At 45.8% G+C, this 70,771-nt stretch overlaps 5 protein-coding genes and 1 pseudogene across 16 annotated transcripts; 2 read left to right on the top strand and 4 right to left on the bottom strand.

The window, feature by feature from the left end:
* Positions 1-16,192: 16,192 nt before the first annotated feature.
* On the top strand, positions 16,193-20,276 carry LOC127339477 (uncharacterized; annotated as a pseudogene).
* A 2,915-nt stretch (positions 20,277-23,191) lies between these two features.
* Positions 23,192-29,716, top strand: LOC127341881 (uncharacterized). Of its 5 annotated transcripts, XM_071828046.1 has the most exons (5): positions 23,192-23,344; positions 24,168-24,225; positions 25,154-25,358; positions 29,209-29,331; positions 29,417-29,716. In XM_071828046.1, the coding sequence occupies exons 3-5, from the start codon at positions 25,173-25,175 to the stop codon at positions 29,621-29,623; spliced, it is 516 nt and encodes a 171-aa protein (XP_071684147.1). In that variant the 5' UTR covers positions 23,192-23,344; positions 24,168-24,225; positions 25,154-25,172; the 3' UTR covers positions 29,624-29,716. The 5 variants fall into 5 exon arrangements, 3 of the variants coding, with proteins under 3 accessions (XP_071684147.1, XP_071684148.1, XP_051223780.1); XR_007875964.1 differs by lacking the exon at positions 23,192-23,344 and having other exon boundaries at positions 24,147-24,225; positions 29,209-29,273; positions 29,430-29,716; XR_007875963.1 differs by lacking the exon at positions 23,192-23,344 and having other exon boundaries at positions 24,147-24,225; positions 29,174-29,273.
* Positions 29,717-33,534: 3,818 nt separating this feature from the next.
* Positions 33,535-41,468, bottom strand: LOC139838453 (uncharacterized). Of its 8 annotated transcripts, none has more exons than XM_071828045.1 (10): positions 41,253-41,462; positions 40,910-41,050; positions 40,628-40,720; positions 40,416-40,508; positions 40,153-40,332; positions 39,835-40,060; positions 39,634-39,744; positions 39,045-39,554; positions 38,263-38,954; positions 36,552-38,168 (listed from the first exon to the last, which is right to left on the bottom strand). In XM_071828045.1, the coding sequence occupies exons 2-8, from the start codon at positions 40,987-40,989 to the stop codon at positions 39,540-39,542; spliced, it is 798 nt and encodes a 265-aa protein (XP_071684146.1). In that variant the 5' UTR covers positions 40,990-41,050; positions 41,253-41,462; the 3' UTR covers positions 36,552-38,168; positions 38,263-38,954; positions 39,045-39,539. The 8 variants fall into 8 exon arrangements, with proteins under 8 accessions (XP_071684141.1, XP_071684139.1, XP_071684138.1 ...); XM_071828042.1 differs by having other exon boundaries at positions 40,153-40,338; positions 41,253-41,461; XM_071828044.1 differs by having other exon boundaries at positions 40,153-40,338; positions 40,910-41,045; positions 41,253-41,461.
* Positions 36,946-38,166, bottom strand: LOC139837952 (uncharacterized). Its single transcript, XM_071827279.1, has one exon. It carries the CDS (start codon positions 38,164-38,166, stop codon positions 36,946-36,948), a length of 1,221 nt encoding a protein of 406 aa, XP_071683380.1.
* Positions 41,469-46,089: 4,621 nt separating the features above from the next.
* On the bottom strand, positions 46,090-48,414 carry LOC139837951 (uncharacterized). Its single transcript, XM_071827278.1, has one exon. It carries the CDS (start codon positions 48,412-48,414, stop codon positions 46,090-46,092), a length of 2,325 nt encoding a protein of 774 aa, XP_071683379.1.
* A 1,963-nt stretch (positions 48,415-50,377) lies between these two features.
* LOC127341883 (S-norcoclaurine synthase 1) lies at positions 50,378-51,929 on the bottom strand. The gene is made up of 2 exons (XM_051367824.2): positions 51,234-51,929; positions 50,378-51,109 (listed from the first exon to the last, which is right to left on the bottom strand). The coding sequence occupies exons 1-2, from the start codon at positions 51,755-51,757 to the stop codon at positions 50,539-50,541; spliced, it is 1,095 nt and encodes a 364-aa protein (XP_051223784.1). The 5' UTR covers positions 51,758-51,929; the 3' UTR covers positions 50,378-50,538.
* Between the last annotated feature and the right edge of the window lie 18,842 nt (positions 51,930-70,771).

Here is a 70,771-nt window from a genome sequence, read left to right as displayed (position 1 = left end):
ATGACTCTACGGACTCGGGATCACCATTGTATTATTGTATTATACTCTTATAGGAGGTCTTACCTTTTTAAACATAAGGCCAACAGGCCCAGCTTTATAAATAAAGCAAGCAGCATCCGACAACATAGTTTGACCACGGGCTCTGAGCCCACCCACAACACCACCACAGCACTAAACAGGATCTAACAAACGTTCAAGAACCCACACCGGCTACAAGCCAACCATACAAGATGATCCACACACACACGCATCCGACGAGATCAGCTGTTGCCTCTCGCCCTCGTCCGGAGTCTTCGCAAGGAGGTCTTACCTAGTGTTGAACAAAACATGTATATGGATATTTACTTTCTGATGCTCCAGTTTGGCTTTTGTTCTATTTGGTTTTAGCTTAATAGACGCCTACAAAAAAAATTTGTGACTACTAACCTAATAAGTATAGTACACAAGCACACATTATATTTCTTTGCTTCCAGTTTCCAGTATATCACTTCGCCGCAAGGAAGAGACCAAGAACTAGTGTTGAATTTCGGGTTTCTATTTATCTCGTCATGCAAGTTGTTTTGTTTTTTAGGGGTTCTCGCATAGCTCAGTTTTTTTTTGGATGGTGATGCTTCTGTGCCGCTTAAGAAGGCTGCACAGGACCTAAAAAAGTTTGACCGATATGGTCTTGAGTTCTGTCACAAGATGGCTTTTCGTTACTCAAAGCAGCTGTTTGCAATATATCAGAGCAAGGATGACCCCTGTTACTTAGATACATATGCTGACCTCTCTCTGACACTTGTAATATTTTGCCTTCTCACGGAGCTTATTTCAGTCATGTTATATAGTAGGTTTAGTCATTGTTTCTGTTGGAGATAGGGCATGTTAAAGTTAGCTCTCGAAGATGCAACCTTTATGCTACGTAAATATCACTAGGATGCACGCGCTTAGGAAAAGCGAATGTCTGATAGGGTGTGTGTTGTGGGTACAACTGTATCTAAAATGGTAGTGCTGTAATATATGCTTGTATAGTACTGTTTAGTATTTCCGCTCTCTTCATAAGTAAGGTTGTTAGTCCTCCTCTTCTACCAATGGAGGCGTGGCTAATCAATACTTCCAAATTTATACTTGCAGAACCTTTTTTGGAACATTTAGTAGTATAAACTTGGTTGTAGGTAACTAAGATTAATACTTCAGCAGTGTTGTGCGGTGTTTTTGATCAATAATAAATGGAATGATGGCAGTTATTTATGTGTCTTAGCCAGGTCAATGCCAGTTTTAGGCTTATGGAGAACGTGATAAATCAACCTGCAAAATATAAAACGTGATGAACAAGTTGCATATGCTGATGAAGTGCTGAAAACAGAGCTGATGCCACAGAACCTGGTGTGATGTACGGCGCTATGAAGCCCAAAGTTCTATGAAATCAATCGTCGAAACCTAGTCAGAACCTAATTACATAGCAAGGATGCACTTTTAATTAGTACTACTTCCTCAGTCCCACATTTTGACTAGCTAAAACAGCTTGCGGAAATGTCTTATATTGTCGGACCGAGGGAGTAGGTTTCTTACAGTTGCCTTAAAAGATTTTCCTCAAAAAGGAAAGTAATTTTCCGCTAAGGAGAGGAAAAAGAATACCCCGTATAAGATTGTCTTTGTAACTTAGAACCCACTAGAAAATGGAAATCTCTGTTAGTAAGATATTTGATTAATAGGTCTTATGATGTAGAGATCTTTACCACAACTGCATTTAAGCTACAAGTTTTATGTAATTGTTAAAAGATATTCAAACTAAACTTTTGTTATAAGAAGATAGTTCACATTTTGCACAATGCAAGTTTATGTGAAGGTACACGTTACGCAGGTATAATAAGGAACACCGGACCTAACATTTGGTATGTGGTTAACTATGTTAACTAAATAATAATAAAAACTATATATATCGCAGAATACAAAACACTAAGTATAAAAGTTCATTATAAATTACAATAAGTTTAGCGCTTGGGTCTATGTCAACAAGTGTCAAACAAAAAGATAAACTCCAAGTATGGAAAAAGCGATCGCCCATAGCTATTTTGGGATGTGGTCCATCAATGTATCGAGGCCTCGAAAATTAACTTGTTAGGATAAGTATAATCTCAAAGAATTCGTTGAGATAATGATAAAAAGTGGACGCACTATGCTGAAACAGCAGTTGCAGATCTTCATATGATGCATTATGTGACCGTATATACAAAAAATGCCAACTTCTCTTCCACCTTGACTGAAGGTCAATTTCCACTTTGATTGTATCAGTATCTAATATCAGACGTTTATTTCTAAGTTAAGACGCTACCTATTTGTTTGCTGATCGTTTCTTCCATGCAAAAGCAAAACATATTAAGATTGACTATTATTTTGTTCGAGAAAGAGTTGTAAACAAACTAGTTGACATCAAATTTATATCAAGCAAAGATAAAGTTATAGGCGGTTTCACAAAGGCTTGGGCAGTAAAGGCTTTCGAGGAATTTAGGCGTGATCTCAACCTTTTCACAAGACCGTGATTAATTAGGGGGTTCCTGAAGTTATAATATACGTATTTCTGCCTATATATTGTATGCATAAGATATGGAGTAATACTCTACTCCTATATGTATACACATATGTATTGGCTACGGATGTGGCTCTTCCATCGTCAATGTAACACGCAGCGGAGACCTCCAATGAGGCTATCACTTCTGCCAAACTAACATGTCAACCTCGGCCATCTACAACATGATTTTGGTAGGTCTACAACACACCAATGCGTGGCCCAACAAAATTGTAATGCTATCGAATCTGTGATGATGCCTGGCAACGGACTGTTCCGCCATTTTGTAAAATGTTCGAAATATATGTGTATGGAACAAGTCAAATTTCATATAATCCCTCTGACTCATGAAACTCGTCTTAGATTTATTTAAATTTAGATGTATCTCTCTTCCATCGTCAATATAGCAATATAGGGAAGGCCTCCAATGAGGCTATCGCTTTTGCCACTTATGTTATGCACCGTGGTGTGGTCAAATGCCTCAAGATTTCAAACCCTGCGGTCTACAACATGATTTTGTTAGATCTACAACACACCAATGCGTGGCTCAACAAACTTATACTGCTAATGAATCTGTAGATGCATCCAAATTTTGTTAGATGCATCCAAATTTTGACAAATCGAAGACAACTTTCATGAGATAGAGAGAGTAAAATGTTACTCGGAACTACTTATGTCCCCTTTGATCACTCATGTTATTCAGAGTACATGCCAATTATTCGTTTAACATTTCAAAAATATTTATTTAAGTTTAAAAAACTATTGTCTTTGTCATATATTTGTGCTCACCTGAGTGAACCTTTGACACTATTTTGGAAGTCAGATACATAAGGCTAGGTAAAGAACATGAATTCAAGGGTTCTTTGTGGGTTTTGGTTTCTTGAGTCTCTGTTTGGTTGGCGCCTAGGCCTAGGATAGTTGGGTAGTGTTTGTCTGTAAGGTGTAATGTTGTTTTTTTTTCGTGTTCTCGTCTTGAGTGATCGGTTCTTTGGCCTAGTCTTTAGCTTGTAATCAACTTTTTTTATCAATACATCGAAACTCAATGTTTTTGCGTTTTCAAGAAAAAATGTGTTTTCTAGAACTTTGTATTTTTCCTAGACCGTACTTGTTGTACTCCATCCCACCAACAGTGTCTTGATTTTATTAAAATTTGGATGTATATGCTGTTGTGAGACGGAGGAAGTATTACTTCTGTCTGACATCGCGTATTTGCTACTGGTACTTGATTTTCTTTCTGCATGGCTCGAGTTTTCTTAGGGTCCTTTATTGGGTTGACTAAGAGCATCTGCAGTCGCGTCCCCCAAAACATCCCCCAAAGTAATTTGGGGCGCGTCGGACCAAAAATCCGTTTCAGCTGCGTTCCCAAAGCCCATTTTTGTCCGGCGCGGCCCGATACGGTGTCCGGCGCCCCGAGCCCATCCCTGTCCCACGGGGGACGCTCCGGGCACGCCGGACACAACGAAAAGCGAGGCGGGGAGTGGCGGGGCCGACCAATCAGCGACTCGTTCAAGTTTGGACCTAACCGTCGCCTACCTCGCGGCGGAAGTTAATCGCGCGACGACATCTTTGCCTTAATGGCGACGGAGGGGCAGGCGAGACGTCCCGTCGGTGCTGCGCAGCCTCCACGCGTCGCCGGCGTTCGCACGCCACCGCCCGTTCCCGCGCGATCTTCCCGCCTCTTCTCGCCTCTTCCCGCGCTTTCTTCCCGACGCCGGCGTCTATAAAAGGCCTCCAGGCGTAACTAGTAGCCACCACAGCCGCCGGCAACAAACACAACCCTCGTCGCTCCACCGCCGTCTCCTCCACCACCAGTGGCAATGGCGAACCGCCCCGGCGCTGGCCAGTTCCCTCCACCGCCGTCTCCTCCACTTCCAGTCCCGGATTCACAGGTCGACATCGACCCCGCCGCCCGGGATGAGCGGTGGCGGCGAGGGACGCCGCTTTGGCCTGGCTCTCGTCATCAGCGGCGGGAGGTACTCGAGGAGGAGGCCCGCCAGCGGCGTGAGGTGATACGTCTCCAACGTATTGATAATTTCTTATGTTCCATGCTTGTTTTATGACAATACCCACATGTTTTGTTCACACTTTACATCGTTTTGATGCATTTTCCGGAACTAACCTATTAACGAGATGCCGAAGTGCCAGTTCCTGTTTTCTGCTGTTTTTGGTTTCAGAAATCCTAGTAAGGAAATATTCTTGAAATTGTACGAAATCAACGCCCAGCATCTTATAATTCCACGAAGCTTCCAGAACACCCGGGAGGGAGAGCCACAGGGCCACCACACAGGGTGGCGGCGCGGCCCAAGGGGGGGCGCTCCCCCCTATTGTGTGGAGCCAACGCAGCCCTTCCGACTCCGACTCTTCGCCTATAAGAAGCCCCCTGACCTAAATCTTCGAGACGAATAAGCCACGGTACGAGAAACCTTCCAGAGCCACCGCCATCGCGAAGCCAAGATCTAGGGGACATGAGTCTCTATTCCGGCACGCCGCCGGGACGGGGAAGTGCCCCCGGAAGGCATCTCCATCGACACCACCGCCATCTTCATCACCGCTGCTGTCTCCCATGAGGAGGGAGTAGTTCTCCCTCGAGGCTAAGGGCTGTACCGGTAGCTATGTGGTTAATCTCTCTCCCATGTACTTCAATACAATGATCTCATGAGCTGCCTTACATGATTGAGATTCATATGATGAGCTTTGTATCACTATTAATCTATGTGCTACTCTAGTGATGTTATTAAAGTACTCTATTCCTCCTTCATGATGTAATGGTGACAGTGTGTGCATCATGTAGTACTTGGCGTAGTTTATGATTGTGATCTCTTGTAGATTATGAAGTTAACTATTATTATGATGGTATTGATGTGATCTATTCCTCCTTTCATAGTGTGTCAGTGACAGTGTGCATGCTATGTTAGTACTTGGTATAATTGCGTTGGTCTATCATGCACTCTAAGGTTATTTAAATATGAACATTGAATGTTGTGGAGCTTGTTAACTCCGGAATTGAGGTGCTCTTGTAGTCCTACACAATTAATGGTGTTCATCATTCAACAAGAGAGTGTAGAGTGGTTTTATTATGTGATCAATGTTGAGAGTGTCCACTAGTGAAAGTATGATCCCTAGGCCTTGTTTCCAAATACTGCAATCACTGCTTGTTTACTGTTTTACTGCATCTCTACTTCCTGCAATATCTCCCACGTCAACTGCACGCTAGCAAGTATTTTCTGGCGCCATTACTACTGCTCATATACATTCATACCACCTGTATCTCACTATCTCTTCGCCTGAACTAGTGCACCTATACATCTGACAAGTGTATTAGGTGTGTTGGGGACACAAGAGACTTCTTGCATTGTGATCGCAGGGTTGCTTGAGAGGGATATCTTTGACCTCTTCCTCCCTGAGTTCGATAAACCTTGGGTGATCCACTTAAGGGAAAACTTGCTGCTGTTCTACAAACCTCTGCTCTTGGAGGGTCAACACTGTCTACAGGAAAATAAGCGTGAGTAGACATCAAGCTATTTTCTGGCACCGTTGCCGGGGAGGAAAGGTAAAAGGCATTCACACTCTGGACCCAGGTAACTAAGTTATTTTTTGGTACCGTTGTAAGTGCTTGAAGCTATTTCCTTTAGATCCTGCAATTGCATCTTTTTGTTTCTTGTTTATCACTAGTTTGGCATAATGGAAAGCAACATGGAGCTTTTTAATCTTTTTCCTGAGTTAAGACATGGATGGTTTGATGCGAAAATTTAAAAACCTAGGGAACATATTAGTATGAACACTTTGAATACCATTGTTGCTAATGATATAGAAAGTTCTAAGCTTGGGGAAGCTGGTTTTGATGAGCATGATATTTTTAGTCCCCCAAGCATTGAGTAGAAAATTTTCTTTGATGATACTTTGTCTCCTATTTATGATGATTATAATGATAGTAGCCTTTTGGTGCCGCCTACTATGGAGGATAAATTTGATTATGATTACAATATGCCTCCTATATTTGATGATAGCTACTTTGTTGAATTTGCTCCCACTACAATTAATAAGAATGACTATGGTTATGTGGAGAGTAATAATTTTATGCATGAGACTCATGATAAGAATGCTTTATGTGATATTTATATTGTTGAGTTTGCTCATGATGCTACTGAAAATCTTTATGAGAGAGGAAAATATGGTTGTAGAAATTTTCATGTTACTAAAACACCTCTCTATATGCTTAAAATCTTGAAGTTGCACTTGTTTTATCTTTCTATGCTTGTTGCATTATGCTTCATGAATTTGTTTATTTACAAGATTCCTTTCCATAGGAAGTGGGTTAGGCTTAAATGTGTTTTGAATTTGCTTCTTGATGCTCTCTTTTGCTTCAACTCTTATTTCTTGGGAGTGCATCATTGAAATTGCTGAGCCCATCTTAATGGCTATAAAGAAAGCACTTCTTGGGAGATAATCCATGTTTTTATTTTACTACAACAATTTTGTTTTATATTTGAGTCTTGGAAGTTGTTACTACTGTAGCAACCTCTCCTTATCTTTATTTTATTGCATTGTTGTGCCAAGTAAAGTCTTTGATAGAAAGGTTGATACTAGATTTGGATTACTGCGCAGAAACAGATTTCTGTCTGTCACGAATTTGGGCAGGGTTCTCTGTAGGTAACTCAGAAAAATCTGCCAATTTACGTGCCTGATCCTCAGATATGTACGCAACTTTCATTCAATTTGAGCATTTTCATCTGAGCAAGTCTGGTGCACCTAAAAAATTCGTCTTTATGGACTGTTCTGTTTTGACAGATTCTGCCTTTTATTTCGCATTGCCTGTTTTGCTATGCTTGATGGATTTCTTTATTCCATTAACTTTCAGTAGCTTTGTGCAATGTCCAGAAGTGTTAAGAATGATTATCTCACCTCTGAACATGTGAATTTTGATTATGCACTAACCCTCTAATGAGATTGTTTTGAGTTTGGTGTGGAGGAAGTTTTCAAGGGTCAGGAGAGGAGGATGATATATGATCAAGAAGAGTGAAAAGTCTAAGCTTGGGGATGCCCCCGTGGTTCATCCCAGCATATTTCAAGAAGACTCAAACATCTAATCTTGGGGATGCCCAAGGCATCCCCTTCTTCATCAACAATTTATCAGGTTTCTTCTATTGAAACTATATTTTTATTCCGTCACATCTTATGTAATTTACTTGGAGCGTCTGTGTGCTTTTATTTTCATTTTTGTTATTTTCATTCTCTGAATAAATGCTTGTGTGGGAGAGAGACATGCTCCGCTGGTTCATATGAACACAAGTGTTCTTACCTTTTAATGTTCATGGCGAAGGTTGAAACTGCTTCGTTAATTGTTATATGGTTGGAAACAGAAAATGCTACATGTGGTAATTGGTATGATGTCTTGAATAACTTGATACTTGGCAATTGTTGTGCTCATAAGGATCATGTTTAAGCTCTTGCATCATATACTTTGCACCTATTAGTGAAGAAATACATAGAGCTTGCTAAAATTTGGTTTGCATGATTGGTCTCTCTAAGGTCTAGATATTTTCTAGTAAAGGTTTGAACAACAAGGAAGATAGTGTAGAGTCTTATAATGCTTGCAATATGTTCTTATGTGAGTTTTGCTGTACTAGTTCATACTTGTGTTTGCTTCAAACAACCTTGCTAGCCTAAGCCTTGTATTTAGATGGATTACTTCTCATGCATCCAAAATCCTTGAGCCAAAAACTATGCCACTTGTGTCCACCATACCTACCTACTACATGGTATTTCTCCGCCATTCCAAAGTAAATTGCTTGAGTGCTACCTTTAAAATTCCATTCTTTGTCTTTGCAATATATAGCTCATGGGACAAATAGCTTAAAAACTATTGTGGTATTGAATATGTACTTATGTATCTTATTTCTTATAAGTTGCTTGTTGAGCGATAACCATGTTCCTGGGGACGCCATCAACTATCCTTTGTTGAATATCATGTGAGTTGCTATGCATGTTCGTCTTGTCTGAAGTAAGGATGATTTATCATGAGTTGAATGGTTTGAGTATGCATATTGTTAGAGAAGAACATTGGGCCGCTAACTAAAGCCATGATCCATGGTGGAAGTTTCAGTTTTGGACAACAATCCTCAATCTCTTATGAGAATATTATTTGTTGTTGAGTGCTTATGCATTAAAGAGGAGTCCATTATCTGTTGTCTATGTTGTCCCGGTATGGATATCTAAGTTGAGAATAATCAAAAGCGAGAAATCCAATGCGAGCTTTCTCCTTAGACCTTTGTACAGGCGGCATAGAGGTACCCCTTTGTGATACTTGGTTAAAACATATGTATTGCGATGATAATCCATGTAAATCCGAGCTAATTAGGACAAGGTGCGGGCACTATTGGTAATCTATGCATGAGGCTTGCAACTTGTAGGATATAATTTACATAATGCATATGCTTTATTACTACCGTTGACAAAATTGTTTCTTGTTTTCGAAATAAAAGCTCTAGCACAAATATAGCAATCCATGTTCCCTCTTCGAAGGGCCATTCTTTTACTTTAATGACTTTAATGTTGAGTCAGTTTACCTACTTCTTTCCATCTTAGAGGTAAACACTTGTGTCAACTGTGCATTGATTCTTACATGCTTACTTATTGCACTTATTATTTTACTTTATGTTGACAATTATCCATGAGATATGCATGTTGAAAGTCGAAAGCAACCGCTGAAACTTAATCTTCCTTTGTGTTGCTCCAATGCCTTTACTTTGAATTTATTGCTTTATGAGTTAACTCTTATGCAAGACTTATTGATGCTTGTCTTGAAAGTACTATTCATGAAAAGTCTTTGCTATATGATTCAGTTGTTTAATCATTGTCTTTACCATTGCTTTGAATCACTTCATTCATCTCATATGCTTTACAATAGTATGATAAAGATTATGTTGGTAGCATGTCACCTCAGAAATTATTCTTTTATCGTTTACCTACTCGAGGACGAGTAGGAACTAAGCTTGGGGATGCTGATACGTCTCCAACGTATCGATAATTTCTTATGTTCCATGCTTGTTTTATGACAATACCTACATGTTTTGTTCACACTTTACATCGTTTTGATGCGTTTTCCGGAACTAACCTATTAACGAGATGCCGAAGTGCCAGTTCCTGTTTTCTGCTGTTTTTGGTTTCAGAAATCCTAGTAAGGAAATATTCTCGGAATTGGACGAAATCAACGCCCAGCATCTTATAATTCCACGAAGCTTCCAGAACACCCGGGAGGGAGAGCCACAGGGCCACCGCACAGGGTGGCGGCGCGGCCCAAGGGGGGCCTATTGTGTGGAGCCACCGAGCCCTTCCGACTCCGACTCTTCGCCTATAAGAAGCCCCCTGACCTAAATCTTCGAGACGAATAAGCCACGGTACAAGAAACCTTCCAGAGCCACCGCCATCGCGAAGCCAAGATCTGGGGGACAGGAGTCTCTGTTCCGGCACGCCGCCGGGACGGGGAAGTGCCCCTGGAAGGCATCTCCATCGACACCACCGCCATCTTCATCACCGCTGCTGTCTCCCATGAGGAGGGAGTAGTTCTTCCTCGAGGCTAAGGGCTGTACCGGTAGCTATGTGGTTAATCTCTCTCCCATGTACTTCAATACAATGATCTCTTGAGTTGCCTTACATGATTGAGATTCATATGATGAGCTTTGTATCACTATTAATCTATGTGCTACTCTAGTGATGTTATTATACTCTATTCCTCCTTCATGATGTAATGGTGACAGTGTGTGCATCATGTAGTACTTGGCGTAGTTTATGATTGTGATCTCTTGTAGATTATGAAGTTAACTATTATTATGATGGTATTGATGTGATCTATTCCTCCTTTCATAGTGTGTCGGTGACAGTGTGCATGCTATGTTAGTACTTGGTATAATTGCGTTGGTCTATCATGCACTCTAAGGTTATTTAAATATGAACATTGAATGTTGTGGAGCTTGTTAACTCCGGCATTGAGGTGCTCTTGTAGCCCTACACAATTAATGGTGTTCATCATTCAACAAGAGAGTGTAGAGTGGTTTTATTATGTGATCAATGTTGAGAGTGTCCACTAGTGAAAGTATGATCCCTAGGCCTTGTTTCCAAATACTGCAATCACTGCTTGTTTACTGTTTTACTGCATCTCTACTTCCTGCAATATCTCCCACATCAACTGCACGCCAGCAAGTATTTTCTGGCGCCGTTACTACTGCTCATATACATTCATACCACCTGTATCTCACTATCTCTTCGCCTGAACTAGTGCACCTATACATCTGACAAGTGTATTAGGTGTGTTGGGGACACAAGAGACTTCTTGCATTGTGATCGCAGGGTTGCTTGAGAGGGATATCTTTGACCTCTTCCTCCCTGAGTTCGATAAACCTTAGGTGATCCACTTAAGGGAAAACTTGCTGCTGTTCTACAAACCTCTGCTCTTGGAGGCTCAACACTGTCTACAGGAAAAGAAGAGTGAGTAGACATCAAGCTATTTTCTGGCGCCGTTGCCGGGGAGGAAAGGTAAAAGGCATTCACACTCTGGTCCCAGGTAACTAAGTTATTTTTTTGTACCGTTGTAAGTGCTCGAAGCTATTTCCTTTAGATCCTGCAATTGCATCTTTTTGTTTCTTGTTTATCACTAGTTTGGCATAATGGAAAGCAACATGGAGCTTTTTAATCTTTTTCCTGAGTTAAGACATGGATGGTTTGATGCGAAAATTTAAAAACCCAGGGAACATATTAGTATGAACACTTTGAATACCATTGTTGCTAATGATATAGAAAGTTCTAAGCTTGGGGAAGCTGGTTTTGATGAGCATGATATTTTTAGTCCCCCAAGCATTGAGGAGAAAATTTTCTTTGATGATACTTTTTCTCCTATTTATGATGATTATAATGATAGTAGCCTTTTGGTGCCGCCTACTATGGAGGATAAATTTGATTATGATTACAATATGCCTCCTATATTTGATGATAGCTACTTTGTTGAATTTGCTCCCACTACAATTAATAAGAATGACTATGGTTATGTGGAGAGTAATAATTTTATGCATGAGACTCATGATAAGAATGCTTTATGTGATATTTATATTGTTGAGTTTGCTCATGATGCTACTGAAAATCTTTATGAGAGAGGAAAATATGGTTGTAGAAATTTTCATGTTACTAAAACACCTCTCTATATGCTTAAAATCTTGAAGTTGCACTTGTTTTATCTTTCTATGCTTGTTGCATTATGCTTCATGAATTTTTTTATTTACAAGATTCCTTTCCATAGGAAGTGGGTTAGGCTTAAATGTGTTTTGAATTTGCTTCTTGATGCTCTCTTTTGCTTCAACTCTTATTTCTTGGGAGTGCATCATTGAAATTGCTGAGCCCATCTTAATGGCTATAAAGAAAGCACTTCTTGAGAGATAATCCATGTTTTTATTTTACTATAGCAATTTTGTTTTATATTTGAGTCTTGGAAGTTGTTACTACTGTAGCAACCTCTCCTTATCTTTATTTTATTGCATTGATGTGCCAAGTAAAGTCTTTGATAGAAAGGTTGATACTAGATTTGGATTACTGCGCAGAAACAGATTTCTGTCTGTCACAAATTTGGGCAGGGTTCTCTGTAGGTAACTCAGAAAAATCTGCCAATTTACGTGCCTGATCCTCAGATATGTACGCAACTTTCATTCAATTTGAGCATTTTCATCTGAGCAAGTCTGGTGCACCTAAAAAATTCGTCTTTATGGACTGTTCTGTTTTGACAGATTCTGCCTTTTATTTCGCATTGCCTGTTTTGCTATGCTTGATGGATTTCTTTATTCCATTAACTTTCAGTAGCTTTGTGCAATGTCCAGAAGTGTTAATAATGATTATGTCACCTCTGAACATGTGAATTTTGATTATGCACTAACCCTCTAATGAGATTGTTTTGAGTTTGGTGTGGAGGAAGTTTTCAAGGGTCAGGAGAGGAGGATGATATATGATCAAGAAGAGTGAAAAGTCTAAGCTTGGGGATGCCCCCGTGGTTCATCCCAGCATATTTCAAGAAGACTCAAACATCTAATCTTGGGGATGCCCAAGGCATCCCCTTCTTCATCAACAATTTATCAGATTTCTTCTATTGAAACTATATTTTTATTCCGTCACATCTTATGTACTTTACATGGAGCGTCTGTGTGCTTTTATTTTCGTTTTTGTTATTTTCATTCTCTGAATAAATGCTTGTGTGGGAGAGAGACACGCTCCGCTGGTTCATATGAACACAAGTGTTCTTAGCTTTTAATGTTCATGGCGAAGGTTGAAACTGCTTCGTTAATTGTTATATGGTTGGAAACAGAAAATGCTACATGTGGTAATTGGTATGATGTCTTGAATAACTTGATACTTGGCAATTGTTGTGCTCATAAGGATCATGTTTAAGCTCTTGCATCATATACTTTGCACCTATTAGTGAAGCAATACATAGAGCTTGCTAAAATTTGGTTTGCATGATTGGTCTCTCTAAGGTCTAGATATTTTCTAGTAAAGGTTTGAACAACAAGGAAGATAGTGTAGAGTCTTATAATGCTTGCAATATGTTCTTATGTGAGTTTTGCTGTACTAGTTCATACTTGTGTTTTCTTCAAACAACCTTGCTAGCCTAAGTCTTGTATTTAGATGGATTACTTCTCATGCATCCAAAATCCTTGAGCCAAAAACTATGCCACTTGTGTCCACCATACCTACCTACTACATGGTATTTCTCCGCCATATCAAAGTAAATTGCTTGAGTGCTACCTTTAAAATTCCATTCTTTGTCTTTGCAATATATAGCTCATGGGACAAATAGCTTAAAAACTATTGTGGTATTGAATATGTACTTATGTATCTTATTTCTTATAAGTTGCTTGTTGAGCGATAACCATGTTCCTGGGGACGCCATCAACTATCCTTTGTTGAATATCATGTGAGTTGCTATGCATGTTCGTCTTGTCTGAAGTAAGGGTGATTTATCATGAGTTGAATGGTTTGAGTATGCATATTGTTAGAGAAGAACATTGGGCCGCTAACTAAAGCCATGATCCATGGTGGAAGTTTCAGTTTTGGACAACAATCCTCAATCTCTTATGAGAATATTATTTGTTGTTGAATGCTTATGCATTAAAGAGGAGTCCATTATCTGTTGTCTATGTTGTCCCGGTATGGATGTCTAAGTTGAGAATAATCAAAAGCGAGAAATCCAATGCGAGCTTTCTCCTTAGACCTTTGTACAGGCGGCATAGAGGTACCCCTTTGTGATACTTGGTTAAAACATATGTATTGCGATGATAATCCATGTAAATCCGAGCTAATTAGGACAAGGTGCGGGCACTATTGGTAATCTATGCATGAGGCTTGCAACTTGTAGGATATAATTTACATAATGCATATGCTTTATTACTACCGTTGACAAAATTGTTTCTTGTTTTCGAAATAAAAGCTCTAGCACAAATATAGCAATCCATGTTCCCTCTTCGAAGGGCCATTCTTTTACTTTAATGACTTTAATGTTGAGTCAGTTTACTTACTTCTTTCCATCTTAGAGGCAAACACTTGTGTCAACTGTGCATTGATTCTTACATGCTTACTTATTGCACTTATTATTTTACTTTTGACAATTATCCATGAGATATGCATGTTGAAAGTCGAAAGCAACCGCTGAAACTTAATCTTCCTTTGTGTTACTCCAATGCCTTTACTTTGAATTTATTGCTTTATGAGTTAACTCTTATGCAAGACTTATTGATGCTTGTCTTGAAAGTACTATTCATGAAAAGTCTTTGCTATATGATTCAGTTGTTTAATCATTGTCTTTACCATTGCTTTGAATCACTTCATTCATCTCATATGCTTTACAATAGTATGATAAAGATTATGTTGGTAGCATGTCACCTCAGAAATTATTCTTTTATCGTTTACCTACTCGAGGACGAGTAGGAACTAAGCTTGGGGATGCTGATACGTCTCCAATGTATCGATAATTTCTTATGTTCCATGCTTGTTTTATGACAATACCTACATGTTTTGTTCACACTTTACATCGTTTTGATGCGTTTTCCGGAACTAACCTATTAACGAGATGCCGAAGTGCCAGTTCCTGTTTTCTGCTGTTTTTGGTTTCAGAAATCCTAGTAAGGAAATATTCTCGGAATTGGACGAAATCAACGCCCAGCATCTTATAATTCCACGAAGCTTCCAGAACACCCGGGAGGGAGAGCCACAGGGCCACCACACAGGGTGGCGGCGCGGCCCAAGGGGGGGGCCCTATTGTGTGGAGCCACCGAGCCCTTCCGACTCCGACTCTTCGCCTATAAGAAGCCCCCTGACCTAAATCTTCGAGACGAATAAGCCACGGTACGAAAAACCTTCCAGAGCCACCGCCATCGCGAAGCCAAGATCTGGGGGACAGGAGTCTCTGTTCTGGCACGCCGTCGGGACGGGGAAGTGCCCCTGGAAGGCATCTCCATCGACACCACCGCCATCTTCATCACCGCTGATGTCTCCCATGAGGAGGGAGTAGTTCTCCCTCGAGGCTAAGGGCTGTACCGGTAGCTATGTGGTTAATCTCTCTCCCATGTACTTCAATACAATGATCTCATGAGCTGCCTTACATGATTGAGATTCATATGATGAGCTTTGTATCACTATTAATCTATGTGCTACTCTAGTGATGTTATTAAAGTACTCTATTCCTCCTTCATGATGTAATGGTGACATTGTGTGCATCATGTAGTACTTGGCGTAGTTTATGATTGTGATCTCTTGTAGATTATGAAGTTAACTATTATTATGATGGTATTGATGTGATCTATTCCTCCTTTCATAGTGTGTCGGTGACAGTGTGCATGCTATGTTAGTACTTGGTATAATTGCGTTGGTCTATCATGCACTCTAAGGTTATTTAAATATGAACATTGAATGTTGTGGAGCTTGTTAACTCCGGAATTGAGGTGCTCTTGTAGCCCTACACAATTAATGGTATTCATCATTCAACAAGAGAGTGTAGAGTGGTTTTATTATGTGATCAATGTTGAGAGTGTCCACTAGTGAAAGTATGATCCCTAGGCCTTGTTTCCAAATACTGCAATCACTGCTTGTTTACTGTTTTACTGCATCTCTACTTCCTGCAATATCTCCCACGTCAACTGCACGCCAGCAAGTATTTTCTGGCGCCGTTACTACTGCTCATATACATTCATACCACCTGTATCTCACTATCTCTTCGCCGAACTAGTGCACCTATACATTTGACAAGTGTATTAGGTGTGTTGGGGACACAAGAGACTTCTTGCATTGTGATCGCAGGGTTGCTTGAGAGGGATATCTTTGACCTCTTCCTCCCTGAGTTCGATAAACCTTGGGTGATCCACTTAAGGGAAAACTTGCTGCTGTTCTACAAACCTCTGCTCTTGGAGGCCCAACACTGTCTACAGGAAAAGAAGCGTGAGTAGACATCATGAGGCGGCGCACGCGGTGGATCTAGCGGCATTCTACGCCCCTGCCCCCGCAGCTGACGAGGCCGCGGCGGCAGCAGCATGACACGAGCAGGCGACGGCGGACACCAATGCGGTGTTCGACGCCTCGACGGCAGAAGAGGCGTGAAGGCGCCGGACGGAGGAGATGGAGCAGCGGTGGGTTGATGAGCTCCGCCGCCAGCAGGAGGAGCGGGACACACTGTACCGTGAACGGTGGGAGGCGATCGAGCTCCGGCGGCGGGACTCGATCGAGCGCCAGCAGCAGCTGGCGGCGGAGGAGCGTCAGCAGCGGGAGGCGGCGCTGGCGGCAACGGAGGCGGCCTGGGCGAGGCGGGCGGACGAGTTGGCGGCGGAGGCCGACGCGTTGGCGGCGGCGATGATGGAGGCGCCAACTGATGTGGAGGAGGAGGAGGCCGAGGCGGAGGTGGAGGAGACCAAGGTGGAGGAGGAGGAGGACGACGACGAGTTCGAGTGGTCCGACGACGATGGGCCACACCCGGACGAGACGGCCGATCAGCAGCGCGCGCTCGTCGAGTCGGAGAAGAAGCTCCAGGACGACGCCTGTGCCCGCGAAGAGGCGCAGATTCGTCGCGCCGTCGAGCTCTCCCTCCAGGCGGTGCAGCAGGGGAGGGCGGACGTGGATGCGGTGCTGGAGGAGCGGCATCTGCCCACCGCCCTACGCACGGAGAGCCGGCGCGCGCAGCAAGAGCTGCGGCGGAGGGCAGGCGACGCTGGGGTGGGGCCGTCGAACGCACCGCCGGGCGGTCAGTAGGCTAGGTTTAGATGAAAGCTAGGCATTTTCATTCAAACTTTGTAATATATAATCAAAATTGAATGAAAACATTTATTTTCGTGCACCAATATTCATTTGGGGGAGGCGTTTGGGGACGCGGCTGGAGAGCGACGTCCCCCAAACGCGACACGAACAAAACACGTCCCACAAACGGTCAATCTGACGCGGTTTGGGGACGCTTTGGGGTAGAATGCAAAAATTTCTCATTTCAAAAATCCAAACTTTCCCCACCCCCACTACTGCCCTTTCAAAAAGAAATCCTGCTTTGGTGGGCTTCCCCCAAGAACAATGGGGTGTCTGCCTAAGCACCGGCAGTTCATATTGTCGATTTGAGTATAATTGCCTCGATAAATAGATAAGAATTTCTTCTTTTACCGGTAAATGAATAGGAATCAGGTTATGCGACTGGAGTTGCTCTAAGGCGGTGGCAGTGTGGCCAGACATGTATCTTCATTGTATAGGTAATTCTGTCAGCCCAAAGGCCCACTCAACACCGACAAGCTGGCTGGTCGGTCTATTTCTTTACCTGCGGCCTGTTTCGTTGACCCACTCGAATCCTCTACTCACTTCACCCCGACACAACCGGAAGCACAAGCGGCGGCGCCGAGTGGCCGACTTCTCCGACGCTAGGGTTTCAGCCGCCACATCGTCGGCAGGGCCGGACCTCACGGAGATTGCGAAGAAGGTCGACGCCCTCGAGGCCGAGCTTGACGCCAAGTCCCAAGTCCTCCCGCATCGCCGACCTGGAGGCTAGGGTCTCTCTCCTCGAGGCCGAGAACACGCGATTGAGGAAGGCCATGCGCAAGGGAGACCCAATGTACCATACAGGTAAAAATGATCCAACCTTTGGTCGATTGGAGGAGGGTTTCGGAGGAAACAAGCAAAAGCCAGTCGACATTGCAGGTGATCATGTGGTGAATGATGCTATGGAGGTCGGCGACGGCGAGGGAGAGAGTGATGATGAAGTCGAGATTGTTGACGCAGATGAAGGTGATAGAGGCGACCATGGGAGCGTTCGTTGTGATGCCAATGTGGGTCTAGAGGATGACGATGTGTCAATCACGCCCCAAGGCAAGAAGCGTGCTGCTGCACGGGTTATCAGTGACATCGAGAGTGGGGAGGAGCATGGAAATCAGGAGGTTGGTGTTGCAAGTAGTAGGAAGGGTGCTTTGTGTGGAGTCACTGACAGTGAGAGTGAGGATGATGATGGTGGTGGTGGAGGTGACCATGGAAGCGTTCACTCTGATGCCAATGTGGGTCTAGAGGATGATGATGTGTCAATCACGCCCCGAGGCAAGAAGCGTGCTGCTGCACAGGTTATCAGTGACAGCGAAAGTGGGGATGACGGTGACAGCGAGAGTGGGGAGGAGGATGAGAATGATGGAGGGCATGGAAATCAAGAACTGGGTGTTGCAAGTAGTAGGAAGCGTGCGTTGCGTGGAGTCACTGACACTGAAAGTGAGGAGGATGATGATGGTGGTGGAGGTGACCATGTGAACTTTCGCTCTGATGCCAATGTGGGTCTAGAGGATGACGATGTGTCAATCATGCCCCGAGGCAAGAAGCGTGCTGCTGCACAGGTTATCAGTGACAGCGAAAGTGGTGGCGAGGAGGGTGACAGCGAGAGCGGGGAGGAGGATGAGAATGATGGAGGGCATGGAAATCAGGAGGTGGGTGTTGCAAGTAGTAGGAAGCGTGCTTTGCGTTGTGTCACAGCCAGTGAGAGTGAGGAGGAGGAGGAGGAGGATGGTGAACCTTATGAGGTGGAAGGGTGTTCTACTCCCGCATCAAGGCGCTCGGCTCGGTTAGTTAAAAGTCAATCAAAGATAATACGACCTGCACGTCGGGAGCTTGAGTTTGAGGAACCCAGGGATCATGAAGAGACTGGGGATGGTTCAGAAGAAGGTTATAATACAGATGAATTTATAGATGATGCAGATTGTTCTGAAAATCCATCCGATCCTGCTGAAGAATACTCTGCTGAACTAGAAGAGTGTGATAGTGAGATAAACTTTGGAAAAATTCTAGATTGGATACGGGGTAAAATGAATACCAATAACAACGATTGGAAGAATGCGCAAGAAATGCTATCAGCATTTGATCAGCAACCTGAACTTACCTTAAAAGCTGTCTGTGCCATGTATCGACGGCAAACTGAGGAAGAACAGGCAGAAAAGGCGACTATTGTGCATAACAAAAGGGGATTTAGCCAGATAGATGCACCAAGGTATTCTTAACTTATAATGGTAGTTATTATTTTTTATATTCAGTGCAAGTATCCTCTTTATTCACTTACACTTTAACGAACAGTTCTGCACGCAGTTGTATCACCATTTGGTCTTTTCCTGACATTGTTTGAGCTGCTCATTGTGTGCATATCACACTCTTTGAAAGACAGCTTGGCCTTGTACGTAACAACTTCATTCTAGATATTTTTTTAGTGGGAGATATGTTATATTTAGGTAAGAAGGGGTCTGGATCTAATGGGTTGAGTTGACTATGTGTTTATTGATCTTGATGTTCAGTTCTAAATGTATAGTGCCTCTCTTTTCAACTTTTCCATGTAGAACGTGGGGATTCCCTGCATGATTTCAGTTCTATTTGGGAAGTACATATTCCGGTGTAGAATGTAGGCCACATGGGTGTAGGGTGAACTATCAACATGCCAAACTGAGTTCTTAGATTGCAAAATTGGGATACTTTGATGATTCTATGGACTAGGGATCACCATTTTCTTACATTCTTACTGGTGGTCTTACCTAGCGTTGAAAAAAATGTGTATACGGATATTTACTTTCTGATGCTCCAGTTTGGTTTTTGTTCTATTTGGTTTCAGACATTGTTTGTGACTACTAACCTAGTAAGTACACAACACAAGCACACGTGATATTATTTGCTTCCAGTTTTCAGCATATCACTTCTGCAAGTTGTTTCTTTGTTTAGGGGTTCTTACATAGCACAGTTTCTTCTGGATGGTGATGCTTCTGGGCCGCTTAAGAAGACCCCACAGGACTTGGAAAAGTACAACCCATCTGGTGTTGAGTTCTGTCTGAAGATGGCTCATCGTTACTCAGATCAGCTCTTTGAAATTTATCAGAAGAAGGAGGACCCATACTTTCCATGAGTTTGCTATTACTAGCTCCATATGCTGGCCTCTCTGTGACACACGTAAATTTTGCCTTCTCAGGGAGCCCATCTCAGTCCTGTTTTATAGGTTTAGTCGTCGTTTCTTTTGGAGGTAGGGCATGTTAAAGTCAGCTTTGGAAGATGCAACCTTCATCCTATGTAAATATAACTACGATGCACGCTGTTAAGAAAGGTGAATGTCTGATGAAGTTTGTGCTGTGGCCTTGTGGGTACTAGTACTACTGTATCTGTAATGGCCGTGCTGTAATATATGCCTGTCTAATATATAGTACATCTTCTGTGTTCAGAAGTAAGGTTGTTATTCTTCCTCTCGTACCGATGGAGGTGTGGCTAATTCACTACTCTACCTCCAAATTCATACAACCTTTTGGAACATTTTGTGATACAAACTTGGTTGTAGGTAAATTGGCAATTAATACTTTGGCCATGCTGTTCGATTGTCTACGATCAATGAAAAACTGAAGAATGACATTGATTTATCTGTAAATTTGCCAGGTCGATGCGAGTTTGAGGCTTAAACTGAAGAATGACATTGATTTATAAATTTGCCAGGTCGATGCGAGTTTGAGGCTTATAGAGAATGCGATGAATTAAGCGGGGGGAAATGTGTTCAGAAATGACACGAAATGGTACGGAACTTGCGTTTGCTTATGGCGCCATGGAGCTCAAATATCCGACGCGTTTTGTAATTACTATTAATCAACATAACCTTGTTTTCATGCGGTTTCCAACACAAAATTAGTAGTTTTCCGCTAGGGACAGGAAATTGAATTCATGAATGTTTCTCAAATGTATCCTTGGAAAACCAAATGTTTCTCAAATCGCACATTTGCAAGATGGATTTCATTTTTTTAGCAAACAAGATGGATTTCAGAGTGTGGACTTTGTAGGACGGGCTACACGTAGCTTAAAAAAAAAAATCAAAATGGCATTCTAAGCTTCAAAAAAAATCTGACAAAAAATCTAGATGTAGGTAATATTGAGTTCTATCGTTGTGTAAAATTTGAACCCCAAATACCATATATTCGAGGCACCAGAAAACTGACAAAATCTAACAGATTTTGAGATTGTGATAGTTTGTACTATTCATTATTATAGATTTCAGAATTTGTCATTTTTTGCATAGCCTTGAATATAAGGTATTTCGAGTTGCAAATTTGCATGCTGGTAGAACACAAGATTGTCTGCATCAAGATTTATTTTCAGATTTTTTTAAAAACTTTAAAATATTATTTTAGATTTTTTTTAAAAAAACGAGCTACGTTTGTGGTTTTTCATGGATTTCATTCTTTTTTAGTAAACAAGATGGATTTCCTTTTTTTTGAACGTTACAAGATGGTTTTCCTTTTTTTTGAGATAACAAAATACAATATGGACCCAGAAGACCACACACCGTACCCCCAAATCGCAATCAAGCCCATCGTCCTCATCGTCACCACCCAAGTACAGAGATCGAATCCGGAAGCCGCCCGTCTTCAGACACCATCGAGTCACTGCCGCCACCTTCGCCGCATTGGGCTTTGAACACCACAGGAGTGCCCATCCCGAGGGGTGAGAGTTAATAATCTTTTCCAGACCATCGGGCAGGCGGGAGCTAGTGGAGACCAAGCAGAATCTCCAATCCACGGACCCCGAGCAGTAGGTCCCAACCATTGACGCCACGTCAAGCCACTTCCTCCCCTCGCGACCATGGCTGGTCGGGGGAAGCTTCACGACGCGACGGGCGCATCTAAAAAAAGACCCTAAAAACCCTAACGAGGAAGGCGATTGTACCGTCCCTTCCACTCCCTTGCCACCACGGCAGGCCGAGGGGAAGACAGCAGCAACAACAGCCCTCTGACTGCCAAAGCTCCATGGCAGAGTCGACAGAAACCCGTGCCCGGAGAGACCATCCTCTCCAGATCCACCGATCTGAGAGGAAACCAGGCCAGCAGCTCGTCGGCGCCGCCACACGTGGCCTTGCCGAGATGGGGACCGAGCTCCAGCACCTTTATTCTGACGCGACACCGCCTCCACCATCTCGGCAGCGCCTCCCGAAACCCTAGGGGCCCTCACCAACAGCGATCCGAAGATCCACCGCTAGTAGGGCGATCCCATCGCGCAGGAAGCCGGTCCATCACCGTGGAGACGTCAACGCCGCCGCAGACCCGCGACACCTTAATGTCGGAGCCGTCGGAGACGCACGCCGCCGCCGCCAGGGAAGCCACCATCGCGCGAGGGACGAAGCCCCCGCCGTCGCCGCCAGGGCTTTGCCCTGCGGGTCTTTTGGCGGCGGCGAGGAGGAGGGGGCGAGGAGGGAGGTGGCAGGCGGCCGGCGGGGATCACCCCCCGAGTCGCCTAGGGTTAGGCGACACGGGTAGTTTCAAGATGGTTTTCCTGGTTACAAGTGTAGGTGGTATTGTTGCACGCATATCTATTCGGCCCAGGCGGCCAGGCCCAACCCTTGGTCCTTAATCTTATGGCCCATTATTTCTCAACTAATTAGCCCCAAAAGCGGAATCCTTCTCTTCGCCTCACTCTCGCAGAGACACACACACAACTCAATTTGGCAATGGGGCCCCGTCCCCGATCCCCGGTGGTTAATTCACCTATTAGGGGATGGTTTTGGTTAATACTTCATCCCCGTGGGGGTTTTATTGGAGGCAAACTCTCCCCATTAGGTAAGGTGGGGATGAGTCTATGTTACCACTATCCATACCCGATAACCATGAAATCCCCGTTAGGCACATGACATGTGGCGCTATGGTACAAGATAGGTATGTATAGATATCAAAAAAACCCTAATCCTATTGTACTCACATTTCCCCTCCCGTCCCCAACCGTCGTAGTCCCCAAATCCCAACTCCCAAACGCTCGCCTTTTCTATCATCCTACCATGTTGTTATTTTATTTTGGGCTCATAGTTACTAGCTAAAGCAGGGCTGGTTAATCGATGGTTATTTGTTTACCCGATGGGGATGAAGATGGTAAAAGACTGGTCCCATGAGAGTTAGTGGGGATGGGAATGGAAAAAAATTCCAGCACGAGAATGGTTATGGTTGAGCAATAACGAGTGGATGGTTATGGTTGAGCAATAACGAGTGGTTAGTGTGCCGAATAGTCAATTCTAGCGGAACCGGTAACTACCGGATGCCCCGTCGTCGTCCGTGTACTTTGAGATTCGTGCTAACACGTCAGCACGAAGTAGTATATGGACATAGTTATTTCCGTATTGGGGAGGTCTGCTTGCTGTATTTGTACAATAAGTAAGTAGGTGGCCCACCGGTCTGTATCATCCCGCATCCTTTACTCCCTTGCCTGCTCCCAGTCGATTCCCCTTTCTCTCTCCGAACTTCATCTTCATCCTCTGCATCTTCCGACGAGCCCAGCTTTGAATTAACAAAGCCATCAACCGGCCAGGAGTACAAGGTAGCATGCGACAAAGAAAAAAGAAAAGAAAAGAAAAACTGGGGATACCAGCTCTAGATACAAGCCCAGGTGGTGAAGAGCTAAAGCCTACTACAAAGGAACAAGCAGACCAGGGCTAAGCCCTAAACTACAGGATCTCCAAGAGCGCCCAAGACTTCAGCAAAACACCGGCGGCTCAGCTTGAGACCCAGCCCCGAGCCGCCACTCCGCGGATCTGAACCATGCAGGACTAGCACACTGAACATCCTGTCAAACAGAGGACCACCAACACCCCGAGATCTGGCTAAGTACGCTAGTGAAGCCGGCGAAACTCCAGAGCTCAAAGGGGGAAGCTTCATGACAGCGCCTCCAGGAAGGAAAATGGCGCTCGCTAGCGTCATCGTTGTCGGCACAGACCAGCTGTGCAATGCTTTCGCGGAGGCTTCGGCACCCACCCCAAGAGAACGCCTAAGTCTCAACGCATGCCAATCACGACACACCACCAGCTGTTGAAGAACACCGGGGTGCCTCCAGCCACGACGCACCCCAGACAGCCACCCTAGGCTCGGGAATGGTCGCGCAAAGGGGAGACACACCGTCTATATGGAGCCGGGTACTGCCTGACGCATGGCCTCAACGAAAGGGGTTTCGAGGAGGAGCTCGGATGGATCACTAGTAACTAGGGTAGCAGACAGAGCCCAGGGGCAAGCAACCGGCGACAAGTTGTGTGTCGTGGCCACGCCTCCAAGAAGGTGAACGGCGTCCAAGGACGTCGTCGTCCTCTGCATCTTCCTCGTTCCCCCCTGACTGATTCGTCGCCGGCGCGGTCGTGGTTCTGGAATTAGTCGAAGGTACGCGTGACTAACCCTAGTTTCAACATGTGTATGAGCTGTAGTGAGCTTGCTGTTTAAATCTTGAATAATATAGTTGCATCAATGCGAAATCTGCCGCCATGGTTAGGGTTATACTCTTGGCATGGCGCTGTCAGATGGAAAAAAATCCTATACGACCTTACCTTGTACGACCCAGCCGTAGACCACCTCTTGCATCGTACACGTAGCAAAGCATGTGGCGAATTGTTACCGGAGTGCGGGCTTTTTTCAGATGAGAGGTGCCAGATGTGGTCTACACACTAGGTCGCATGAGTTTGGGTCGTATAGGATTTATTTCCCTGTCAGATCTAGGGGCTTCTATTAATGGATCCCAGCCTCCTCCCTCCCCTGGAACTCTCCCACCCCGTCTTCGTTTCATTGATTTATCTGAATACCATCACCATTTAGTTATTCAGTTTGCAGCAGTTATTCTTTTATGTACCATCAGGCATGCTAGTAATTTTTCCGAACATGTATATTTTGGGCCCTTTCAGCAAGTAATGTGTGGTTATAGCAATTTTGACATTATATTCCATATATGGTCTGCTGGAATCGACATCCAGATTCTGAGGGAAGATAGTTTATTTCATTGTACAGGCATGTACTTTTAGTAATTTCGTGAGGTAGCAGAATTAGTATGTGTTTATAGCCATATGTACTATGTGTAAAATGAGTAGGGAAAATGTATTGAACACATATTTGTTTCGTAGCAGAGGAACCAAATATCATTCTTGACCATTTGTTGCCCGAAAGATCTTTCCCCAATGGGGCTTACTTGTTGTTTGCAGAAGAGTAAATATATTCAGCAATTATGTGTCAGGTTTTGCAGCAGTTAATTTTCATTTCACCTTACAGTTATTCAATTACTTGAGATATCACATATGCTGTATACTCTTTAATAACTTAGGGTAGGAAGCATTCTCAGAATGGATCTCGATGACGACGATTTTGAGTTACCAGCACGAACATGTCCCCCGGTTGGATCCAGGAACACAGGAAAGAATAAACCGGAGGAGGACTTACATAATCACTGCTGCACAGACAAGAGGCCGCTGAAGAAAAGGAAAACCATCACCAAGATGGCCCAGAACAGAGATGCAAAGATTAAGCAGGTAATTTTTTATTATTCAAAGGCCGTTGGATTTTATTTCCCCCTTATTATTGAATTTTCGCAGCTACATATCTTGAACTCATTCGTATAACATGACGTTATGCATGCTCCAACTGGAAAGTAGAAAATAACAAAGATTTTAGCACTAACATTTAAACTCGAATGGATGATTACTTAAGTAGCACAACCTGCCACACCCATCCTTCTTTGATGCAGCAGTAATTAGTAGTGTTTTTAATATAAAAAACGCCTTTGCAGGAAACATAGGTTAGCATGGTTCAATTCCACTGATCCATAGTACAACCCTAACACCTTCCATGGAGTTTGTGGATCACGACCATGGTAGTTTTGTTTTTTGCCACAGGATGCACAAGTTGGATGCTCTTCTTGCTCTGTTGTCCCTAATTGTGGATTGGTTTCGTACTGCACGTTTTTCCTGAACCGGTCCAGTTTGATTTTTGATTTGTGCATGTTGTTTATTAGCCAGTTTGGGCTTGACCTGTGATCAAACATGAAGCTCGGCATGGTTTACTCCACTTAATTATAGTTTATCATCTGCAAAAATATAGTAGAACTCGTACCTCCTACATTTTACACATGGGCTTGTTTTCGGAGTAATAAGTCAATATGCATGCTCCAATGGGAAAAAGTATAATAACAAAAAAATCTAGCATAGGGGGTCACACCTTGTTTCATGGAATATATTCTTTCTGAATTTGGATTAAAGAGCAATACCTTGCTCCAAGTCCAAAGGATGTCACAACTTGTTTGTGCTACATTCTTTGTATGATGATTTATACTTCACGTATGATGATTTGAGTTGGTCACATATATTTAATTCCCGAAACAAGCTTAGATTTACTAGGTATGACAGAAAATTCAGTAAAATATGTGATACGTTCCATACTTATATGATATTTTATCTGAATCAAACTAAACCTATTTTATAAAACAATTACTAGATTATGTGTGAACCATATTTGAATATATTTTATTAAAAAACTGGAACGAACTAAACCTATTTTTATATAAAAAATAACCAGTATATGTGTGAATACAACCAAAAATGTTATGGATTTTAGTTATTGTCTACGAACTGCCTTTTTCAACATAGTGAGGATTAAACAAGAATATGTGTCAAATCACTTTTGAAATGATATTGAAATTTATGTACGATATGTGAAACTTAAAATAACACAAATGAAAATTGTATGAAATGTTATGATCTATTTTGTGCATTGTTTCATCCTTCATTCTCATGTGTGACAAATCTGAAATAAATGTGAAAACTTCTTGATTTCCTACTGGTTCCTGCCTAAAAATTTGATTGATTTGTAAAACATAATTGGATATTATTTTGTCCTCATAAATTTAAAATAAATATATAACAATGGTGTCCATAATCGAAATATTTGATTTATGATACTTAATTAGATTTAGTAGGTATGACACGAAATTCGATATATGTGACATGTGCCATACTTCTGTGATGCCAAAATGTTATTGAATCCATACTTAGACCAAATCTTGTTTGTTCTATTTGAGTTGCTCACATATATTTTATTCCTGAAACAAGCTTAGATTTACTAGGTATGACACAAAATTCGGTAAAATATGTGATACGTTCCATACTTATGTGATATTTTATCCGAAACAAACTAAACCTTTTTTATAAAACTATTACTGTAATATGTGGGAACCATATTCGAATATATTTTATTAAAAAAATGAAATGAACTAAACATATTTTTATAAAAAAAATACCCATAATATGTATGAATAAAACCAAAATTTAGGGCATATCTCTTATTATTTAATAGGCACTGAATGAAAAAAACAGTACACACTTCGTAAAATATATGTAAGCAATATAAAATTAAAACAAATGCCGCATTACAAATGTTGACATGACAAGGAAAAATGTTACCACTAATTCTGATTGTAAGCTTTTTCCATTCGTAATGATACACACTTTATTAATTGAAACAATTCCCATTCTAATTGAATTCCTCCTAGTTTTAAGTGGAACATCAATTTTTCTAATACGGGGATGTGTCAGTTGAAAATGGGCCACATTATGCAAATCTGGAAATTCTCTATACTTTAGTCGCAATGAAGATGCAGAAGGATATGATGGCACACATATGCATGTCACCTCAAATAAATACATTATGAACAAGTTAGTAAATATAGCTACTACTCGTCATTTCTTGTATCGAGCTTGTGGACTGAATACAAGAAATGACAAGTATTAATAAATTTAGTATTATGCCCATATCTGACTCATATGAACACGAAATATAGTCCAATCTGGGATCACAGCATGCATTTTCTGTCACGCTTTCCCTAGAAGCTACAAATAGCCATACATTTGAGACATTGGTTGCACTTAAAAAAAACATGCATCCTAGTGGTTCGCGACTATCCTTAAATTTTTTATTCCACTTCTTATTCGAAACCAAGTCAACCTACCATGTTACCGGAATACATATGTTGAAGCAAATCAATAAGGTATATACATTACTGACACATACATGTTAATTTTACGGGACTTGTATGTTTCAGTGGGAGTGAAGTAATTCCACCAAATCCAACAAGTTATTTCATGAGAATCTGATTCTTGCTACTCTTTGGGGCAGAAAGTATTGGCTAAGAAATCCAGTCTACTCTTTTGGCGACATTTTTTGGCTAAGAAACCTAGGTTCAGTTGTGAAATGTAGCTGTGATGTGCAGCTTGAATGGACCCACTGTGTATAGTTATGAGGTACATTTACAGAAAGGTCCAGTAGGAAATATCATTGCTGGACTTCACTACATGTTTGCATACCGCCGAACATAATGCTGCCCACTATGGGTCGATGTTGACAAAGACACTATACTTGCACCTAGATTTTCTATACAGCACACAGTTTTGTTGCTGCAATTGCGCAGCAAAAACTTTCGGTGTCCCAGTGAACTTTCTTTAATATGTGGGGCCCAATTTTTTCGAAATTCCAGATTGGAGGGAAAATTTGAAACCTACACGCTTGGCTGCACCTGTTATATATATATCACTCTCACCTTGGAGCCAGCTTCACATCTGATATATGCAGTGCTAGGAAGGTAAAGTAGTCATATTTCCGAAATAATACAAAGATGTCTGCCCGTTTTCCAGAACTTATAGACAAAAGTCTGGTAGCAGATAATGCTGCAATGCCTCTATCAGGAGTTAATGGCACCCGCAGTCACACAACTTGTTTCACATGTGCACTTAAGTCACACATGTTGCAAAACGAACTAACCGGTCACACAACTTGTGAAACGTGTGCACCCAAGGTCACAAAACGGTTTGATCTCCGGCTTTTGGCAAAAACCGGTCACGCGTTGACCACATGAGGTAGATTGGGTAGTCACAATTTACACAAACCCCCCCTAATTTTTTCTCTTTGTTGAACGCGATTCAGTTTGGTCATATTTGACAGCAAAAAGAGTCATTTAACACCCTGGAATAATTGTGTTTCGAATAAACATGTTTCGAAATAGCGCGCGACTGGTTCTGTGAAAAAAAATTGATTGAACCAAGCACCTCATGTGGTCAGCGCGTTACCGGTTTTTGCCAAAAGCCGGAAATCAAACCGTTTTGTGACCTAGGGTGCACACGTTTCACAAGTTGTGTGACCGGTTAGTTCGTTTTGCAACATGTGTGACTTAAGTGCACATGTGGGACAAGTTGTGTGACCGCGGATGCCATTAACTCCTCTATCAGCATCTCAAACACTATCTTCGGTTCAATTAAGTCTTTATTAACTACACTCTTAACTCATTGGTTTCTTACAGATTGTGATATGTCCTTCCTATTTTTCCTTGGTCAGGCTAAGATGTCAGTTTCTTCATCCGCTTCATCATGCGACGATGACACTGATTCAAATCAGCAAAGGTCTGCTGCAGATCATGCAGATGCTCACTTGTTTTCAGTATTACACGTTCTTTACATGGTGACTCAAAGTTAAATGTTATTCCTAATCCATTGCAATGTAAATAGTCTTATCTGGATGACTCACTTCATTGATTCATATGCAGAGTGCTAATCCAGTGACCGGAATTGCTGAAGTTGGTGATACGGAAGATAACTCACCAGAAGTAACAAATGAAATTATTGATGGTGATGCAAATTCTACCAATTCAAACTCCGACAACGACGAAGCAGAAGAAGTAGTTAGCAACCGAAGAATTCAGAGGGTTGGAGTTGTGGGTAGATCATTTAAAAGGAGGAGGATTAGGGAGTAGATTTGACTACCTCGGGCAATCGTCGTTTGTCCTACGATGTAATAAATTAGAATTAAATAATGTCCTTTTATTGATCGTCAGATCTTACTTTTATACTCCCTCCGTCCATAAATAGATGCCAAAGATTTATTCAAATTCGGATGTATCTATACACTAAATCGTGACTAGATACATTCAAATTTAGACAAACTTTTGGCATCTATTTATGGACAGAGGTAGTATTATATTTTCGAACATTAATTATTGAGTTCATCAGAATTACTTTATTAACTTCACTTATATATATACGGAGGAAGTACAAAAAACTTGCATGTTAATTATGTATGGATAAAGTATTTTTGCTGCACTTCACAATTTCGGAGAGTGCATGTCAACCACACTGTCGAGACATGGAGACATGTTTCTATTCTGGCCACACAGTAGAACCAAATTTTGTCACACGTCTCCTACCCTTGACAACGAGTATGATCATGTAAAAAAAACACCGAAGAAAAATGTCAAAAGATCACCATTTTCACATAATAACTTGCTAAAATAACATTATATTGGTCTGAGATATACTGGTTACATTAGATAGACAAAATGTGGACGAGAAGAAATAAAAGAGGTGGAATTTAGTTGAAGTCTAGTCGACGCTTTTTCCTTGCATCAAACTCATCTATAAGTGTGTCGGTTGAGAACTTGAAAACAATATCCCTCTCGATGTAGATTATCAGACAATCTCTTAGAAACTCATCCTCCATTTTATTTCGGAGTCTTGTCTTCACAAATTTCATGGCGGAGAAAGCTCGCTCTGTTGTTGCTGTTGAGACTGGTAAAGTTAGAACAAGTCGAATTAACCTGTCAATCAAGTGATAATCCGTCAACTTCTCGGTCTCAAAAAGTTTCTGGCAAAGTTCAGCTATAGTGGATAAGTTCGAAAACTCCTGATTTCTTAGAACATCAAGCTCATAATGGCGCAATTGACACCTCAAATTGTCCCTTTCTTGCTCTGAAAAATCAGAAGGCTAAAACTTTGCAGCTAGAAGACATATATTTTCAAGGTTGAATGATCTGAATGAGTTCCTTGGATCGAGAGAGGTGCACAAAATAAGGAGCTCTGTACACTGAACCTGCTATTTAACTCCTGTAGTTGTTGATCAACTGCAACCATGAACACATCATATTTTTTTTTTGAGAAAACGCAAAGGACCTTTGCGCTTCATTTCATTGAAAAGATAGAATAGGTTTACAACCTCCTAAGAGGCAGGTTTACACGATACAGGTGATACATCAGTGCACATCCCAGGTGGATGGCAGAACTACACGTAGTCCCCTAGCACCAGCCTTTGCCCATGAGCTAATCTCATCCTTAATCGTGGAGAGTAGGAGTGGGATTGATGGCCGGGCGCCCTCAAAAACGCATGAGTTACGATGCTTCCATACCATCCAAGGGATGAGGAGGGTGGCAGAGGCCAGGCCCTTGTGCATCGGCTTGGGGGTGTCTCCCTTAGCGCGCCGCCACCAGTCCATGATGGATGGCTCGTGGTCAGGTGCAACCGCGGTCATCCTGAGCCAAGTGAGGATCTCATGCCAAACCTGCCGGGTGAAGGGGCATTCGAGCATCAGGTGTCTCATGGACTCCGGCACCTGGTCGCATAGTAAGCATCTGGCATGGTGTGGAAGTCCGTGTCTGGCAAGGCGCTCCGCAGTCCAGCATCTGTCCAGGTTAGCGAGCCAATGGAAGAACTTCACTTTCGGCGGCGCCCATGTTTTCCAGATGAGCTTCCAGGAGTAACAAGTCATTGATCCATGGAAGGTAGCTAGGTAGCATGAGCTAGCGGAGTAGGTGCCAGAAGTTGTCCATTTCCATACCAGCCTATCCGGATAGTCGGTGAGGGGGGTGGCATGGATCAGGTGCCACAGCTGAAGATACTGTCCAATCTCATGCACTCCAAGCACGCCTTGGATGTCTCTTGCCCAGCTATTTCCGTGTAGCCCATCAGCCACCGTCCTGATTTTGCGTCGCCTCTTGGGGATGCACATGTAGAGCAAGGGCGCAATCTCCTTGATGGCCCTGCCATTGACCCACCGATCCTCCCAGAACAGGGCCTTCTGCCCATTGCCGATGCACATGGTCGTCGACGCAAAGAAGAGTGCGCGTTCCTCCTCAGAGAACTGCAGGTCTAGGCCACTCTAAGCTCTGCCGTCATCCGTGCGGGATAGCCATAGCCATCGGAGTCTAAGGGCAAGCCCGGCACGCCCTATGTCCTGGACGCCAAGGCCGCCAAAGGACAAGAGCCGGCACACACGGCTCCAATTGACGTGGCAGTGGCCGCCATTGGCCGCGGCACGTCCAGCCCAGAGGAAGCCACGCTAGATCTTCTCAATCATTTTCAGCGATTTCTTTGGCGGCGCGTAGACCAGCAGCTGGTGGATGGGGATGGCGCAGAGAACGGACTTGACCATTGCTAGGCGCCCTGCCTTGTTCATGAGCCCAGCCTTCCACGTTGGCAAGCGGCCGGCAATGCTGTCGACGATAGGTTGGAGCTGGGCAGCAGTCGGCCGTCTGATTGTCAGCGGGATGCCAAGGTAGGTGATGGGAAGGGGTGCCACCGGGCAGCCGAGGCGCTCAGCGGTCAGCGGTCAGCGTGGTTTCCTCCGGGGTGCAGCGCAGCGGCGTGGCCGAGCTCTTGGTGAAGTTGACGCGGAGGCCAGATGAGCGACCGAACAGGTTGAGGATCTCCCTGACAGCCGTGGCGTCTGCAACTGATGGGTGGCAAAAGAGCACAACGTCATCGGCGTACAGGGATATGGGCGGTATCCACTTCCTGGGGTGCAATCTCTGCAAGATTCCCAGCTCGACCGCGCGCTTGAAGAGCCTGCTTAGGATGTCAATAGCGAGGACGAACAGTTGGGGCGATAGAGGGTCTCCCTGGCGCAGCCCACGTCGGTGCCACACCGGCGGCCCTGGCTCCCCGTTTAGGAGGATGCGCGTGCTCGCAGAAGATAGGAGGATGGAGAGCCACTCTAGGAATCTGTCCCCAAACCCATACTGCTTCAAGGCCTCGAATAAGAATGGCCATGAGAGGGAGTCAAAAGCCTTTGCCATGTCCAGCTTGAGCAGGATCCTTGGCGCGCCCAACTGATGTAGCAGCCTCGCAGATTTCCTCACTAGGACAAAGTTGTCGTGGAGGCTTCTTCCCGCAATGAACGCGTTCTGGTTGTTGCTGACGAGATTGTCAAGCCTGGGAGCAAGCCTCAGGGACAGAACTTTGGCAAAGATCTTGGCGACGAGGTGAATTAGGCTGATTGGGCGATAATCGGCGACCTGGCTTGCGTCAGCACGTTTAGGCAGCAGAGTGAGGAGGGCCTGATTCAGCTTGCTGAAGCCACGGCCGCGCAAATCGAATAGCTGCTGAAACACGTCAACGAAGTCTTGCTTGACCGTGGGCCAGCAAGCCCGGAGAAACTCCGCAGTGAAGCCATCCGGCCCCGGTGTCTTGCGCGCCGGCAGCCGCTTCACCGCGCCCCAGATTTCTTCGGCACCAAAAGGTTCATCGATGTGTCTCAGGTCCTGGGGCTCGATCAGGTTTGAGAGGTCCAGCGTGTGCTCCCGGTGAACAGCCGTGCCAAGGAGTGCGTCAAAGTGCGCAAAAAATGCCTCCGCCATGTCCTCGTGCGAGGTGAGCACCTGATCATCCGTGGTGATGCTGAAAATCCTGTTCTTCTGCCTCCTAAATGTGCACTGCCGGTGGTAGAAGGAGGTGTTGGCGTCTCCTTCCCTGAGGTAGGCCAGGCGGGCACGTTGCCGGGCGATTGTGCGGTCTAGGGAAGCAAGGCCTAGGTAGGCAACCTTGAGCTGTTTGCGAAACTGCTCTTCGTGGGCCGTGAGTGCTCTGTCCTCCTGAGCTTTGTCAAAACGCAGCAATAGCTCGCGCGAGATAGCCATCTTATCCCGGACATTTCCAACAGAGCGTGCGCTCCAGCTCGTGAGTCTGCGCGCGGTGGCCTGCATCCGTAGTCGCAGCCGTTGGAAAGGGTCCACGTCCCAAACTGAGTTCCACGCCTCAGCCACAACTTCCTGGAAGCCATCAAGACGCAGCCAGAAGTCCTCGAAGTGGAATCGCCTGTGGGCAGTGGGCATGGGGGAGCAGTCCAACAGCAAGGGGCTATGGTCAGAAACGACCGATGCGAGGCATCTGAGGTGGCATTCCCTCTGCAGCTCCTCCCAGTCAGCGGTGCAGAGCACACGGTCAAGGTGAACAAGCGTCGGAGGGAACTGCTCGTTCGACCAAGTGTAGCGGCGCCCGTTCAAGTACACCTCCTTGAGCAGCAGGTCATTGAGGAGGCGTCGAAATTTGCCCATCATTCTCCGATTCAGGTTGCCGTTGTTTTTATCTTCCGCACGATAGATGAGATTGAAATCTCCACAAAGCATCCATGGCCCTTGGCAATCAGCCCTAACGTCACGCAGCTCCTGGAGGAAATGGATCTTGTCGTCCTCCTCTTGCGGGCCGTAAACCACCGAGATCCACCAGGGGGTGCTGGCACCCACGGAGACCTTGGCGGTAATGGCATTCATGGTGAACATTGGGTCTGTGATGGACACGTCCCTGCTCTTCCATGCAAGGAGAATACCCCCTCTAGTGCCTTGCGCCGGCAAGTATGTGTAGTCATCGAATTCGGAGCCAAGAGTTTCTAAGACAATGGAGGAGTAGATCAAGTTCATCTTTGTTTCTTGAAGGCATACAATGAATGCATTAGCAGTGTCGATCAGCGACCTAATGGCTAGGCGTCTAGCACGCGCGTTGAGCCCCCTAACATTCCAGATAGCGATACGTAAGCCGTGATCCATCAAAAGAGTGGTCGACGGCAAAGTACATGCCAGAACCGATCACTCGCATGCAACGTCGACAGCCATGGACATTGGCGAAGGGGCGGTGGTGGCTGGGATCTGTTGATCAACCAGTGTTGCGATAGCCGTTAGGACCGCAAGAGGGATAGGCGCAGCGAACACATGATCGTATGCGGCCATCTCTGCGGCAGAAATGGCCTGATCCACTCCAACGATGCCCAAGGTTCGTAGGACCTGGGTCTGGGCCCTGCGCTCAGCCGTGGGCGGTGCACCATTGTATGCGGCGGTAGCCGATCTTCCACGACGAGGGGTAAAGTTCAGGGGCTGCCGGCGTGATTTCCTCCCGGGGGTTGGCATGGCAGCATCAAGGTGTTTGGTTGCAGCTTTGAGGAAGTCTCCCAGGGTCCACTGCTGTGGCGGCGCTGCGACATTGTTCCTGGAGCGGCGCAGCGTGATCGGTGGCGACGCGAAACGGCTTGGCGCAGATCGCAGCGCAGCACGGTCGTCAGTTGGTGGAGTTGGCGTAGTGGGCCTTTGGGGCAGCTGAGTTTGGGACTGGTGGGCTTGCTGGGCTTCCGCATCCCGAGCTGGAGAGGATGGCCCAGACGAGGACGGCCCAGACGAGGCAGCTTCAACAGGAGTCGCATCTGCAGGAGTAGTGTCCTGGTGCACGGTCGCTGCCACCTGGATCTCCTTTGAAATTTCCATGCAAGAATTGGGCATGGGATCGTTGGCAGGTTCTTGGTAGGTAGCAGCCTCGCTTTGCCCCGACATGGAATCAGCATTGGGAGCAGGATCAACCAGCAGCGAGTCAGGTACCAAGCTGTCCAAAGAGAAGGAGGGGTCCCTGCGTGAACAGGCGTTGGTATTGTCAGGGGTGGCCCACTCCTGGCTGTCGGGAGGCGCAGCTGGCGAAGCAGGATTCGCAGCGGTCGGCGACCCGGTCGCGTGCGGATCCACCGTCCCGCCCTCTTGTGCTGGGTTGGGCTGCGTGAGAGGGGGATCGGCTAATGGGCGCGTGCCAGCTGGGGTTCCAGGATGTTCTACCGGCCTCGGATCCGCTGCGGTCGTGGCAACCGTGGTCGCAACGTCAGCGCGGGTCGTGGTGGGCCCCTGCGGCTGGTCCTTCCTGCGCCATTCCAGCCTTCCGCTTTGTGCTAGGCGACGAGGATGACGTGGCCGGCGCCGCCTTTCCTGACCGGGCCATGCATCCATGGTGCGCCACTGCGCGACGGCGGCCGCGCGGCGCCAGCGCCGGCGCGGCGGCGGAATAGGCCGGCGAGCATCAGCCCATCGGCGGTCCATGCAGACGCCGTCAACACGTGTCTGGGTGCAGTCCATGGACCAGGCAGGCTCGTCCAGTGCCATGCCATCTGCGCGTCCAGCAGGAGGGGCAGCGTCGGCATCGGGGCGGCGGCGTTTGCGGCAGCGGCGGTGAGGGCCACGCCGCGCGGCCCGCTCGGGGCCCTCGGCGTCCTTGTCAGCGTCGTTGTTGTCGCCCGGCGGGTCATCGGCGGCACCAGGCCGCGGAGCGTCAATGTCATCCGGCGTGATCCTGATCGTTATGGGGTACGTGAGAGTCCTTATGATTGGCGGCGCCGTCGGGCTGCGCGCGGGAATGATCTCGACGACCTCGAGGATGGCTTGCCGACGGATGGCGGAGGGGTCGTGGGTGCGGGCGGTGAGCCGAAAGACGGCCATGTCGGCCCGGGAGCGCGTGCCTGGATGAATCCTCTCCACCCAGCAACTATCTCCCAGCAACGATTCCGCCTGGATGAACACATCATATTTATAGTGATGCTTAGCTGAAGTCTCATCCTCTTTACGAGACCGAATAAAATCCACATAGAAACCATCCATATCCGGAACTAAAATACCATGCTTCTTGCAAAACAACACCACATCACATAAAAGATTAGTCCAACCATCATCCCTTAGTTTCTGAATCAATTCTTTTGTAGTAGCAACGTCATGCATAGCATTCACAATATCTTGCGATTTCTGTTGTAACTTCTTGCAAAGCAAATCAGTTATTCCCATGAGCTCTTTCATGACATGAAGAATGAACACAAAATCAAATGACATCATAAGTTTGACTGAACCTGCAGCCTTTCCTCGTGCAGAAGGAGAAGCACCTTTACTTGAAGCAATAGCTTTGAGGACTAAAAATGCAGGCTTATACAGCCTGAGAAGACTGCATACAGAGCTGAAATGAGAGCTCCATCTAGTATCAGATGGTCTAAGCTCCAATTTGGTTAGCTCCACTTCCTGTTTCAAGCTCGTCAAGCTCGACCAAATTCAGAATTTCAGCAACTTGATGGGCTCGCAATTCATCATTTCTCTTACAGGAAGAAGCAACCGTGTTAACAACAACAGCAAGATGTTCAAAAAAATTATGAACTTCAGTAACTTCCTTAGATGCAGTAACAAGGGATAATTATAGCTGATGTGCAAAACAATGAACATAGTATGCATAGGGACATTCTTATTTAAACTTCTGCTGCAGTCCATTCCATTCCCCACGCATATTACTAGCACCATCGTATCCTTGTCCACGGATATTTTGAACATCCAATTTGTGATAATCCAAAACAGCACAAAGTTCTTTCTTCAGTGTTGCAGCAGTAGTATCACTTACATGCACAAGGTCAAAGAAACGCTCTCGAATAAATCCACGCGTGTCAACAAAGCGAAGAACTAGTGCCATTTGTTCTCTTTTTGATTCATCTCGTGCTTCATCAACAAGCAAGCAAAACTTTGCTTCACCAATTTCTTCCCTAATTGAAGCTTGCACATCAGTAGCAATGATATTCAGTATCTCCTTTTGAATTTCTGGTGAATTGTACTTAGCATTACCTGGAGCATTGCCAACTAATGCAGCAACCTCCGCGTTATATGAGGACAAGACTTTAACCATTTCAAGAAAATTCCCTTGGTTATTTGAAGTAGGACCCTCCTTATTTCCACGGAAAGAACAAGCTTGTAGTGCTAACCATTTCACAACATCAGTTGACATCTTGAGCCGCAACCTATTTTTGAGAATCTCCTCTTTAGATACCTTCTGCATAACCCGTGCAATCTGGCAAAATCCATTCTTCAAATTATCATAGCACTGAACAGAATAATTGTGAGCAGAATTAGAACCCTTCCCCATGTGACATATGAAGGCACACTGTTTTCCATCATTCACCCTTTTCCATTTCTGAAATCCTTTCACTGTAAATGTATTAGATCCACATTTTCCTGTTGGTTTCTTTAAAAACAAGAAGCATGGGAAACAAAATGCAGCATCTTTTGTAGGTGAATATTCTAGCCATGAAAAAGCCGCAAACGAATGATACTGAAACCTGCGCTTGCGACTCCCTTCCCCGGAAGAACGATAAACATCTTTTTTCGGCTGATATGGTCCGAGCTGCATATAAGCTTTTCTAATTTCATCTTGTTTATCAGCAGGACAAGCCCAAATTTGACACCTTAAAGCTGGATCAACCTTTACAAAATCTTTAACTGCAGAAACAACAGATGCATCTTCTATTTGGTCTGCATTTTCTACATGATCTGTGGGAATTGGGTCGGCCAATTCTGGTTCATCTTGAGATATACACACTGGATTCAGCACAATCAACTGAGATGCTGCAGATGCATCAACAACAACAGCTTGGTCTTTTTTGGTGAAAAAAGAATCGATTTTCTTGCTCATAACCATGACTGTCCTAGAGAGAAAAAAATACTGATCATATAAGTACCAAATTATTTTCGAAATTTAGCAGTAAAAAATGATGAAGATGGTAATGTATTTTACCTAGGCAAGCAGGATTGCTGTAGAGGGGATTCGGCTCGACCGATCTGCTAGCTTCTCAATCCATCGCAAGCTTCTTGATCTGAATTTTGCCATCCATTTCCATGTCCAGCGTTGTGTTGAGGAGAGAGAGGGGGAAGAAAAGGTAGGTGAGAAGTGAGCAGGGGAGAAGAACCGAGAAGAAAGAGCTCAGTTTGGTCTTTGCTTTTGGGGAATGAGGAGGAGATGATACGGTGGAGTTATGAATACACACATACAAACGCACGCATGCACTGTCAACAATTGCTGCTCCATGCCTCCTTGGGAGTCCAACTAGATCTTCTGTGGTCATATTTTTCTGGTTTAGTACACATGTAAAGCAATAGAGGGGGCCACAGAGAACACTATAGAGCTCTACTCCACAAAATCTATAAGGGGGGTCTCGTAAAATATTTCAGCATGGGGGGGGGGGGGGGGGCGACGGCCCTAGCTTGCTAGGTCATACTTCCTGGTTAAGTATTCCCAGCCATTTTCAAACTCTTCAGGAGTTAACATGTGGTTAACAACCTTGTTGAAGTCATCACTAAATGTGCTGTGTAGCTTGCGAACATGTCCTAATGCCTCTTGTGCCTTCCTTAATATGTGCCACTTGCACCACCTGTGATTAGTGCTCGGCAGATTTTCCTTTATTGCGATTGTCATGGCCAAGCTCTGATCTGCATGTAAAGATCCTATGTCAGCAAAGTACAAAGCATAAACAAGCGTATCAAACAATATTTCGAGCTAATATAGTTACAGCTAATCACCTGTAAGAATTGTCTGTGGTGCCTTCCCACCCATCATTGCTACGAATTCTTCAAATGCCCATTTGAAATTTTCTGCCGCAACATTAGTCAACAAAACCCCCGCGAATATGACACTTTGGAAGTGATTGTTTACACCCACAAACATGCCAAATGGCATCTTATATATATTAGTCTCGTAAGTCGTGTCAAAAGTTATCACATCTCCGAAATGCTTGTATAATGACCTGCTCCTTCCACTTGTCCACATCAGTGAATTAAGTCTGTTGTCCTCATCGAGTTGGGCTGTGAACACAAACCTAGGATCTCTAGATATTTTTTCCCTAAATGACTGCAAAGTTTTCTGCACATCATCAGCTAGAGCTTCTTTTGCTATGTTCGAACAAACCGTTCGAAGTGTCTTCTTGCTGAATGGTACATTGTCCATTGAGCCAAACAAGCTACCCATAACTAAATTAACTCTTGTGAGGCTAACATTGTTCTCTCTTAGATGCCTGATCATGTCATTTGTGTGCTACTGTGCTTGTCTATCTGTCTATGTGAAGCCAAATGTTTCTTTTCTCCGCAGCTCTCGACCATATCATGGTTGTGTTCGGCAATTAACTTTTTTAACATACCACTTGCAACTTCCGTTTGTTGAGACCCTCATCATAGCTTTGCATCCGCATCTGGTTGTTGAATGTTTTGTCTCGTCCCCATTGCCCTGCAGTATGACCAAAGTATAGTCAAATTCAGGGACATCGATGTTCATTCAGAGATCATGACACGGAAGATAATCTTGGTTAACTGTTACCTGTCGCTGGCAAAGGTATTCCTGCATTGTCCTCTGCTTAGTCTTCGTTGTGTAGTTATCGCCTAATCTAATGCTGAAGCCAGTCACCCATGAGTACATGTTATAGTACTGGAATGCTTCTTCTGTCGAAGAGAACTCCATCCCAATCTCAGGTTCGAACATCACCCTTTTCTTGTCCTCACAATATTTCCTCATGGACTCTTCTATTGTACCACCGTGGTATTCCCTGCAGGCAGTACGAAAACTAAGTCAGTTAAGTGAACAGCCTGCGAACCAGAGTAAATATGGCATCTACATCTAAATAACCGTGAGTCCAACCTGACTTCAGATGTCACATCCATTGCAACACATTCTTCCTCCAAAAGGAAATTGGAAAAACTTCTTGATGCAGAAGCTTTTGAAATACCATCAGAGCAAAAACTAGACCCGCATTTAAGCGAACTATCAACGAATAAACTGGTTCCTATAGATTCGTCAGGCAGACCCGATCCGAACAGACTGATCCTTTACAAATAAAATACAGTTTTCTTTAGTATGAATACCTATATAGATGGTACTGAACTAATTATTGGACACCAAACCTTTCAGAAAGTACGGGAACTGGATGCACCACAGATTCCATGCGACAGTCCGTATTACCATTCGAAATCCCACCATCCATGCTAGCTGAGCTCCTGCAAGTAGCCTCCAAAATATGTAAAGTGCATCATACTGGTCTACAATCTCCACATAAACTTATATGGAAAACAAATACCGGCACATGATCTTAAATGGCATTGGATGGATCATATACCGTTTATTATTGTGGGTGATTTGCTGTTTTGCCAAGACTTGTTCTTCAGTTCCAATCACCAGGTCTTCATGTAATTGGACGGCGTGATGAACCCTGTAGATTTGGAAAATTTCGTACCAAGTAAATATAATTTATTGATTTTGCATCCATTCAACTAAATAATGGAGAAAAAACACTAGGACCATCAAATGAACAGAACCATTAAATCAACCACTGCTGACCATTTTAAGATCTCATGATTGTAGTAAGGAAATATGCACTGAACTGCCAGAAAACACTAACTTGACATCGTTGTTCGCGGCATTGGCAGCAACCATACTGAGCAGATCCATGAAAGAAACATCATTGCCGATTGAGTCCATTGAGTTGAAGGATTTCTTACTGCTTCCATCCCCCAAAATCCATATGTACTGAGCTACTGAGCTACACCAAAAAAGAGGTTGATAGCGGCCGGTGAGCAGGAAATTTATCCATTTCCTAAAATTATCGGCATAATCATAATTATTGAGGCAACAAAGTTTTGTAGCATGTTAGTCGCAGCAGCTCGAATCAAAGGGGCTGCCCCGCGAATTGAAAGGGATTTGATATTCAGAATCGAATGGTAGTTGCTAGGATTGAAGCATACCTTTACCACTTCGAAACGAATGGAAGGTACTCCCACGCGAGTCCAAGCCGCCGCTAGGAGGAAGGGATAGTCGCACGGCGTTGAAGACGAATCAGATCCGATTCATTGTCGGCACCCCTCAGATCTAGGTCAAAAGGAGCAGCTCCGCCGTACCTCCATTACTACGGCCAGGACCCACGGTGTCCGTATAGTATGTATCCGCCCAGGGGAAAGGTATCTCCCAGCCAATACGAATTAATCAATGCGGAACTGCGGAAAGCTGCCCGAATCTCAACGAAAGAGCCAACGATCGATTGGACACCGGTAGATACCGGATCCGTTAGAAAATCCGCGTTTGTTAGGCCTTGTTTACTTCTCTCGTATTTTTCTTCCCAATAGGTATGGGGATGGGAGGGGATTTGGTGTTCACCCAATCCCCCCAAATACCCTTCCCCAAAAATACACTAGTATGATGGAGAGTTTTTGATTTAGGCAAAAAATGTGGGGATGGAAGGGGATATCTCGGGATTATGTCGTTCAAAACCGGAGAAGTAAACGGACTAGTGGGGATTTTCCGGGATACGAAATAATCCCCTCCCATCCCCATAAATACCCTAGAACTAAACAAGGCCTTAGTGTGCCCGTTGCCATATGGAGGCACAACGGAGGGTCCGAGGCACACCTGACGATCCTTCACTGCCTTTTTCTTTGACACTAGGGTTCTGCCACCAGGTCACCGGCGGGCCGGCGCCGCGGCCGCCGGAGATGGACGCCGCGGAGATTGTGAAGAGGATTGACGCCCTCGAGGCCGGACCTCGTTGCCAAGGGCTCCCGCATCACCGATCTGGACGCTAGGGTCTCCCTTCTCAAAGCCGAGAACGCGCGCGCTTGAGGAAGGCCACGCCCAACGGCCAGGCGATGCATCGTATAGACAGGAAGCGTCCAACTTTCGGTCGATTGGAGGAGGATTTCGGCTGAATCAAGCAAAAGCAAGGCGACATTTTGGGTGGGCATGTGGTGAATGATGTTACAGAGGACAGTGACGGCGAGGAAGGGGGACTGTATGTCGATGCCACCAATGGGAGGAGCCATCTTGCTGTCCCGACTCCCTGCGAGCGCAGAGTGCCGATGGGGATTGCCGAGAACTGCAGTGATGGCGATATTGGGGACGCAGGGGGAGGCAGTGGAAACGATCGTGGAAGCCTATAGCAGGAGGATGATTACCAGCGATAGCGAGGACGAGGACAAGGACATGAATGACAAGGATGGTAAGGTGCAGGAGGAGTTGGGTGTTACACCCACCACTAGAAAGCGTCTGTTACGTGGACTCAGCGCCAGTGGTAGTGACAATGAAGATGCCGCTGAGGATGTTCATGGGGTCTGTCTGAAGCATGTGTCCTGTCCTATGCAGCGGAGACGGGGACTGAAAATGAGGAGGATGATAGTTCTTTCAATCATGAAGTTATTCAGACGATGAAGATCAAGAGGGGGAGGTGAATTAGGTGACATTAATGGGTCTTCTAGTTTCATGACAAAGTGTTCAGCTCAGTTAGTGGAAACTAACAAGAGAGTGCGAGTTGCATAATGTGGGCTTGACTTGTTGAACCCAACGAGTACTTGCACAGTCAGGATAATTTAGAAGAAGCTGGCAGTATGTGGATGGATTTATAAATGATGAGGATTGTTCAGAAAATTCTTCAGATGAATCTGAACCTGCTAAACCAGAAGGGCATGTCAGTGAGGTGAACTATAAAGAAGTTATGGCTTGCATAGGATGTAGAAGCAATGCTATCACTAACGACTGGGAATACGAAGCAGAGATGCTGTCAGCATTTGTTGAACAACCTGAACTTTGCTTCAAAGCTGTATGTGCTCTCTATCGGAAGCAAACTGAGGAAGAAGAGTCTGAGAAAGCAGGCATGGTGCATAATGGACAAAGATTTAACTAGTTGATGCTGGTAGGTATGTTGTGTGTATGCAGTGCAAGTATAGTCTGTACTTTACTCTTCTATCTCCATTTACAATTTTACATGCTGCATTTGCCATTTAGCTAAGCCTCCACATTATCCGTGCCGTTCATCGCCTGCAAAATTAAGGTTTCAGAAGGAAACTTGGTCTTGGTTGTTACAACTTACAAGAACCTGCACCTATGCAGTTATCTACTGCAAATATCTAGTCTCTAAGTAAGAAGAGATTTTGAGTGGATTATCAGATTTCGGTTGGTAGAAACTAGGGTTCTACCGAGGCGAGGGCGTAGATTGTAGGGGTGGAAGTGCGGAGAGCGAGAGGGAGGAAGGCGGCGCCGGCGGCAGGGCGCAGTCGCGAGCACGCGGTGGCGGCGGCTAGGGCTTGGGCGGCGCGGACGGGAGAAGGCCGACTCCTCTGGGAGTCGGCAATAATGATATCTGATTATTGCTTGATTGATTTAGTCTATTACAACTTGTATATATAAGAGAACTAGCGAAACCCTAATCTGCTAACTGGGCTAAGCCCCTAACTAAGCTTGGCCGGTTGGGCCAATGGGCCCCCTCCGGCGGTAGACCAGGCCGGTCATAACATCTCTCCCCGCCTGCGCAAACAGCTCGTCCTCGAGCTGGTAGTCTGGGTAATGCTGCTGGAACTCCTCGCGGGGCTCCCAAGTCGCCTCTTCCTCGGAAAGGCCCTCCCACTGCACCAACAAGTGCCAAACATCACGACGTAGTTGAGCGCGGAGCACCTTGGCCGGACTGGGCAGCAGACGACCCTCGGCCGTCGGCGGAAGTGGTGGAGTGGCCACCGGCGGGGCACCGCGATAGGGCTTCAGCAGGCCCACGTGGAATACGTCGTGAATGCGAGCCCCCTCCGGCAACTGAAGCCTGTACGCCATGGTCCCAATCCGCTCGACGATGATGAAGGGCCCCGCATAGCGCGGACCAAGTTTACGCTTGGCACGCGGGTCGAGGGACTGATGAGAGCGGTGCAACAGGCGAAGCCACACCCAGTCACCCACCGCGTACTCAACCTCCCGATGTCGCCCGTCATAGTAGTGCTTGGCGACCTGTTGAGCTTGGACAAGACGCTGCCGCACCTCGGCCAGCATCTCGTCGCGAGCGCGGATGAGCTCGCCAGCTGCCTCCGTCCGCGCTGTCGCTGGATCCACCGGTAGGATAGGTGGTGGAGGTCGACCGTAGACCACCTCGAATGGCGTGGCACGCAGGGCGGAATGGTAGGAGGTGTTGTAGCAGTACTCCGCCCATGCAAGCCAATCCACCCAAGCGCGAGGACGATCACCTGTAACACAGCGCAAATACATGGCGATCACCTTATTGACCACCTCGGACTGGCCGTCCGTCTGAGGATGGAACGCCGTGCTGAACCGGAGTTGGACCCCAGCCATGCGGAAGAGGTCCCGCCACACGTGCCCCGTGAACACCGGATCTCGATCACATACGATGGACGAGGGAAACCCGTGTAGGCGGACGATACCGTCGAAGAAGGCGTGGGCCACAGACGCCGCCGTGTAGGGATGGCCAAGCGCGATGAAGTGGGCGTACTTGGAGAAGCGGTCAACCACCGTAAGGATGACAGACTTGCCGCCCACCCTCGGAAGGCCCTCGATGAAGTCCATGGAGATGTCGGCCCACACCTGCGAAGGAACGTCAAGCGGCTGCAAGACACCAGCTGGACGCAAAGTCTCCGTCTTGTTGCGCTGACACGTCTCACACGAACGCACCCAATCCTGGACCATGGCCCTATCGCCAGGGATGTAGAAGTCCGCGCGAAGACGATGGAGGGTCTTCTGGACACCCTCATGACCGGCGGAGTGCGCCAAGAGCAGCACCTGATGGCGAAGGTCATCATGGTCGGGGACGAACACGCGGCGCCCGTGGAGGAGAAGGCCGTCGGTGATGCGCCAAGGGTCGTCCAGCTCACCCGCGTCGAGCTGCTGACGCAGAAGCTGGGCATCCGGCGCGGACACCGTCGCCTGGCGAATGCGGTCGAAGAGGATGAAGGAGGGACCCGAGCGGATGCAGAGCAGGCGTCCGTCCGAGTCTCCCTCAGTGGCGTCGGGATCGGCGTCGCGGCGGGACAGGGCGTCGGCCACCGTGTTGAGGCGCCCCGGACGATACTCCACCGTGAAGTCGAAGCCAAACAGCTTGCTGATCCACTGGTGCTGGGGCACCGTCGACAGCCGCTGGTCCAAGAGGAACTTAAGGCTGTAGTGGTCCGTACGTACGCGGAACGAGCGCCCCCATAGGTAGGGGCGCCAGTGGCGGACGGCCTGGACCAAGCCAATGAGTTCCTGCTCGTACGCCGCAAGCTTGAGGTGGCGTGCAGCAAACGGTCGGCTGAAGTAGGCGAGCGGCCCGTCACCCTGGTGAAGGACGGCACCGAACCCCGCCCCGGAGGCGTCACAGTCGACGATGAACGGCTTGTCGAAGTCCGGCATCTGGAGAACGGGGCCCGTCGTCAGGGCCCCCTTGAGGGCCTCGAAGGCAGCGGTAGCCTCGTCGTCCCAAGCGAAGGCCTCGTGCCGCAGCAGGCGCGTGAGCGGCGAGGCGATGAGGCCGAAATCCCGGATGAACTTCCGGTAGTAGCCGGCGAGGCCCAGGAACCCGCGGAGGGCGCGTGGTGAACGCGGCGTCGGCCAGGCGGCGACCGCTGCCACCTTGTCCGCATCCATCGCCACCCCGTCGGCGGAGATGACGTGACCGAGATAGGCCACCGAGGTCGTCGCAAACGAGCACTTCGAGCGCTTGAGGTGAAGTCGATGCGCTCGAAGCTCGTTGAAGACGATGGCGACATGCTGCAGGTGCTCCGCCCATGATGCGCTGTAGATCAAGATATCATCAAAAAAAACCAACACAAAACGACGTAACTATGGGCGAAGGACATCATTCATCAGGGCCTGGAAGGTCGCGGGCGTGTTGGTGAGGCCGAAAGGCATCACCACGAACTCGAAGTGGCCATGGTGTGTCCGGAACGCCGTCTTGGTGATGTCCTCCGGGTGCATGCGCACCTGATGATAGCCTGAGCGGAGGTCGAGCTTGGTGAAGAACCTCGCGCCGTGGAGCTCGTCAAACAGCTCGTCAACCACCGGGATCGGGAACTTGTCCTTGAGCGTGAGGGCGTTGAGGGCGCGGTAGTCGATGCAGAATCGCCACGTGCCATCCGACTTGCGCACCAAGAGCACCGGCGCGGAGAACGGGGACGTGGAGATCCTGATGATGCCCGCCGCCAACATGAGCGCGCACTGGCGCTCCAGCTCGTCCTTCTGCAGCTGGGGGTAGCAGTATGGGCGCACCGCCACTGGCGCCGACCCCGGGAGCAAGTGTATGCGATGGTCACATGCTCGTGGGGGCGGCAGGCCCTGCGGCTCCTCGAAGATGTCGCCGTGCTGCTGCAGGAGGTGCGTCAGGAGGGGGTGGTCGGCGTCGTCGGCCCCAGAGACTAGCTGGAGCTGCGGCGCGGGAGATGTGCCTCCGAGACCCTCCCAGCGAATGTGGCGTCCCTGGCGCCAGAAGGTCATCGTCAGGGCGTCGAAGTCCCAGAGGATGGGTCCGAGCGTCCGCAGAAAGTCGACGCCAAGGATGAAGTCGAAGCAGCCCAAGTCGATGCCGGCGCACGTGATGACGAAGTGCTCGTCGCCGATGGTAAGGGGGACGTGCTGGACCACCCCATGGCAGTGGAGGCGGTCACCGTTGGCCACGGTCACGCGGAGGGTATCCCCACCTGTCGGCTGTAGCGCGAGGCGGCGCATAGTGGCGGCGGGGAGGAAATTATGCGTAGACCCCGTGTCCAGTAGCGCCACCAGAGGCTCGCCCTGGATAGTGACCGGAAGCAACATCGTCCGCTCGTGGCGGATGCCGGCGAGCGCGTGGAGGGACACGACGAAGGCTGTGGCAGCTGCGTCGGTCGGCCCGGCCATCTCGGATGCCGCGGCAACCGGCCCGGCCATCGGGTCGCCCTCCTCTACGTCGACGGTCTCCAGGTAGAAGAGGCGAGGGCACACGTGTCCGGGCGTGTATGGGTCGTCGCAGTTGAAGCAGAGTCCCAGACGGCGGCGTTCGAGCTGCTCCGCCGGGGTGAGGCGGCGGAACGTGCGTGTAGCTGCGGGGGCCGGGCCAGTCGGTCTAGGTGGGGCGGGGCGGGTGGCGGCCGCGGCCGGAGGAGGAGGTCGGGCGGCGCGGGTGCCGCGGGCCAGGGGCGTCTGCTGAACCGCCTGGGCGCGACGCTCATAAGCGCGCGCGTAGTGCATCGCCGTCTGGAGGTCCCGCGGGGCCTGTAGCTCGACATCCACGCGAATATGGTCCGGGAGGCCGCCAATGAAGAGCTCGGCGCGCTGTTGGCCCGTCACGCCGGGCGCATGGCATGCGAGGGCCTGGAAGCGGTCGGCGAAGTCCTGCACCGTGGTGGTGAACGCCAAACGCCCAAGTTCCGCCAAGCGGCTGCCGCGGACTGGAGGGCCGAAGCGGAGAAGGCAGAGCTCACGGAACCGGTCCCATGGAGGCATGCCACCCTCGTCCTGCTCCAGGGAGTAGTACCACGTCTGGGCGGCGCCGCGGAGGTGGTACGAGGCGAGCCACGTCCGGACCGACGCCAGGGTACGCTGTCCCCGGAAGAACTGCTCGCACTGGTTGAGCCAGTTGAGGGGGTCCTCGACGCCGTCGTATGTGGCGAATTCCAGCTTGGCGTAGCATGGGGGAGCGAGGCCGGTGGCGCCCTGGGCGGGGTACTCCGCGCGACCAGCGGACGGCTCGGCGAAGCGGGCGGGCGGCGGGTCTGGGAAGGACGGGCGCGGAGGGTCCCCGGCGGTGGTGTAGACGGGGGATGGCGCCGGTGCGGCCGAGTGGATCGGCGGGGCTCCGTCGCGGTCACCCACGCCGGGAGTCGGGAGGGCGATGGCGGGAATCGACCCGCTGGATGGGCACCCCCGGGGCAGCGAGGCGGGGCCCGGGCTGGGGGCCGGCGGCCGGGACGCCCATGGTGGCGGCGGCGGTGAGGCCGGGGCGGAGTGGGCGCTCCTGGCCGGGGAGGGCTGTCGGCGCGGCCGGGTATGCGGCGAGGGTGGCGACAGATCGGCGTAGTCATCCCCTCGCGCACCGATGAGGTACAAAGCGGATGCCCCGGACGGCGGTGGCGAGGTCGCGGATGGCCGTCGACGCCTCTTGCTGCGAGAGGAGGGGCGGCGGCGCGGCGACATCTGCTGTGGCGCCGCGGCGCCCGTGGAGGGCGGCGGCAGCTTGCGGCGGCGGAGGAGGCCGGCGGCGTCTCGGAGGCGGCGGCGGAGGTGGCGGTGGTCTGGCCCGAAGACATGATCGTAGATGTCTCTGATACCAAATTGGTAGAAACTAGGGTTCTACCGAGGCGAGGGCGTAGATTGTAGGGGTGGAAGTGCGGAGAGCGAGAGGGAGGAAGGCGGCGCCGGCGGCAGGGCGCCGTCGCGAGCTCTGTGATGGCGGCGGCTAGGGCTTGGGCGGCGCGGACGGGAGAAGGCCGACTCCTCTGGGAGTCGGCAATAATGATATCTGATTATTGCTTGATTGATTTAGTCTATTACAACTTGTATATATAAGAGAACTAGCGAAACCCTAATCTGCTAACTGGGCTAAGCCCCTAACTAAGCTTGGCCGGTTGGGCCAATGGGCCCCCTCCGGCGGTAGACCAGGCCGGTCATAACATCGGTGATGGTTGATGTGTTGACCATGCCTTACAGTCTGATACTAATTTTGATGTCCCCGTTGTGTTTGAGGTCACCCCCTGTAGTTTTCAGTTTAAAAAATAAATACCTTTCTTTTCCATGTATATTGTTCGGGCTTCTCTGACTACGTTGTTGTAGGTTGGACTATCAACATGGCAAACTTTATTTTGGTGTCAAAGTTAAGCTAGCTTGACCAAATTTAAGGATCTCATATTCTGGTGTCCTACAGTATTAAATAGCGATCATGCGGCTAGAACCTATAAAATAAGTACAATAAGGATTGTACTCATAAGATGATGGTGTATTCTGCTAAAATGATTGATTTCAGGTTCTCACGTTATCATTTTGTCTATATGCTTTAACGTCTTATAATAAATATCTCACTTAATTTTGCTTCTCACGATTGACTAATTAGCACACATCAAGCATATGTGATGTATTTTCTCTTATTTTTTACTTTTTATGTTTCAATATATCATTCTAGTCGTAAAGAAAAGATCAAGATCAAGAACTAGAATTGAACTAACTGTCTTTGTTTATTTCATTATGCAAATCGTTTTTGTTGTTCAGGGTATCTCGCTTAGCGGAGTTTCTTCTGGATGGTGATGCTTTTGGAACTCCTAAGAAGACAGTACATGACTTGGAAAAATAAGATCCAGATGCTCTTGAGTTCTGCGAGAAGATGGCTACACGTTACTCAAACAGCTGTTTGCAATATATCAGAATAAGGAGGATCCCTACTTTCCATGACTCTGGTGAAGTATTAAGAACCTACATTTTTTTATTCAGCATGTTAAAGAGTATTTAGCTTTTTTCAATGTACTATTTATTTTTCTCAAAATATAGCATACATGTATATGGTGATATAGTTTATCGTTCTGCCGAGACGTCAGCCATGGATCCAACTTTTTCTGTTTGTTCTCTTCAGTACATCATGTTGATATGTATAAGTGGATTGCCTAGCCTTTTCCATTAGTTCGTACTTTTGGTTGCGTTGGCTTGTGCATAAAGCTTGACATGGTATCAGAGTCCAGGGTCTCAAATTCGAGTCCTGGCTTTCGCAATATTTGCCCACCCCTATGTCCGCCGCGTATACGATCATTCATACGTGTGCTATTTTTCTTTCCACGTGTTGACCTTCCCTTCTTTTCTCCCAGTCACACGTAAGGAGGGGTGTTGATATGTATAAGTGGATTGCCTAGTCCTTTCCATCAGTTCAGACTTTTGGTTGCGTTGGCTTGTGCATGAAGCTTGACATATCGAATAAAAACTGTTGAAAACAAGGACTCATTGTAGATAGAGATTGACAATGACAAAGAGGAATTTCCGTGTGGATATAGTGACACTTATGCTTGTAGTTATGTTATTTTCGCAGCAATTAGGTGATTGAATCCATCCTTTAATTTTATTATAGGTTGGAGGGATTTATTGGTGCGTTATGCTGCCCTCTGTTTGCAACTCTACATCTAAAAAACTGTCAAAATATTAACTTCTTTTATAGTACTCCTTCCATTCTATATTCTTGTCGTGGTTCTTGGTTTAGATTTGAACTACAATCAGGACAAGAATTATGGAACAGAGGGAATAGTAGATATATAGTTTTAACAATGACTTGTGAAAAAGACATCAAGTGATCTTCATGGCGTCCATTATGTTTTTGCCTTCCAGTTTGCTGGAGAGGACGAGCTTCACATAATCCTCGACGCTGATGCTCCTGTACCGCACTTCCTCATCTCCGACGACCTCCTCCAGCGGCCCGTAGGTGGTGCCGAACTTTCCGCTGTGGAACGCCGCGATGGACATCCGCTCCTCTCGCGCGTTGACCACCGCTCTGTGCTCGACGCTCTTGTACTTCCCGTTGGTGAGCACCTCGACGACGTCACCGACGTTGGCGACGAGGGCCCCAGGGAGCGGCATGACGGGGACCCAGCCACCGTTCCTCCTGATCTGCAACCCGGGAACGGAGCTGACCTGCAGCAGCAGCGTGAGCCCGACGGCGTCTGAGTGCGGTGACAGGCCCAACACTCTGTCAACGTGCGCCTCCGGGCACGGCGGGTAGTAGTTCATCCTCATGCCCTGCGTTGCGGCGAGCCTTGTCATGTCCGAGTGGTCTCGCGCGCCCAGGTTCTCCGCCATGGCCCGGAGCAGCTCGCTGGCCACGCTCTGTACCTCCGCAGAGTAGCTCTCCAAGCACTTCCTGCAATGACAACAAACAAATTGACGGCATCACAACTGAGACATCGAATGCTCCCGGCAATACGTCATGTTAGCTGCAATTAAGTATGACCAGTCAGCTGAAGAATTGATGTTTTTTTACTTACTTGAACGTGGAAGGGTTGGACGGCCAAAGGTGGAGGTCGCGGTAGCTAGGCGGCTGCGTGAGAAGGAAGAACATGTCGGCCCAGTCCAGCTTCTGCTTCTCCGAGACGACGAAAGCCTGCCCGTACCCCTCGATCCCTCCGGGCTCCTGGGCGAGGGATGCCTTCTCCTCCAGCGGCAGCGCGAAGAACCCCATGACGTTCCTCTTTATCTCCTCCATGGTCTCCTCAGGAATCCCGTGGTTCACGACCTGGAAGAAGCCCCAGTTCTCGCAGGCCAAGCGCAGCCTGGCGGCCTCCTCGGCCCGGTCGTCCTGACCGAGGAGCCGGCCGAGGTCGATGACGGGGACATGCTCCTGTTCGTGAGCAGGGCCGTCGAGTTGCAGGTCCACCGTGTTGGGCTGAGGCCGCAGGTAACGGTGGAGGAGGGTGGGCGTGACAGTGAGGTCTTGATGCCGGCCGGAGAGGTCCTGCACGTTGGGCACGGGCAGCGAGCCGCCCAGGTTCCGCGGCTTGGTGACTTCCATCGATCGGAACTGATCGTCGTTCGATTGTTGTGCTTGCTCTTGCTCACAGCTCACTCCGCTAGTGATTTATTTTGCAGGTGAAAGCCGGCCTACGCGTTTGTCCGCATGTCGTTAGCTAGGTGGAGGAAGACTATTTCAACTGCAAGAACTATAGTTGCTCTGCAAATGGCAAGATAAGAGAAAGTTGGATGCCGACCTGGCAACTACCATAACTTTGCTTTGCTTGTAAGATCAGGCACGACTCATTTTTTTTCGATAAAGAGGCACGACTCATTTGGCAACAGAGTTATTGCCCAATCATAACCATTCCCGTGCCACAAAATTCTTCTCGTCCTCATCCCACTAACCGTCTCGGTGCCAGTTCTTAAGCAAATAACCATCGGTTGGGCACATGGCCACAAGTACCAGAACTACAAGTGATATAGGCAACTAAATAACAGCAACATATGCAAGAGAAAAATGGGCGCATGGAGATCGCGAGGAAGAGGACTGGAGAGTGCGGACACTGCACTTTAGTTGTTGCATATTGTGATCTCCATCTGAATGCCACATTTGCTTTTTTGGTTCTGTCTTTAACTTCATTTTCTTATAACCATAATTTCTTTTGTGCTGCTCATTATCTGCAAAAAATTGTGATTGAGGCAACTTGGCATAATTGCGTGTCTCCACCTGGTTCGATCCGCACCAAGTATCCTTGCCAAATTTGACGCAGATATATGATCATAGGCCCATCTGCACGCTTAGGGAAACATGTCCTTATTTGTAGAAAGCAATCTCATCTAGACACTCATTTGTTTTAAGAAAGGATTTTCTGTGTGTGGATTAACAGAGATCTTCTGTTGACCATGCCTATGCTGAATTTGATTCTCAAGTCATATTAAGTATCTTCCTTTTCCATGTAAACTGTAGGATTTCTCAGACTACACTTTCGTACGGTGAACAATCAACATGACACACTATTTTTTGGTATCAAAATCCAGCTATCTTGCTGACTCCATGGATCCTGATAATCACGGCATTTATATTTTCTGAAAGAAGTATATGGAGCAATTTGTTCTGCAGATGGTATGCTCGTTATGAGACGTCCTCATAATGTAGTTTTCTCTTTGTCTATTGATAAATAATAACACGCAATACAAGCATATGCGATATTTTATTGTCATTTATGTTTTCAAATACATTAATCCAATCCTAGGCAAGAGATCAAGAACTAGCATTGAACTTGGATTTTCTCTTTGTCTCATTCTGAAACTTTTTTTCTTTGTTTAGGGGTTCTGGCATGACGGAGTTTCTTCTGGACGTTGATGCTTTTGGACCGCTTAAGAAGGCCGTACATGATTAGGAAAGTATGATAAATGTGCTCTCGAGTTCTGTCGCAATATTGATTTCCGTTCCTCAGTTATCTGCAATATGTCAGAACAAGGAGGACCCCTACTTTCCATAGCTCTGGTTTAAGTAATCACCAACTCCATATGCTGACCTTTCTGTGACCCTGTCAGGCTCACTCTTTTTGTATATATAGGTGTACTTTTGTTTCTTCCAGGTAGTCTGTACACTGAGGGCATTCTGAAGTTAGTTTTGGAGAATGCAGCTATCTTGATGTTCCTACCAGTAAGATACCCGCTGTTACGCAAAGTGCGCGGCTGACTGTGTCAATGTTGTTTAGCTGTAGTGCTGGTGCTGACTGCCTGTAATACCCCTGCATTGTACATATGCCCCATTTATCCTGGAGAAGTTACCAAGGTGTACTTGTCCATCTATTCTGTGTTGTTTGATTGCATTGTTCATGTAGTCTGGATGTCATCATGCCTTCTCGCCTGCCAATGGAGGTGTGATCAATGCATTATTAACTGCAAGCTTATTATTCAGTGAACCTTTTCGGAACGATTTTTTCTACGGCAATGCATGGAAGGATGAGACTGATTTAATTGACTAGAAATTTGCCAGGTCGATTCCAATTTCAGGTTTGTTGTGAGCACTTGTTGGTACTTCAAACTGGTCGTTCACGACGCCCGGCTGCACTGAGCAGCTTCCATCTACTCACTACCTTAATCTGCATTACTCCTCTTCGCTTAGGCCATACATTAATATCTGTCCAGCGGTTTTGAGCTAAATGTCTCAATCATAGCTCAACACTCATGTAACTAATTGCCGCTGTTCTCTCCAGCTGCAATTATTTGTCTCGTTGGTTGCAAGAACGGCACTGTACTGAGATTTGGGGTCGAGGAGTCGGGATCTTCAGACATCAGGTTACTCTAAAGACCCAACCAAGACCACATGCCCGGGACGGAGCTGTCTGTAGGTGATATACTAACACTGCACTACAGTACATCACTACGGTACAGTCTATAGACGCATTATTTCACAACGCAAGAAGTCCGCTGTGCTGCTGATGTGTCTGCCCCGCTTTGGCCGGCGGCCGATCGGCTTCGTATCCGGCCCGGCCGGCGATGATGCCGCTGTGGTTCCAACAGCTCAATAAAATCTTCTGTTGAAAAACTTAATTATCTTATTGTCTACTGCAGTCGATCTTGGTAGTATGTGCCACCGGCGCAGATCTGTGCACTGTCCAAGTATACCCACAAGGCTCGTCTTGAGTTTTTGCTTGTCATGTTCTGCCGGCAGTAGGCCATTTGCCACCGACTATTGTGTTTTAAATACACAGCGGCATCATTTTTGTTCTGAAGAAAATTTTGTGTTCTGAAATTTCACTCTCGCCGTGATCGCCTAGCCTTGGATGGCGAAGCTCTCGCGGATTATACCTCTGGACGCGTGGACTACGCAAGAGAAAATCGTCCGTTTGATTCTTGAAGCAATGAGGAGATATCCTTGCGGCTAGGATGATTTACCTAGCTGCAGGGATCGTCCGAATCATTATGTCCATCTAGCTCTTCTATTTTACTTGGTGAGTTGATATCGATTGAATTCCGTTATTGGAACTACATAGAATAGATCTTCGGTGTTCATGTAGTTATAATTTTCTGAAATACATGCACAATCCCCTTCAGGGATATCAGAGCTGATCGATGTTTAGTTGCTTTATTTTGATCTAGCAAGCAAGCACATGTGTGATGGTAGTACCATCTTTTGTTGCTTCTCATCAGTATGCATCTTGTCGAACTCCGTATAAATGCAATTTATTACAAACTTCTAACGCTCCGTGGTTCTTCTATGCTGCTCATGAGTATGCTAGTTGTCAGGTAAATAGGATGCATAGAAACTAGCAACCAATACTTGATGATAGTGATGTAGAATTTGTCTGATAAAATTGATCAATTTGGTTAAAATTTGCAATAGTGCGTCTAGAGCCGTCTAACCCTCCTTTTGTATCTAGTACATTAGATGTGGTATAGTTTCAAGATTTTAATGTGATTGTATGAGATGTCATGCTATATGATGTAATGCAAAATCTGTGTATCATGGTACAACATGATGGCTGGAGCCATATAATTATATTTTAAATATGTCATGCGAGTTAGAACTGCTAATCTTCTTCTACTCGGTCGACGGAATGTCAACCACACGCCGGGGCACCCGGAACATGGAGGTGCTGCCGCATGTGGAAGAGGAGGTGATCCATGCCGCCATGAAGGTGTTCATGGTGCCATGATGATAGAGGAGGAAGTTTTTCATGGTGACGAACAAATGAAGATCAAGGACTATACCACATCACACTTTTATGAACTGCCTATAATGTCAATCCTTTTTCTTAGTACCATGATTGCACATTAGTGTTTATTAGGGTGAACCCTCATATGCAATATAGAGTAGTAGTGTTCATCCATGTGTAGCAGTGTCACGGAAATTGACCTCACGGAGTGCGCCATGTAACATGAGTAAAAACGTGTGTTCATTTGTAAGGCGTATATGATGAAAGGTTCTCATAGCAAAACTCACACTGTTGTCTTGATGTCCTAGCATGATGGTCTTGAGTTCAGACTACTCATAGTGAGGAGTAACATAGGTAGTAACATCAATAACATGCAATGCTAACTAAGTATTTTGATGACATGACATATCATTAATTGAGGAAAGAGAGGATACTGATAACTAGTTATGTTACCATCACATCACACATTTCAAGAAAAAATGACTCTACAAAGTAATAAATATAGCATTCTATGTTACTACACATATGATAGTACCCACTATGGAGGTCGTGGACGCCCCACCATCAGTGATGTAACATCAATGGTGATGTGCCGCTGATACGTCTCAAACATACCTATAATTTTTTTATGATCCATGCTTGTTTTAGATCAATTTATATATGTTTTGCTCATACTTCGTTACACTTTTATACATTTTTCGGCACTAACCTATTAACAAGATGCCACAATGCCAGCTTCATGTTTTCTGTTGTTTTTGTATTTCAGAAAAGTTGCACATAAAATATTCTCAAAATTGAACGAAATAAAAGCCGAAGTCAATATTTTACCGTAACGAAGACAAAGTCCATTGGGGAGTAGAAGGGGGGCAGCAGGGCGGCCACACCTGCCCTAGGCGTGGCCTGGCCCTAGCCCGCGCTTAGGGGTGGGGTGGCCCCCCTGGCCTCCACCGACATCGCCCCTCCGCCTATTTATTCACAATCTCGGAAAAACCCTGAAGACCCGACCCTCCATCCACGAAAAGTTCCATCGCGGCCGCCTTCGCAGAACCCATCTCGGGGGGTTCTGAGCTCTTTCGGACACCCTGCCGGAGGGGGAAATCATCGCCGGAGGCATCTACATCGCCATGCCCGCCTCCGAAGTGATGCGTGATTAGTTCATCCCTAGACTATGGGTCCATAGCAGTAGCTAGATGGTTGTCTTCTCCAATTTGTGACTTATGTTTAGATCTTGTGAGCTGCCCTACATGATCAAGATCATTCTTATGTAATACTACATGTTATGTTTGCTAGGATTAGATGAATATTGTATACTATGTTGAGATCGATTATATATTCATGTCATATGTTATTTGTGATCTTGCGTGCTTGATACGCGTACAACACGCGACCGTTGGGAACCCCAAGAGGAAGGTGTGATGCGTACAGCGGCAAGTTTTCCCTCAGTAAGAAACCAAGGTTTATCGAACCAGTAGGAGCCAAGAAGCACGTTGAAGGTTGATGGCGGCGAAGTGTAGTGCGGCGCAACACCAGGGATTCCGGCGCCAATGTGGAACCTGCACAACACAACCAAAGTACTTTGTCCCAACGTAACAGTGGGGTTGTCAATCTCACCGGCTTGCTGTAACAAAGGATTAGATGTATAGTGTGGATGATGATTGTTTGCAGAAAACAGTAGAACAAGTATTTCAGTAGATTGTATTCGATTAAAAGAATGGACCGGGGTCCACAGTTCACTAGAGGCGTCTCTCCGATAAAAATAAGCATGTTGGGTGAACAAATTACAGTTGAGCAATTGACAAATAAAGAGGGCATGACCATGCACATACATGATATGATGAGTATTGTGAGATTTAATTGGGCATTACGACAAAGTACATAGACCGCTATCCAGCATGCATCTATGCCTAAAAAGTCCACCTTCAGGTTATCATCCGAACCCCTTCCAGTATTAAGTTGCAAACAACAGACAATTGCATTAAGTATGGTGCGTAATGTAATCAACAACTACATCCTTAGACATAGCATCGATGTTTTATCCCTAGTGGCAACAACACATCCACAACCTTAGAACTTTCTGTCACTGTCCCAGATTTAATGGATGCATGAACCCACTATCGAGCATAAATACTCCCTCTTGGAGTTACTAGCAAAAACTTGGCCAGAGCCTCTACTAATAACGGAGAGCATGCAAGATCATAAACAACACATAGATGATAGATTGATAATCAACATAGCATAGTATTCTCTATCCATCGGATCCCAACAAACACAACATGTAGCATTACAGATAGATGATCTTGATCATGTTAGGCAGCTCACAAGACCCGACAATGAAGCACAATTAGGAGAAGACGACCATCTAGCTACTGCTATGGACTCATAGTCCAGGGGTGAACTACTCACTCATCACTCTGGAGGCGACCATGGCGGTGAAGAGTCCTCCGGGAGATGATTCCCTTCTCCGGCAGGGTGCCGGAGGCGATCTCCTGAATCCCCCGAGATGGGATTGGCGGCGGCGGTGTCTCTGGAAGGTTTTCGTATCGTGGCTCTCGATACTGGGGGTTTCGCGATGAAGACCTTAAGTAGGCGGAAGGGCAGGTCAGGAGGCGTTACGGGGGCCCCACACGCTAGGGCGGCGCGGGCCCCGCTGGGCCGCGCCGCCCTAGTGTGGCGGCGCCCCGTGGCCCCACTTTGTCTCTCCCTCGGACTTCTGGAAGCTTCGTGTGAAAATAGGCCCCTGGGCGTTGATTTCGTCCAATTCCGAGAATATTTCCTTGCTAGGATTTCTGAAACCAAAAACAGCAATGACAAAGAATCGCTCTTCGGCATCTTGTTAATAGGTTAGTGCCGGAAAATGCATAAATATGACATAAAGTATGCATAAAACATGTAGATATCATCAATAATGTGGCATGGAACATAAGAAATTATCGATACGTCGGAGACGTATCAGCATCCCCAAGCTTAGTTCCTGCTCGTCCCGAGCAGGTAAACGATAACAAAGATAATTTCTGGAGTGACATGCCATCATAACCTTGATCATACTATTGTAAGCACATGAGCTGAGATCAAATCATTCAAAGAAAGTATCTATATTGATATAAGAGATGATAATGCAAGAGTTAGACAAGCTAGAAGTTTTCATGAACTATTGCTTTAAAGACATGCAACCGTACAAAGTTCATTAAGGATGTGTTAAGTATTCAGCATAGAAGTTCTATCCTTCATTCCAAGCATCAAGTAAATTTTCACAACATAAGAAGGATTCAGTCAAGTAAACATAAACATGAACGTCATGAATCAACTGTTTCGAAGTCTACTCAACCGGTGAGCGCAAGCATTTGGTATTAGCACCAAGATGTTATGGCATAAAGAACGTTAATGGGGGTTTGGAAGGCCAAATGGAAGAAAGGCTTGCAAAGCTGTAAATGACCATTAGACAAGAGGAAGCCTTATGATCGAAGCTATGCAAGGAGTAGTGATTGCCATGCAACGGATGCACATAGAGCTATATGTGTATGAAAGCTCTCCAATGGAACTAGTGGGGGTGCATCCAACTTGGTTGCTCACGAAGACCTAGAGCACTTTTGAGGAGGCTCATCATTAGAATATACAACCCAAGTTCTATAGTGTAAATTCCCCACATAGTTATACTAGTAAAACATGAAAACTCTCTCATATGAAATGTAGGTGCTAAACATGAGCACAAATGATGACTATGAATAATGCGGGTGCTAAAACATGAGCACAAGTGTGGATAAAATATAGTAATTCTGCCCCCTTTTTCTTTATTCTCTTTTTTTTCTTTTTTTCTTTTTCTTTCTTTTCATTTCATTTTTTTCTTTCTTTTCTTTTCTCTTTTTTTTTTCTTTTTGATGGCCTCCATGGCTCTTTTCATTTTTAGGGGCAACATCCTAATATGACAACACACTTTTTTGGTACAAATAACTCATAATGAATGAAACATGATGTATGAAAATGTATGCCTCTGCCAATGTAGCAGGATGTGCAATGATCTAGCGTAACATGGGTAAACCACACATCAGCTGTATATGATCATGCAAAGAAATATATAAATAATAAATGACAACATGGCATGTAATGTAAAATGGATGTTGCATGGCAATATATCTCGGAACAGCTATGGAAATGCTGTGGTAGGTAGGTATGGTGGCTGTTTTGAGGAGATGTATGGGCTTATGTGTAGGAGAACAAGAGAAAGTCCTCCCACGAGTTTGGATGTACTGGCGAAGTATGCACAATTCTCAATGTAAGCAAAAGGCAATGCACAGTACCGAAGAGGCTAGCAAATTTGGATGGTGGAAGTGCCAAAAACCGTAGCTTAACATTAGTCAAAAAGAACTCACAAGCTTATTGCAAACAACTAGCAGGTTCATCATTAAGAGCATGATTAAAATTTACTCCAAGGAGGGCCGTTCACGGTGGCACAAGTACCCCGCTAGCTCCCTCGACCTTCAGCACAACTTAGTTATTACGATGAACTCTCAGACATGGAAAGCTATCAAGTCCAACTACGCCTTCAACTATTTAAATAGAGTTTGTAGTACGGCACAAGCTTAAAGACAACAATCCACTACTAATTTTAACTTATTTATCCAGCAAGCCTTACCATCTAAATACCTCAAAACATTTGCAAAGAATCAAGTTATCAAATCTCAATGTTCTACAAGTATTTTATTATACACTACCACATGCAACATTTCCCGTTTCCAACCATACAACAATTTAACGAAGAAGATTCAACCTTCGCCATGAATACTATGAGTAAAGCCTAAGGACATATTTGTCCATATGCAACAGCGGAGCGTGTCTCTCTCCCACACAATGAATGCTAAGATCCATTTTATTCAAACAAAACAAAAACAAAAACAAACCGACGCTCCAAGCAAAGTACATAAGATGTGATGGAATAAAAATATAGTTTCACTAGAGGAACCTGATAATGTTGTCGATGAAGAAGGGTATGCCTTGGGCATCCCCAAGCTTAGACGCTTGAGTCTTCTTGAAATATGCAGGGGTGAACCACCGGGGCATCCCCAAGCTTAGAGCTTTCACTCTCCTTGATCATATTGTATCATGTCCCTCTCTTGATCCTTGAAAACTTCCTCCACACCAAACTCAAAATAACTCATTAGAGGGTTAGTGCACCATCAAAATTCACATGTTCAGAGGTGACATAATAATTCTTAACACTTCTGGACATTGTACAAAGCTACTGAAAGTTAATGGAATCGAAAAATCCATCAAGCATAGCAAAACAGGCAATGCGAAATAAAAGGTAGAATCTGTCAAAACAGAACAGTCCGTAAAGACGAATTTCTAAGAGGCACCAGACTTACTCAAATGAAAATGCTCAAATTGAATGAAAGTTGCGTACATATCTGAGGATCACTCACGTAAATTGGCATAATTTTCTGAGTTACCTACAGAGAATTAGGACCAGATTCGTGACAGCAAAGAAATCTGTTTCTGCGCAGTAATCCAAATCTAGTATGAACCTTACTATCAAAGACTTTACTTGGCACAACAATGCAACAAAAATAAGATAAGGAGAGGTTGCTACAGTAGTAACAACTTCCAACACTCAAATATAAAATAAAAGTCCAGTAGTAAAATCATGGGTTGTCTCCCATAAGCGCTTTTCTTTAACGCCTTTCAGCTAGGCGCAGAAAGTGTGTATCAAGTATTATCAAGAGACGAAGCATCAACATCATAATTTTCACAATTTGTCCCATTAGGTATCTTAGATGCTCCCTTATCTACAGTGGTTTTAAGAGCTTTATCAATTTTAGGCCTATAATAGTTTTTTGGTTTAGGCACCTTAGAGACATACATGAACTTTTGCTCTTTACCCACATAAGCTTTCTCTCTAAACTTTATAGATGAAAAGGTTGAACCCAATGTTCCCATAGCCTCTTCAAGTTCACTAATCCTTTGGGTTTGATTATCATGAATAGCACAAGCTTCTAAGATGGCAATTCTCTCATTAATTCCACCTAGAGATTTATCAAGTTTATCAGTGCTATCAAGTAATGCTCCCAAATTAGTCTCAATACTTGGAAGGTTTTGCTCTATGGTTTCCAACTTTTTCATGACGTCTTCAAGAGAGGTTTCAATTTTAACTTCATTAACAGGTGGTATTCCAAATAGACTCTCAATAATGCAACTAGCTTCTAAGGAAGGAGTACCTAGGAAGTTACCTCCCGTAAGACAATCAAGAACATACCTATTCCAGCTAGAGATACCAACATAAAAATTCCTGAGTAGGATAGTGGTGGAGTGTTTCTTAGTGCACCTATTATGAGCATCACTAATTCTATACCAAGCATCTTTTAAACATTCTCCCCCTTGTTGCTTAAACGAACGAACTTCAACTTCAGGATTACTCATTTTAGTAAAAGTAAATAAAGCAAACTAGATAAAGTAAATGCAAGTAACTAATTTTTTGTGTTTTTAATATAGCAAACAAGATAGCAAATAAAGAAAAACTAGCAACTAGTTTTTTTTGTATTTTGATTTAGTGCAGCAAACAAAATAGTAAATAAAATAAAGCAAGACAAAAACAAAGTAAAGAGATTGGAGGTGGAGACTCCCCTTGCAGCGTATCTTGATCTCCCCGGCAACGGCGCCAGAAAACAGTCTTGATACGCGTACAACACGCGACCGTTGGGAACCCCAAGAGGAAGGTGTGATGCGTACAGCGGCAAGTATTCCCTCAGTAAGAAACCAAGGTTTATCGAACCAGTAGGAGCCAAGAAGCACGTTGAAGGTTGATGGCGGCGAAGTGTAGTGCGGCGCAACACCAGGGATTCCGGCGCCAACGTGGAACCTGCACAACACAACCAAAGTACTTTGTCCCAACGTAACAGTGGGGTTGTCAATCTCACCGGCTTGCTGTAACAAAGGATTAGATGTATAGTGTGGATGATGATTGTTTGCAGAAAACAGTAGAACAAGTATTGCAGTAGATTGTATTCGATTAAAAGAATGGACCGGGGTCCACAGTTCACTAGAGGCGTCTCTCCGATAAAAATAAGCATGTTGGGTGAACAAATTACAGTTGGGCAATTGACAAATAAAGAGGGCATGACCATGCACATACATGATATGATGAGTATTGTGAGATTTAATTGGGAATTACGACAAAGTACATAGACCGCTATCCAGCATGCATCTATGCCTAAAATGTCCACCTTCAGGTTATCATCCGAACCCCTTTCAGTATTAAGTTGCAAACAACAGACAATTGCATTAAGTATGGTGCGTAATGTAATCAACAACTACATCCTTAGACATAGCATCGATGTTTTATCCCTGGTGGCAACAGCACATCCACAACCTTAGAACTTTTTGTCACTGTCCCAGATTTAATGGAGGCATGAACCCACTATCAAGCATAAATACTCCCTCTTGGAGTTACTAGCAAAAACTTGGCCATAGCCTGTACTAATAACGGAGAGCATGCAAGATCATAAACAACACATAGATGATAGATTGATAATCAACATAGCATAGTATTCTCTATCCATCGGATCCCAACAAACACAACATGTAGCATTACAGATAGATGATCTTGATCATGTTAGGCAGCTCACAAGACCCGACAATGAAGCACAATTAGGAGAAGAAGACCATCTAGCTACTGCTATGGACCCATAGTCCAGGGGTGAACTACTCACTCATCACTCCGGAGGCGACCATGGCGGTGAAGAGTCCTCCGGGAGATGATTCCCTTCTCCGGCAGGGTGCCGGAGGCGATCTCCTGAATCCCCCGAGATGGGATTGGCGGCGGCGGCGTCTCTGGAAAGTTTTCCGTATCATGGCTCTCGGTACTGGGGGTTTCGCGATGAAGACCTTAAGTAGGCGGAAGGGCAGGTCAGGAGGCGTCACGGGGGCCCCACACGCTAGGGCCACGCGGGCCCCCCTGGGCCACACCGCCCTAGTGTGCGGCGCCCCGTGGCCCCACTTTGTCTCTCCCTCGGACTTCTGGAAGCTTCGTGTGAAAATAGGCCCCTGTGCGTTGATTTCGTCCAATTCCGAGAATATTTCCTTACTAGGATTTCTGAAACCAAAAACAGCAGAAAACAGCAACTGGCTCTTCGGCATCTTGTTAATAGGTTAGTGCCGGAAAATGCATAAATATGACAGAAAGTATGCATAAAACATGTAGATATCATCAATAATGTGGCATGGAACATAAGAAATTATCGATACGTTGGAGACGTATCAGTGCTCTCTGTTGCTAGTAGATACTCTGGCCAAGTAGATGCTTGTGACTCCAAGAGGGGGTATTTATGCTCGATAATAGGTTCATGCCTCTAGTTTTCTAGAAGAGTGACAATAACTTCTAAGATTGTAGATGTGCTATTGCTAATAGGGAGAAAACAACAATATTTTCTGCAAGGGTAATTCTATTCTTTACTTTACACACATTGCTTAATGCGACAATCTGTTGCTTGCAACTTCACACTGAAAGGGGTTCAGACGATGACCGGAAGGTGGATTATTAGTCATAGACGCAGTTGGATTACGATCTATGTATTATGTTGTAATACCCAAACGAATCTCATAGTAATCATCTTGTCATGTATGGTCGATATTCTGTCAATTACCCAGTTGTAATTTGTTCACCCAACATGCTATTTTTCTTTATCGAGAGACACCTCTAGTGAACTGTGGATCCCGGTCCTTTCCTTTACACTAATAAATTCATCTATTGCAATCATGTTATGTTACTTACTGCAAAGCTCTTTTCTCTTTAATTACTGCAAACATCTCTTTTCACTCGATACGGCTAATCCTTTGTGTTCAGCAAACCGGTGAGATTGACAACCTCACTGTAAAGTTGGGGCAAAGTACTTTGGTTGTGTTGTGTACAAGTTCCATGTTGTTGCTGACGTCGGTAGTGTGCCCTGCCACGAGTCAGCTGGCAACACCTTCAGAAGTCACACATTTCTCCTACTAGTTGATTAAACATTGGTTTCTTACTGAGGAAAAATTGCTACTGTGCTTATCATACCTTCCTCTTGGGGTTTCCCAACAGTGTGAAGTCGGCGTTACGATAAGCACCATCAGCCGCTTCACGAGTATTGAATTACTTAGTTTCATTTATGAGGGTTAATGAGCTTAAGTGCAAATAACGCCCATGTTTTAAATCCAATTGGGTTTTTTAATACTCTCTCTGTCCCGGTTTAACAGGCACGCCGTACCCATTAATTTATTTGATAAAATATAAATTTTATGTCTACAAAATCTATATCATTAGAAGCGTATGCAAAAAAATGCTTTCCAATGATATAATTTTATGGCGTATATTTTATATTTTATTAACCAAAATAATGGTCAAATCAGTTTCTTAAACTATGTGTGTGCCTGTTAAACCGGGACGGAGGGAGTAATGAACAAAATGTCTTAATAAACTGATACGTCTCTGACGTATCGATAATTTCTTATGTTCCATGCCACATTATTGATGATATCTACACGTTATATGCACATTTTATGTCATATTTATGCGTTTTCTGGAACTAACCTATTGACGAGATGCCGAAGGGCCAGTTACTGTTTTCTGCTGTTTTTGGTTTCAGAAATCCTAGTAAAGAAATATTCTCGGAATCGGACGAAATCAACACCCAGGTTCCTATTTTGCCCGGAAGCATCCAGAACACCCGAGAACCGCCAGAGAGGGGGCACAGGCCCACCAAACCCTAGGCCGGCGCGGCCAAGGGGGGGCCCGCGCTGACAAGGTATCAACTTGTCAATGCCTATGGATTGTAGGCTAGGGTTTAGTTGAAAGTAGAGGGCAAGTAGATCTCGAAGGTTTCAGCCGAAAAGTACTCGACGATTATGAGAACTAGGGTTTGTAACAATGATTCGATGATCTCTTCGTCCCTCGACTCCCCCTTTATATAGGAGGCGGAGCCGAGGGTTTCGTTTTGTACAAGTTATAGAGTCCGGGACGGTTTCTAACTCATCCCGCCAGATTACAAATAACACTTCCTATTACAACTCTAACTTTCCTTAATATATCTTGGGCTCCCGAATCTTCTTATTCTTCGGGTAGTGGGCCTTCAATAAACCCCGGGTACTATCTTCGGCAGGCCCATTTGGGATGCCTATGTCAGTAGCCCCCGAGATTTTGCTTGAATCGTAGAGTCAGGGAAAATCTCCACTGTTTATTTTTATTCAACAGCTTCAACTTTTTTATAATTCTTCATAAAATTCTATATTGTATAGGGATAATGGTAGTTGGGACTAGTTCATCTGACGGATCAGGTACTAGTTAACTGCTCTAGTGGCAATCCGCAAAAACCTACTTCAAGATCACGTCCCTGGACATGACCTCGGGATACTGGTGTAAACTTCGACAGGTGCCGCTTAAGGTCTTACCATTCTGTCGAGTCCCAGTCAAATTTATCGAGTACCTAACGCGTCCGTTAGGATTTTTCTTCGTATCTGTTGATACGGATAAAAGTAGCAGAGCGCAGTCTTCGGCGATGCCACGCCCAGCAGATCGGATCTGGGGTCTTACCTTCGCAAATTTGCGGCATTCAGAAATTGATCGCAACTTTGGCGTTCTGAGAATATATTGTCGAGTGCTTTTCCGGCTGTTGGAATGGCACATTTTATCGAGTCAAATATGACTTATATTGCTCTCCCGATGGGAGTATATGTAGAGTTAATTATAACTCGAAATATACTCTTTTTGCTTTTCTATCTTTCTTTTTTAATTTCATCGGGCACGCGAACAGCGTTCCCGATGGGAGTAGCCCCCGAGGCTACAGCCAAGGACTTGTGCTTGGTTGTAGGCTCAACATTTTAGTCCACCTTGTCGCTATATTGTCATTATTTCCCGATATGATCTTCTTTTCATCTCTCGGGTGCGCGAACAGCGCTCCCGATGGGAGTAGCCCCCGAGGCTACAGCCAAGGACTTGTGCTTGGTTGTAGGCTCCCACAATTTCTATACTGCCATACTCGAAATTTTACTTTTGTCGAAGTAGCCCCCGAGCATTTGGGCAAAAACTTGTATTTGATCAAAGGCTCCCGAAGTATTCAATGACTTCTCCTGTCGCCAATCTTCTTTTATTTTTCTTGTCGGCATGCTTCCCTTAGTCAAATTTACTTCATCTCTGTTAATAGTCGTGATTTTTCTGCCTTGTGGGTCCATTGTTTCCACCACATTGACACGTCGTGCAAGTGGGGGACACACGTCCTCCGCTTTTCCTGGCGCACGTACTGTAACGCCTGTTCTATTCCATCTCAGTAAAAATACCTTTTTACCCTTTATCTACAAGATCTTTTTTCACCACACGATTTCTTCATCCAACGGTTCATTGCTTCGCCCAATTCCTATATAAACCTTTCTTCAACCTCCGTTCGCACCTTCGTTTGCGCCGCACATCTGTTCCTCTTTGCAAAAACTTCCACTGCGCCCAACTCTCTTTGATCCTACCCACGCACGAACTCTGCTTTTCCAGTGCCGTTGATGCCACCGCGCACGCGACTCACTCGCCACAGTACTCCAGAGTCCAAGATGGCCGCTGAAGATCTTGAGTGGGAGAGATCTAAAATCTCCAACCAAGACGTCAACATGCTGAAGAGGCTTGGCCTGATGAAGAAAGAGGACGCCATCCGCTTTCCCAGCGAAGAAAGCTACCCAAACCCTCCAATGGAGTACCGGGTTAGTTTCGTTGATCACCTCATCCGCGGCCTTTCTGCCCCAATTCACGATTTCCTTCGCGGCCTTCTTTTTGTTTATGGGATTTAGCTACACCAGTTGACCCCCAATTCCATCCTCCATGTCTCCATTTTTATCACGCTGTGCGAATGCTTCCTTGGAATCCCTCCTAACTGGGCTCTGTGGAAACGCATTTTCTGCCTCCGCCGCAATGGCTCCCACAACGCCACCTATAACATAGGCGGCGTTGTTATCTGTGTCCGAACTGACGTTGATTACTTCGACGTCAAATTTCCTGATTCTGTCCAAGGGTGGCGCAAAAGGTGGCTCTACATACACGAAGAAAGTGCCAATTCTATTGAGCACAACATAGTCCCTTTCGACGGAAGTGCCAAAATTCAGCGCCGCCGCTCCTGGGATGCTGAAGCTTCCGAAGAAGTGAAAAAGGCGATAGAAGCACTTATGTCTCGTATTCATCAGCTTCAAAATACTCGAGGCAAAGAGCTGTCTGGTGTTCAAATCACTGCCTACTTTCTTAGGATTAGAGTGCAGCCTCTTCAGGCTCGCAAAAATCCCCTTTGGACGTATGCTGGTGAAAATGACGCCAATAGGCTCTCCAATGATCTTTCTGTAAAGGACTTGGAGAAGCTGATTCGAAGAATTTCCTCGCTGAACAAGAAGGATCCTATTCCCTCCTCTTGCCGCGTGGAACCATACAGCTCCGCCAATCCTCTCCCTGAGGTATTTTGTCTTCTCGAATTTTTGTCTTGTTCCGAACTTTCCCTGCATCTCATTGTATTGATATTTCTCTAATTTTTCTTTTGTCGCTATTTTCCTGCAGAACCATCCTACTATGGCTTCCCTTCCTCCTCTTCCTGAGGATGGAGAAGTCGAAGAACAAGCTATCGTTGCCGAAGACAACCAAAGTTCTTCTCTTCCTGAAAGTGAAGTCGCAGGTTCTCACAAATCTGCGGCTTCCCATGAAAAAGAAGTTGAATCTGACGCCAGCGAGTCGACGCAATCCCTTCCTCCTGCTGTTTCCCCAAGGAACAAAAGGAAAAGGAATGACGCCGAGGATTCTGGCACTTCTAAAGCCGAAAAAGTTGTTCCTTCTCATCCGAAGGCAGCTTATGATCCTTATATTGAATCCCTCGTCAGCTCGTAAGTCATTTTTATTTCTCCTTATTTCTTTACTCGAAATGTTCATCTTGTCTTGCTTTTTATGCTGTCGATTTTTAATCAACAGTGATGACGAGGAAGGAGTACCAACTGTTGACGTGGCTCCTCGGACAAGCACGTCACATACTTTACTTGCCTCAGACACGCTAGTTGAAGGAGAAGAATCCTCGCCTCCTCAACAAAACGTCGTCACCACAACTCCGCCAGCAAGCCCCCTTGCTCCTTCACCAAAAAGGACAAGGATTGAAACAATTCTTGAACCTGCCCCTCAATTGGGCAGCTCTTCGACCCTGCTCTTGGATGATGTAAGTTTGTCGATATCTATATTTCCTCTATTTTGCTTTTTCACGCCTTCACTCTTTTTTCATGCCGATGTTTCTCTTGCTGTGTTCTTCTTTGGCAGCCCATGATCAAAGATCTTATCCGCATCGGATCCCAATTCATTGGGTACCGTGAGTATGCTAGCAGAACTGAAGGTAACAACTTTTATACTTGCCGTTCTTTCTGACTTTTTGCTCCTGTTGTTTGTCGCGATTTTTGATCTTTCTTCTTTTTTTTTATCTCGACAGAGAAACTTGCAGAGGCCAACAAACGTGCCGACGCACTTGCTCAAAAACTGGAGCAAAGTGAGGCGGCTCGCAAGAAAGCCGAACTTGTTGCTAGCGAAGCCAAAGCCGAGGCTGATGAAGCCAAAGCAAAAGCTGCTAGTGTCGAGGAACTGCAGAAAAGACTTGAAGATGCTGAATCTGCTTTAAACGAGCATAAAGCTGCACAAGCTGCTCGTGAACAGGGGATCCTCAAGCGCCTGAAATCACAAAGTCGACGCACTCACAGTAATATTATTGATCCCTTCTATTTTTATGAGAACCGCTGTTTCTTGTTGTTGACCAATGTTTTGTTTCCTGTGGCAGACCAAACAAACCAAGATTTTGATCTGGAGAATCCCGTCAATGACCCTCTCCTTGACGCACTTTCTTATCTGGAGCTTCATGGGTCCGAAATTCGTGAAGGCGTGGCAAATGCTAATGCAGGATTGTCGACGCTGTTCCCCTACTTCTTCCCGAAGAAAGAGGAGCCCCCGACTTTCCTTGCCCTTGCCAAGAGCTTCAATTCATCAGAGGACCTTGGACTGAAGATGCGTCAGGAAAACATGAAGATTCTTTGTCGAAAGCACTGTTGCCACAGTTGCTGACAGCCAACAGACTGTTGATTGGATGAAAGTTGGCGACACCGATCAGATAGAGCAATCAAGATGGAGGTCGCTGATTAAGGCAGCCAAGCCCAACACGAAGAAAATCTTGGCCTATCTCGGGATCAAACCAGCTTCGACTCCTAGCTCATCAAGGCCGGAGGTCTAGTTGCATGCCTCTTTGTTTTTTTTTCTCTGTTTCTTTTGCCCTTGTCGCCAAAGTAGTTATTTGGCGACACGTACTTCATTAGCTCCACTGTAAGGCCTTTGTAATTATTCCGAAAGATTAATGAAAACTCTATCTTTGCTTGTTGATTGATGTTGTCTTGTTTTATTAAATTTCAGTTGGTATTTGATAACTATACTCCATCTTCCGCTCCTTCCAATGTTTCGCCTTCTTCTTCTCGCTCAAGGAGAACTCTTGCTGATGCTACACCTGTCGAAGATTCCTTGCCGCGAGAATTGGATGAACTTCGGCAGCAACTTCAGTATGCAAAGAAGCAAACACTTGTGATGATGGAAAAGTCCCGTAAGTCATCTGAAGCCGAAAAAATTGCACTTCAGCAAGCTCGCGAGGCCGTGGCTGCTAAGGAAATCGCTGCTTCCGAGGCTGAAAAGGCGACTAGTCGAGAAAATTTCATGCTCGAGTTAATGAATGAAGCCAGTGCGGATATGTCGGGTATGCTTGTTTCATCCTCCGATATCTTCCGTCTTCATGCTACGTCTCTTAAAATTTTCTGCTTCGTTGTTTTAATAGGTTCCTTTACTGATGCTGTTGCCGAAGAAGAGAGGGTAAATACTAGGACGAACCTCCTTGTTAACCTTTCCCTTGACCATGGTTCTCTGTTTTGGGCTACTCCAGAGAGGACCCGCCAGATTGTCAGATTTCAGGATCGCACCTCTCAAACTCGCGACTTCCTTGACTTCTGTACCAGGACCCTGTCTATGGTTTATAACTCCATGTTTCCTCGGAACGTTCAACCAAAAACTCTTCCCGAGTTAATGGAGAAATTTAAGGATGCCCACAAGATCCATGATTTTGTCAGAGCTCAACTGGTAGCTGGCGCCAGATTTGCTCTTATCATGCTTCAGATCTGCCACTCAAATCTTGACCTGACCCAAGTTGTTGCGAAAGTTCATGAGAAGGTAAGGCGCCGAAGAGTTGGTGTCGACCGAATTAATAACGGAGGTTTCGCCTATAGCCGAAGAAATGATTGAAGACCTTCTTCGGATGGATGCCGACTTTTTTGTAGATGGTCATTATGCTGATTTTCTTGGCGCTGCTCCTGAAGAAAACAGAATTACCCTTGATGACATATTGAATCATGACTAATTA

The sequence above is a fragment of the Lolium perenne genome, chromosome 3 (genome assembly GCF_019359855.2).
Source record: "Lolium perenne isolate Kyuss_39 chromosome 3, Kyuss_2.0, whole genome shotgun sequence".
Lineage (NCBI taxonomy): Eukaryota > Viridiplantae > Streptophyta > Magnoliopsida > Poales > Poaceae > Lolium > Lolium perenne.
The sequence above is the reverse complement of the archived record's forward strand: the minus strand, read 5'-3'. Positions and strand labels throughout refer to the sequence as shown.

Bases quoted from the DNA above. Each gene is read 5' to 3' on its own strand.
- LOC127341883 (XM_051367824.2), bottom strand. From the start codon at position 51,757: ATGGAAGTCACCAAGCCGCGGAACCTGGGCGGCTCGCTGCCCGTGCCC. The intron at 51,110-51,233 runs GTAAGTAAAAAA...TTGTCATTGCAG, and splicing joins TCCAACCCTTCCACGTTCAA to GAAGTGCTTGGAGAGCTACT.
- LOC127341881 (XM_071828046.1), top strand. From the start codon at position 25,173: ATGGATCTCGATGACGACGATTTTGAGTTACCAGCACGAACATGTCCC. The intron at 25,359-29,208 runs GTAATTTTTTAT...TTCCTTGGTCAG, and splicing joins GAGATGCAAAGATTAAGCAG to GCTAAGATGTCAGTTTCTTC. The intron at 29,332-29,416 runs GTGACTCAAAGT...ATTCATATGCAG, and splicing joins TATTACACGTTCTTTACATG to AGTGCTAATCCAGTGACCGG.
- LOC139837951 (XM_071827278.1), bottom strand. From the start codon at position 48,414: ATGTCGCCGCGCCGCCGCCCCTCCTCTCGCAGCAAGAGGCGTCGACGG.
- LOC139838453 (XM_071828040.1), bottom strand. From the start codon at position 36,548: ATGATGTCATTTGATTTTGTGTTCATTCTTCATGTCATGAAAGAGCTC.
- LOC139837952 (XM_071827279.1), bottom strand. From the start codon at position 38,166: ATGGTTATGAGCAAGAAAATCGATTCTTTTTTCACCAAAAAAGACCAA.